General features: G+C 44.5%; 2 protein-coding genes and 1 pseudogene across 3 annotated transcripts; all 3 read left to right on the top strand.

The window, feature by feature from the left end:
* The first annotated feature begins 4,284 nt into the window (after positions 1–4,284).
* LOC125508299 (wall-associated receptor kinase 5-like) lies at positions 4,285–6,692 on the top strand. The gene is made up of 2 exons (XM_048672958.1): positions 4,285–5,164; positions 5,243–6,692. Exons 1-2 carry the CDS (start codon positions 5,002–5,004, stop codon positions 6,340–6,342), a joined length of 1,263 nt encoding a protein of 420 aa, XP_048528915.1. The 5' UTR covers positions 4,285–5,001; the 3' UTR covers positions 6,343–6,692.
* Positions 6,693–11,322: 4,630 nt separating this feature from the next.
* LOC125508298 (wall-associated receptor kinase 5-like) lies at positions 11,323–16,067 on the top strand. 2 transcript variants are annotated; one of them, XM_048672957.1, is made up of 5 exons: positions 11,323–11,558; positions 11,759–13,589; positions 13,689–14,132; positions 14,417–14,566; positions 14,638–16,067. In XM_048672957.1, exons 2-5 carry the CDS (start codon positions 12,665–12,667, stop codon positions 15,861–15,863), a joined length of 2,745 nt encoding a protein of 914 aa, XP_048528914.1. In that variant the 5' UTR covers positions 11,323–11,558; positions 11,759–12,664; the 3' UTR covers positions 15,864–16,067. The 2 variants fall into 2 exon arrangements, with proteins under 2 accessions (XP_048528914.1, XP_048528913.1); XM_048672956.1 differs by having other exon boundaries at positions 11,323–13,589.
* Positions 16,068–17,813: 1,746 nt separating this feature from the next.
* Positions 17,814–33,940, top strand: LOC125506893 (annotated as a pseudogene).
* The last annotated feature ends 26,753 nt before the right edge of the window (positions 33,941–60,693 follow it).

Raw genomic sequence — 60,693 nt, 5'->3', positions numbered from 1 at the left:
TTTGGACTCTAACTTGCATGATTTGAATGGAACTAACCCGGACTGACGCTGTTTTCAGCAGAATTGCCATGGTGTTATTTTTGTGCAGAAATAAAAGTTCTCGGAATGACCTGAAACTTCACGGAGAATATTTTTGGAATTATAAAAAATACTGGCGAAAGAATCAAGACCAGGGGGCCCACACCCTGTCCACGAGGGTGGGGCGCGCCTCCCCCCCTGGGCGCGCCCCCTGCTTCGTGGGCCCCCTGGTGCTCCACCGACCTCAACTCCAACTCCATATATTTCACGTTCGGGGAGAAAAAAATCAGAGAGAAGGATTCATCGCGTTTTACGATACGAAGCCGCCGCCAAGCCCTAAACTCTCTCGGGAGGGCTGATCTGGAGTCCGTTCGGGGCTCCGGAGAGGGGAATCCGTCGCCGTCGTCATCATCAACCATCCTCCATCACCAATTTCATGATGCTCACCGCCGTGCGTGAGTAATTCCATCGTAGGCTTGCTGGACGGTGATGGGTTGGATGAGATTTATCATGTAATCGAGTTAGTTTTGTTAGGGTTTGATCCCTAGTATCCATTATGTTCTAAGATTGATGTTGCTATGACTTTGCTATGCTTAATGCTTGTCACTAGGGCCCGAGTGCCATGATTTCAGATCTGAACCTATTATGTTTTCATGAATATATGTGAGTTCTTGATCCTATCTTGCAAGTCAATAGTCACCTACTATGTTGATGATCCGACCACTCCCGGTGATGACCGTAGTTTGAGGAGTTCATGTATTCACTAAGTGTTAATGCTTTGGTCCGGTACTCTATTAAAAGGAGGCCTTAATATCCCTTAGTTTCCAATAGGACCCCGCTGCCACAGGAGGGTAGGACAAAAGATGTCATGCAAGTTCTTTTCCATAAGCACGTATGACTATATTCGGAATACATGCCTACATTACATTGATGAACTGGAGCTAGTTCTGTGTCACCCTATGTTATAACTGTTGCATGAGGAATCGCATCCGACATAATTATCCATCACTGATCCAATGCCTACGAGCTTTTCACATATTGATCTTGTTGGGGAACGTAGTAATTTCAAAAATTCCTACGCACACGCAAGATCATGGTGATGCATAGAAAACGAGAGGGGAGAGTGTTGTCTACATACCCTCGTAGACCGATAGCGGAAGCGTTATGACAACGCGGTTGATGTAGTCGTACGTCTTCACGGTCCGACCGATCAAGCACCGAAACTACGGCACCTCCGAGTTCTAGCACACGTTCAGCTCGATGACGATCCCCGGACTCCGATCCAGCAAAGTGCCGGGGAAGAGTTCCGTCAGCACGACGGCGTGGTGAAGATCTTTGATGTTCTACCGTCGCAGGGCTTCGCCTAAGGACCGCTACAATATTATCGAGGATATGGTGGAGGGGGGGAACGTAGCAGAAATTCAAAATTTTCTACGCATAACCAAGATCAATCTATGGAGTAATCTAGCAACGAGGGAAGGAGAGTGCATCTACATACCCTTGTAGATCGCTAAGCGAAAGCGTTCAAGTGAACGGGGTTGATGGAGTCGTACTCGCCGTGATCCAAATCACCGATGATCCTAGCGCCGAACGGACGGCACCTCCGCGTTCAACACACGTATGGTTCGGAGAGACGTCTCCTCCTTCTTGATCCAGCAAGGGGAGAGGAGAAGTTGAGGGAAAACTCCGACAGCACGACGGCATGGTGGTGATGGAGCTCGTGGTTCTCCAGCAGGGCTTCGCCAAGCACTACGGAGGAGGACGAGGTGTTGGAGGAGGGAGAGGGCTGCGCCAGGGGAAGGGTGAGGCTGCCCTCTCTCTCCCTCACTATATATAGGGTGAAGGGAGGAGGGGGAGGCGCCCTAGGGTTCCCTAGGGGAGGGGCGGCGGCCACAGGGGAAACCCTAGATGGGTTTGGGCGCCCCCACCCCCTAGGAAACTTGCCCCCCAAGCCGGGAGGGGCGGCTGCCCTAGGGGTGGCGCCCCCACCTCTCCTGGTTACGTGAGATGGGGTGGGAGGGGCGCTCAGCCCCTTAGTGGGCTGATGGGCCCTCTCCCCTTGGCCCATAAGGCCCCCCAACGCTTGCCGGGGCCTCCGAAACCCCTTTCGGACACGCTTGTCATCACCTGGTACCCCCGGAACAATTCCGGACTCCAATACCCTTCGTCCAATATACCGATCTTCACCTCCGGACCATTCCGGAGCTCCTCGTCATGTCCGGGATCTCATCCGGGACTCCGAACAACCTTCGGTAACCACATACTATTCCCATATCAACTCTAGCGTCACCGAACCTTAAGTGTGTAGACCCTACGGGTTCGGGAACCATGCAGACATGACCGAGACCACTCTCCGGCCAATAACCAACAACGGGATCTGGATACCCATGTTGGCTCCCACATGCTCCACAATGATCTCATCGGATGAACCACGATGTCGAGGATTTAATCAATCCCGTATTCAATTCCCTTTGTCCAGCTTGTACTTGCCCGAGATTCGATCGTCGGTATCCGATACCTTGTTCAATCTCGTTACCGGCAAGTCTCTTTACTCGTTCTGTAACACATCATCCCGTGATAACCTCCTTGGTCACATTGCGCATATGATGATGTCCTACCGAGTGGGCCCGGAGATATCTCTCCGTCACACGGAGTGACAAATCCCAGTCTCGATTCGTGCCAACCCAACAGACACTTTCGGAGATACCCGTAGTGTACCTTTATAGCCACCCAGTTACGTTGTGACGTTTGGCACACCCAAAGCATTCCTACGGTATCCGGGAGTTGCACAATCTCATGGTCTAAGGAAATGATACTTGACATTAGAAAAGCTTTAGCATACGAACTACACGATCTTTTTGCTAGGCTTAGGATTGGGTCTTGTCCATCACATGATTCACCTAATGATGTGATCCCATTATCAACGACATCCAATGTCCATGGTCAGGAAACCGTAACCATCTATTGATCAATGAGCTAGTCAACTAGAGGCTTACTAGGGACATGGTGTTGTCTATGTATCCACACATGTATCTGAGTTTCCTATCAATACAATTATATCATGGATAATAAACGATTATCATGAACAAGGAAATATAATAATAACCAATTTGTTATTGCCTCTAGAGCATATTTCCAACAGTCTCCCACTTGCACTAGAGTCAATAATCTAGTTCACATCGCCATGTGATTAACACTCACAGGTCACATCGCCATGTGACCAACATCCAAAGAGTTTACTAGAGTCAATAATCTAGTTCACATCACTATGTGATTAACACTCAATGAGTTCTGGGTTTGATCATGTTGCTTGTGAGAGAGGTTTTAGTCAACGGGTCTGCAACATTCAGATCCGTATGAACTTCGCAAATCTCTACGCTATATTTGGAGCCATTTCAAATAACTGTTCTACTTGGAGCTATTCTAAATTGTTGCTCCATTATACGTATCCGGTATCTCTACTCAGAGCTATCCGGATAGGTGTTAAGCTTGCATCGACGTAACTCTTTACGTCGAACTCTTTATCACCTCCATAACCGAGAAACATATCCTTATTCCTCTAAGGACAATTTTGACCGCTATCTGGTGATCTACTCCTAGATCACCTTTGTACCCTCTTGCCAGTCATGTGGCAAGGCACACATCAGGTGTGGTACTCAGCATGGCATTCCGTATAGAGCCTATGACAAAAGCATAGGGGACGGCCTTCGTCCTTCCTCTTTCTTCTGCCGTGGTCGAGCTTTAAGTCTTAACTTCATACCTTACAACTCAGGCAAGAACTCCTTCTTTGGCTGATCCATCTTGAACACCTTCAAGATCATGTCAAGGTATGTGCCCATTTGAAAGTACCATTAAGCGTTTTTGATCTATCCTTATAGATCTTGATGCTCAATGTTCTAGTAGCTTAATCCAGGTTTTCCATTGAAAAACACCTTTCAAATACCCTATATGCTTCCAGAAATTCTACATCATTTCGATCAACAATATGTCATCACATATACTTATCAAAAATGTCGTAGTGCTCCACTCACTTTATTGTAAATACAAGTTTCTACAAACTTTGTATAAACCATAAACTTTGATACTCCATCAAAGTGTATATTCGACTCCGAGATGCTTGGCTCTAGTCCATGGAAGGATCGGCTGGAGCTAGCATACCTTTAGCATCCTTAGGATCGACAAAACCTTTCTGATTGTATCACATAAGCCTTTCCTTACGAAAACTGGTAATCACGCAATATCACATTCCCTAAAATTGTGTACCTGTTGGGCATATTTTGACTTTCCACAAAGACATTAATCTAGCATGACAATCCCCTAGGAGTATCCCTTAGCTTGAAAATTAATCTAGAAGATCTGTAGACAGTAGACCTGAAAAACATGTCACATAAGTCATTTTAAGTTTGAAGGCAAAAGTCTAGATCAGCCCCTGAGGTTTGCGGCCAAGTCAGCATAACACCCTGAGATTTAAAACTGTCTAAGCAGGACCCCGATAGTAATTCCGTTTTTTTTTACATATGTACATGTTTGTGTCTTTTGTGTGCTTATAAATTTAATGAAAAAGGATATTTTTGTGGCCTGGAAAATAAAATTGGTGCTCTAGAAGCAGTTTTTGAGTAAAAATCTTTGTCCTTTAACACACGATGCAAAAGTTATATTTTTTCAATGCAAATTTAAAGGTACACTAGAGACACGAACATGTATGGGGGCGGCACGGGTGTTCCCGTGGGTTGCGGGGTGACAAGCGGGTTCGGATGCTTTTTTATTCTTTACACTGGTTTCATAGATCTACCCTACATATATTTAGGAGAAGTATTATACGCACCTCAGACACACCTATCTGAACCGGTGGTTTGCTTTGAGATACAGTTTTACAATGTTTTCCATTTTACTGTTAACGGCTCTGTCGACTAAAGTAACGGTTCTTCACGAAAATGGACATGGTTTCGAACATGTTAGAATGCATAATTACTAAAACTGACTATGTTAATTTCAGATGTTGATGAATGCCTTCAACCAAATATTTGCAAGGGGCTCTGCCATAATACAGAAGGAAGCTTCCATTGTACGGAATGTCCTCACAAAACTGAGTATGATTCAGCAAAAATGCAGTGTACGACGAGGAAACAACTGACTCTGCTTTTAGGTAAGACACTATGATGTATGTTATATTTCTGATAGAGAAGATGGCATAGCACATTAATTTAAAGAACTTAATGCCTAGGTATAATTATTGGGTTGTCTTGTGGATTCGGTGTTCTACTTCTGAGCTTCAGTGCATCACTTCTCATTCGTAGATGGAAAAGAAATGTTCAAAAGCAACTACGAAAAAAATATTTCCAGAAGAACCATGGTCTTCTCCTAGAAACGTTGATATCATCTGATGAAACTGCAAATGAGAATACTAAGATTTTCTCGCTAGAAGAGCTGGAGAAGGCAACAAACAACTTTGATCCTACACGTATCATTGGACGTGGGGGCCACGGCATGGTTTACAAAGGCATATTGTCTGATCAGCGTATTGTTGCAGTAAAAAAGTCTAAGGTCATTGAGCAGTCTGAGATCAGTCAATTCATCAATGAGGTTGCAGTGCTCACTCAGATAAACCACAGAAATATTGTGAAGCTCTTTGGATGTTGTCTCGAAAGTGAGGTTCCACTGCTGGTGTATGATTATGTATCCAGTGGCTCACTGTCTGAAGTTCTTCATGCAGATGAAAGTGTTGGTTTTTCTTTGTCTTGGGGTGATTACTTAAGGATTGCCCTGGAAACAGCAGGAGCTCTGTCTTATCTCCACTCTTCAGCTTCAATATCAATCTTCCACCGTGACGTGAAATCCTCAAATATACTATTGGATGTGAACTACACAGCTAAAGTTTCAGACTTTGGTGCTTCTAGATTGGTTCCAATTGATCAAACACATATTGTCACAAATGTGCAAGGTACATTTGGGTACTTAGATCCAGAGTATTTCCATACCAGGCAGCTGAACGGGAAGAGCGACGTGTACAGTTTTGGTGTGGTACTACTGGAGCTGCTCCTTAGAATGAAGCCTGTCTTTACAAGTGAATCAGGCACAATCATGGGCTTGTCAAGCTATTTTCTCGAGGAATTCAATGAGGGAAGAATAAAAGGTATTGTTAATTCCCAGGTCCTCGAGGAAGCAACCGAGGAAGAGATCAACGGTGTCGCCTCTCTTGCAGAGCGGTGCTTAAGACTGAGTGGTGAAGAAAGACCCACCATGAAACAGGTGGAGACGGAACTGCAAACTCTATGGGCAAAACAGATGGACTCATCTCAGGTAGATACCAGGAATGAAGAATAGAGGCAACCAAGTTCGTTAACTCAAAGATCTAGAGCTGCTCGCCAATCGTCTGCGACGGTATTGGGCAAGAGAGTCTACGTACGGCCAGAAGACAGCCAACAACGCTATAGCTTGGAGAGAGAGTTCATGTCATCTGCTAGTCTGCCCCGCTAGATATGTTTGCTGAGCTCATAATAATGGGTGTTGTTATTTCCCCTTTTGTAAACTAATGATGACTAGGCTTGTACTATAGGCAAACGGTGCTGCAGAAATTGCTACAGTAAGCCGGTTTATGTTTAGACAATTACATGCATCATGATTGTACGAGTTTTCTGATTGGAATTATACTTGTTTATGAAAATTATTATATTGCCGTGTGCATTGTATCGATCTGATGTTGAAGGCATTTTGTGGATTATGTTGGTAGTGATTCTGAGCCCTCCATGCCCCAAGGTGAGCCAGGTTCTTTGGCTCAATAAATTGTAAGTCAATATAAGTCCAGATATGTTTATTAGCCATGTTGTGGAAGCTGGAAGTATGTTCGATGTTGTGTTGTTTTATTTATTAGTCCAATCATATGAATGTGAGGACTCCCGTCCCCAAGATGGGTTATTTGATTCAGTAGTAGGCCTAGCTTAAGTTTTCTTTCCTTCCTGTTTTTTAGTCATTAATTTGTCGTTTTGTCACCGCTGCCATCGGTGGTTTGTACACATTTTCATGCTTTATTGACATGTGTTTATTGTGGACATATTCCCTCTCTCTACAACATTCGGTTCACATTGTTTTCGGGATCATGGTTGCATTCTAAGAACACAACATCCTTGCCGCGGTTTCAGGAGGAAGTTCCGGGGGGTCATTTATAGATAAAGCAAACATATCTTTTTTGAATGGTTTGCTTTCCCCTTTTATTCCATTTCTGGGAACTTCTATTTTTTGGGCCAGTCTTTTTTCCCTTTTTTGTTCTAGTTACTAGCAAACATGTCCGTGCGTTGTAACAGGAGAAAAAAACCTCATACACACACACACACACACACACACACACTCGACAACATTAATAAATACCTTGAAATCTTTCATGGTGTCACGCAACAAGCAACATGATAAGTGATTAAGGTAGGATGATTTTTGTAGTGTACAGTGTACTCAAGGAGTTTACAATTCATTATACAACAGAAATATCTACATAGTTGCTAGTATATGTTTACATCTTTGTTGTCGTTCCTCCTCAGTTATGCCTAACAAATACTGCATTAGGATGGAAATAGCAAAACAAAAATAGTACCATATAAAGAAGGCATTAATTAAGGTAGCATACTAGATATAATTTTTAAAATGATTAACATGTAAGGTAATATTATATTTAGAATCTACATATTTTTTGGACGAATTTTCATATATAACATATTAGATTTGGAGTTAGGGTTTGAAAGAAACGAATATTTTTAAAAGTATTTGGTCTCATAAAAAAAGAAAAAAAAGAGAAAAGTCAAACAGAGAGTAACTAGGCCAAACTAAACGGCGATTGCGCGAGCCATCTATATTCTACGCTCACCAAAAATTCTGAAAGAAAAGGAAGAAACAATGGAGAAGCTCAAGCCATTGTGATAGTTGTGTGGTCGTGACACTTAAGGGGGATTGCCTCTTTTTTTTAACTTGTGGCACACTTTATTCAACTCAAATAAGGGATACATCAGAAACAAGTTCAGCTAGAATAAACTGTGGAGGATCATTATCCCACGAGATTACATAATTAGAATCGTAACAACATCTAGCTAACTTGTGTGCCACTTGGTTTGCCCCTCTTGAACAATGAGCATAAGATACAGACTCAATTCTTTGAGCTAATATAAAGCAATCACTCAAAATCGCCGAATAAAGACTCAGAATGTCCACTTCCCCCTTGCATGCTAAGATAATTTCGAGGCAGTCTGATTCAAAAATGATATTGGAACATCCAAGTTGGTCTGCAAGCATCATACCATTTTTCAATGCCATCGCCTCCTATTAATCTAAAGCAACGTCAGATGTAACATTTTTAAAAGAATGAATCGTTTTTTCCACTTACCGGTGGCATGGTGGGTAATTATTAACAACTGTCGGGGCAATATAATGACGGATGGGCATAAGCACTAATCACTTTATAAGTACTTGCAAAATGGCATGTGTGTTGCAACGGGAGAAACAAAATCATAATCTCCAATCGCCATGATCATATTTTGCTGAATCACCAAGATACACTATCACTCTCATTTTTATAAAATCAGGAGCAACTTTTCAAAATCATGATTTTTTTGAAAATTATGAAAATATTTGAAATTGTGAACATTTTTCAAATTCGTGAACTTTTTTACAAGTTTTCAAACATTTTCAAAAATCATGATTATTTTATACTATTTGAAATATATTTTAAAGTTGTGGAAAATATTTAAACATTTTTCTTGAATTGGCAAACATTTCTAGGATTCACAATATTTTTTGGAAAATTGGGGGAATTGTTTTCTGAAATTCGTAGATATTTTTTTAATATAATGAACATTTATTAAAATGAATGGTTATTTAATGAATCAGCAAACATTTTATGAATCTATAGACTATTTTGTACGTCCAGAATAATTTTTGAATTTCTAGGACATTTTTCAATTCGTGAACATTTTTTGAATTAGCGAAACTATGTTCAATTTCATTAATATGTTTTAAGACACGAATGTTTTTTTAAATCAAGAACATTTTTTATTTTCTGAATATCTTTTTTTGAAATTACGAACATTTTTTTGAATATGCAAACATTTTTTTAAATCACAAACATTTTTCGAATCCACAAACATTTAGAATTATTAAACTTTTATTTCAAGCTTTTATTGTTTTTGAAATTTCCAGAACTTTAATGAAGTCTCAAATTATTTAATGTATTAAAAAATGAAGACAGAAAAGGAAAAAAACAGGCTACCTGGACAGGGGCCGGCCCAAACAGGCGCGCTGTGTGCTTTTCCAGCACGCAGAGTGCAGTATAGGGGGAGCAACTAGTTAACGAGCGCTCCTTCAGGAGCCTCGCAACGATTAGCGCCACTTGGCGCGCTCTCAGCCATTCGCCACGTGTCGCGCTCTGGACGCTCCCTTCGGATTTTGTTTTTTTATTTTTCCGCACGCGTTTTCGGCTTTTTAAACGGGTTTTTTCCGGGTTTTTTCGATGTTTTGGTTTTCTCCCGGTCTTTCTTAGCTTTTCGATCAAAATTTTTTTTTTGCGAAAAAACGTGTTTTTTTCCTTTCGCGAAAGTCATGGTTTTTCTTCCGCGAGAGGCACGGTTGTGATTTATCGAGAGTCAGGGCCGTGCCTTTCAGAAATGAAAAAAAAACGCGTTTTCTGTTTTTTTCTTTCGCGAGAGTCACGGCTTTGCTTCCGCGAGAGGCACGGTTGTGCTTCCGCGGGAGTCACGGCCGTGCCTCTCGGAAAGGGAAAAACAAAATGCGTTTTCTGTTTTTTTTTCTTCCGTGAGAGTCACGGTTTTGCTTCCGCGAGAGGCACGGTTGTGCTTACGCGAAAGTCACGGCCGTGCCTCTCGGAAAGGGAAAAAATACGCGTTTTCTGTTTTTTTCTTTTACGAGAGTCACGGTTTTGCTTTCGCGAGAGGCACGGTTGTGCTTTCGCGAGAGTCACGGCCGTGCCTCTCGGAAACGAAAAAAAAACGCGTTTTCTGTTTTTTTTTCCTTCCACGAGAGTCATGGTTTTGCTTCCACAAGAGGCACGGTTGTGATTTCGCGAGAGGCACGGGCGTGCCTCTTTCGGAAAGGGAAAAAAACCATGCTCCCGGTTCGGTTTTTTCGCCCAGTTTTTTCGTCCGGTTTTTTTCGTGAAAAAAAGTTCGTCAAAATTTATCAACATGGGATCTAGTTTTGAAGATCTCGACGCGAGGAATCCAATGGTGAAAATGGTTGGAGATTTGGACGCACGGTTTAAGAGATAAAACGTTTTGAATAAACGAATCTACGAAAAAAGGGAAAACTCCCAGGTTGCGACAAGTGGCGCGCTGCATGCGCGCCACTTGTCGCGATCTGGAAAAGTGGAGTGTTCATTGCAACTAGTACTCCTTAATTAGTAATTTCGTAGTATAGGAGGTTTCAACTGCAAGGGCCCGCCCAGGCGGGAATTCCATGTGTGAACCTTTTTGTGTCACTTATAGGTGGTATGAGTGGGTAATATTTCATAACTTTGGGGCAATATATGTGACGTACCGCAGGTAGCACTTATGACTTTCTAGATACTAGCAAAATAGCTCGTGCGTTCCAACGGGAGAAAAAGTACCACACAATAACCATGACTAAAGACCCCAATAGGTCGATGTCCTTTATTTCAACATGGCATCTTATCAGTCTTGCCATTTATCCTTCTTCCCGCTCTCGCCGACGGACATGCATGATCATAGATAGTTTCTTTCATCTTTATTTTGTTTTTGTTGAGGTGTTCATTTTTAATTTGAATCGGCGCCGGTACGAAAAAAACAGGTCGTACACTATTGATTAATGTTGCATCCTAAAAAACATTTTAAAAATTATTAACATGTGAAACAACATCATACTTAGATTCTACGCATTTTTCTAATCAATTTTAATATATAACATGTTAAAATTGGAGTTGGGGTTTGAAAGATATGATTATATTTTTGAAGTGTTTGAATATGTCCCTAAGCAACATGTAAAAATGATTCACATGTAAAAATAACATCATATTCATATTCTGCACATTTTTCTAATCAATTTTCATGTATAACATGTTAAAATTGAGTTACAGTTTAAAAGATATGAATATTAAAAAATGTTTGAATCTAAAAACATGGTAACCAAACAACCACTTAGAGATGCCCTGCCTAGCGATTCCTGAATATATTCTTTTTAGAATGAAAATGGTACCTAGAAGAGAAGCCCGACTATGGACTGCAGTATGGGCTTTGGTCAATACTCGGCTTGGAAACAGGACTAAGTCACGAGGGCCCAACCCAGTTCGCGGCGACCAGTAGTTTCTTCTCTTTCTTCTTCCTCCCCCACCGCGGCCTCCTCCTCCCGCCGCCGGCGCCGTCTCGCCGCCACCTCCTCCGCCTCCTTGCTCCCCCACCAACCTAACTTTCAGTCTCCGCCCACCATTCCGCGGCGTGGGCGTGAGAGCCAGGAGCGATATGCATCCTGAGAAGAGATCGAGCCATCTCTCATTGGGTTTCTCTTCACTTCTTCCGATGAATCGACAGGTGCTCGTTTCCTGTTACTCTTTCACTAGATTATTCCGTGCCTGTACGAGATCTCGCGCGATTAGAATTTGTTTACTTTGTGATGCCCTCGGTTGCAGCTTCGGCGAACAACAGCTAACAGTTCAGTTACTGTTACTTAGCTCAGTTAGTTTATCTACTATAGATTGGAGTTACTGGTTTTACTTGGTATCCATGTACAGGTGCTCATTCTGAATCTATAAATTCATCTCCAGCGGGTAGAGTTTTTAACCTCGGTCACAGGTAAAACGAGCACCAGCCATGGTCCTATGGATTCAGTCACTGTCACTTAGCTCGACTCGGGACCAGGCGCGGACTGAAGATCATTGCTAGCAGGATGTCACAGTTGATGAGCAGGATGGCATTCAACAACTGGTTGCGTGGGACTGGAGTAATTAAGTTTGGCATGAAATTCCTGTCACGTCAGTAATCCTTTTCTCCATGAAGCATAAAGCTTTATTTAGCCAGATGATGCAGTGCGGTTTATTCTGAGAACAAATGAGCCGGCTGTCAAAGACTTTCAATGACCCATTTGATGGTCTAGAGTAACCCGCACAAGAAGGCAGCATTGACTGACTTGCGAGGTCGCTGTGAGGCAGCACAACCACAAAAAGGTAGCAGTGCATTATAATGTGGCCAAATCAACCACATCAACGTCCTCTCAAGTCTCAAAATCAGTTGCTACTTTTCTTTTTCTCCCCTCATGCATGTCTTCTTACTTGGGCTAGAATTATCTGCACCAAAAGCCAAAAGGTATTGACTGACTTACAAGATCAGCTGCAGCATAGCCACAAGAAAAGTAGCTGCGTAATTTAATGTGGCCATTGCGATCTCACTTTCACATCGCATCAAACTCACCACAGCCACAGCCACAGCCACATCCACAGGAATCAAAGTGCAACTATGCAACCATTAGTATGCAGAATCAAAGCTGGCATGACTTGATAAGAAATTCCCTGAGACATACGCTGTATACACTATAAAAATGCCCATATATTCTCCCCCTAATAGAATCCCCACACCTGCAAAGTTGCAGTGCTGCCTGACCTGAATTTCTTGAGCGAAGTTGGGAGCTGTGCCTGTAGATCATGGACATCTTGCCGGTGATCTATGCACTACTCCATTTGTTGGTACTCCAGTTATTAGGAAAGCTAACTGCGCTAGCATCTGGAGTTGTAACAAGCCACAACTCCGAAGGGAACTGGGCGCCTCCATCACTTGCTATGCTCGATGGTTGCCCGAAGAGCTGTGGCATTCTGAGCTTCGACTACCCCTTCGGCATCGGATCCAGGTGCTCCCGTGGGCCTGACTTCTACCTCACTTGCAACGACACTGCTCAGCCCCCCAAACTCTTCTTGCACGATGGCATCCTCGAGGTGATCGAGGACATCGTAGTTGGTACAGATGGTATTTCCACGTACAACCCTGGAAGATTTATCTACACGATGTTTCAATGTACCATCCCCATGAAATCAGGTGTCCGTGTGTACAACTTGACATTGAAACCGCCTGGGAAGTCCTTCAGCTTTTTGCACACCTTGCTAAACATCACCGGTTGTGATCTGGATGTGTACTGGGTCAAGGGAAATGCTAGCACAACCATGCGCGTCTGCCGGACTACATGCCCAGACCATGGGATCACAGAGACAGGGGCTAGGGAGACCTGTAACGGCATCGGATGTTGTCGCTTTGTTATGGACAGCATTGTCGACACTGTTGAGCTCAAATTTGTCCATGACCAAAACAGAAGTAACGGCCGAGCACACTCTAACGGGACCTCTCTACTGTGGGATAGAATCAGCATAACTAGTTATGGGAGTGATATGGTATGGAATATAGTGGATCAGCCCAACTGTCTTAGCACCATGCACAACAGGACGGCCTATGCCTGTATCAGCAAGCATTCAGAGTGCTTCGATGTAGGTGTCGCATCAAGCAATGGCTACAACTGCAATTGTAACCAAGGTTATACAGGCAACCCCTTCATTCAGGATGGCTGCTCTAGTGACAAAGGTAATTTCTTTTCCTAATCAAGCAAGCAAATATACAACTGCTGTTAGCTATTTTGGGACTGGAATTGGAATACGTGCTAACCTTTTATTGATCAATCAGGGTATAATCCAGTTCAGAGCAAAGCTCGATGTACTCGTTGGTGCGGTAACATTAGTATGCAATTCCCATTTGGATTTGAAGAGGGTTGTTTTGCAAGGGACCAGTTTCGCCTCAACTGCACAAATGTGACGTCATCAACTGTTTTCTGGTGGGGGCGTCAGGTAATTGACATAAATGTTGATGCAGGGACCATAAATTTCACCGAACCGGAATCAGTAGAGATGTTTCTAGAGAACAGTCTTTTTGTTAGATCTGGGTCATCTCTGCAATGGGTTGCTGCTAACTTAAGTTGCATAGAAGCCCAACAAAATAGGTCTGGATATGCTTGTGTGAGTACCAACAGCAAGTGTATGGAAGTAAACGCTGGAGAAGCATACATGGGTTACCACTGCAAATGCTCAGATGGCTTCCAAGGAAATCCATACGTTCAAAGTGGTTGTCGAGGTAGTCACAATCTATCTCTAGACTCTCTAAACTGAAGTTGTACAAATATATCCAAAGACATGTGTTATTTAAACAATTATGATGCATTATTATTGTACACTGAAAATACTTCTCTGTATCTATTATGTTTCATCTTATTTTGGAGGGATATCTATTATGTTTCATCATTCATGTACATTTCGTTTGAATTGATTATGTCTGTATTCCGTGTTAACTGGATAATGTATTCTGTTCAATATTATATATTTTATCGATGCATTTTATCAAGATTTCGTTATTTTCAGATATTAATGAATGCCTTCAACCAAACAGTTGTAAAGAGATCTGCCATAACACAGAAGGAAGCTTCAATTGTACTGAATGTCCTTACAAGACACAGTATGATCCATTTAAAATGCAGTGTACTAGGACAAAAGAGCGGACTCTGCTCTTAGGTAACATTATTATTGTCATCTTTATGATAGACAAGATAAAACTGAAACTTAAAAAAGTTTAATGACTGCAGGTATAATTATTGGGCTATCCTGCGGTTTTGCTATTCTACTTCCAAGCTTCAGTTCAGTACTTCTCATTCGTAGATGGAAAAGAAATGTTCAACAGCAACTGCGGAAGAACTATTTCCAGAAGAACCAAGGTCTTCTCCTAGAAACATTGATATCATCTGATGAAACTGCAACTGAGAATACTAAGATTTTCTCGCTAGAAGAGCTAGAGAAGGCAACAAATAGTTTTGATCCTACACTTATCATCGGACGTGGGGGCCATGGCATGGTTTACAAAGGCATATTGTCTGATCAGCGCGTCGTTGCAGTAAAAAAGTCTAAGGTCATTGAGCAGTCCGAGATCAGTCAATTCATCAATGAGGTCGCAGTGCTCACTCAGATAAACCACAGAAATATTGTGAAGCTATTTGGATGTTGTCTCGAAACAGAGGTTCCGCTGCTGGTGTATGATTATGTATCCAGTGGCTCACTGTCTGAAGTTCTTCATGCAGATGCAAGTGATGGTTTTTCTTTATCTTGGGGTGATTATTTAAGGATTGCCCTCGAAACAGCAGGAGCTCTATCTTATCTCCACTCTTCAGCTTCCATATCAATCTTCCATCGTGATGTGAAGTCCTCAAATATACTCTTGGATGTGAACTACACAGCTAAAGTTTCAGATTTTGGTGCGTCCAGATTGGTTCCTATCGATCAAACACACATTGTTACAAATGTGCAGGGTACATTTGGGTACTTAGATCCAGTGTATTTCCATACTAGGCAGCTGAACGGGAAGAGCGACGTGTACAGTTTTGGTGTGGTACTGGTGGAGTTGCTTCTCAGAATGAAACCTGTTTTCACAAGTGAATCAGGCACGATCAAGAGCTTGTCGAACTATTTTCTCCAGGAGTTCAATGAAGGAAGAATCACAGGTATTGTTAATTCCCAGGTCCTCGAAGAAGCAACCGAAGAAGAAATCAACACTGTCGCCTCTTTGGCAGAGCGGTGCTTGAGGCTACACGGCGAAGAAAGACCAACCATGAAACAGGTGGAGACGGAACTGCAGACTCTCCAGACGGAACGGGTAAAGTCATCTCAGGCAGATCCAAGGAATGAAGAACCGATGCCACCAAGGCCGTTAACTCGAAGGACTATATCTACTCGGCAATCGTCTGTACTGTCAGGAGAAAGCCAACGACGATATAGCTTGGAGGCAGAGTTCATGTCATCTGCTAGCATACCACGCTAGATGAAATTGTGTAGTTCATAATAATGGATAATTTCTTTCCCTGTTTTGTGAAGTGTTGCTAGGACCAGTATTACAGGCTAGTTAGATTGGTGTTGTAATACTAAGTCAATTTATGTCCAGATGATTTCAGGCATCATGATTGTATCAGTTTCTCGGTTGGAATTTTGTTTGCTTATATAGGTAGACTGGTTTTTATTACCTTGAGACGTGGAGTGAATTATTGGCATACGCTTATATAGGTAGAATGATTTTGAGCACTCCTGTTTTCTGGTCGTTGCCACCGTTGGTACATTGCTATGCTTTCTCGGCACCTCTTTTAATACGAATATATGTTTTGAGTTTTTTCTCTCGGCGCAAATATTCGGCAAACAGAAGGAGAATGTACCTCTTTGGGTCCCATTACATTGCTCGCTCTCGCTTCTCCAACTTGTGCCTCAATGTCAGACAGCAGCAGAGGCCTCTGAAGAATTGGGTGCATAAAGTTGTATGCTGAAATCGAGGATGTCAAAACGATCTCAGGCGTGGGGGCAACCTGTATCTCGAATCAAGGGAAAAGGATTGCTATCATGACAGGAAGTTCATGCCAAGCTTAGATGCAGAAGCAGAACCGCACAACTGAAAGCCGGGAGCGTGGGGAGAATCGGCGACGGTGTGTAGTGTGTCTGGGGAAGAGTCGGGGGTGTGGGGGGTGGGGGCGGCACTGTGTCTCAGGTCGGCGGTTCATATGGCGAGACTGGCGCCGGCGGCGGGGGAGCAAGACGGCGGACGGAGGCGCCGGCCGATTGGACCGCCGTGGTGGAGGAAGACAGAGAGAAAAATGTGGTCGCCGCCCGCATTGGGTTGAGCCCTCTTTTTTTTTAGCAACAGTTGGGCCCTCATTTTTGCTTTCCCTCCTGGGGCCGAAGCCCATAATGCGGCCCATGCTCGAACGTTCTTCTCCTGCTCTGTCCAGTGTAACTCCACTTCCCGTCAAAAAAAAAGTGTAGCTTCAATCCTGGTGCTCGCATTTATTTCTGGATTTATTTCAGAATTTTCGGCGATGCGCATTCAGTGGGAGGAGACGTTCCCGTCGACGACGAGGTGCCTACGGTGACTTCGTAAATTTTAAGATGATATGCCGGCTCAGTCTTTCGGAGGTGCTCATCTCTACTCCTAATGGAGCAGTTGGTAGTCTCGCTTCCAGGTTTTTTTCGTCCCACCACTTTCGTTCGGTTTTTTTTCGTAGGTTAATCGTCGTAGATTTTTTTCGATGCTGGTTTCTTATTCACCGGTTTATTTACCCCTCAGCTCTTTCTTTGCAAATCAGCACTTTCCAAACGCGCACGCAATCACGGATCTAAATTTACTAACTTATCCAAATCAACCGATATCTTCCATTATTGCAAATTTCTTTAGGAAACAAATAATAGATTTTAAGGAAACAAATAAAAGATTTTAAAGACGCATCATACTTTACTAACAATCACTAAAAATCAAATCTAAATTAATTAACCTTACCTTAAATCACTCAATCACTTTAATTAGAAAACATTTTCTTTCCTAACTGCACCCCGCTTAGTGTGCACATAACAATCCAAAGTAATTAGAGTCACATGATTGAATCCATTTATTTAGAGCGACATGATTGAATTCATTTATTAACAATACTCCTCACCAAAAGTGCATTTAGCAATTTTAGAGGGCGGACCAAAACTCTGCCATCCACTCGCCCGCGTTTGTTTAGGTACAGGAAAAAATGGCATATGGAAACAACACGACCGGGGCGGCGGCGCATTCTTCGGGGATAGGGGATCGGAGGAGAAGGATTGGCCTGGCAGCATGATCGGGGTGCTTCCCCACGGCCGCGGCCGTCCTCGCGATGCCACGTACCCGAAATCAACGCTGCTCCCTGCCGTCAGCCGAGGCGACGCCGCCTGCCCTCCTACCCACGGTCTGCTGCCGCGTGCGGCTATGGCGGGAGGAGTAGCGACGGGGCCGAGGTCCTTCATGCATGCGTTCCAGGATGGAGGCCATGATTTCGTCGAGGTCGTTGCTACCTCCTACACTCAGGGTGTGTCGCCGAGATCGAGGCGAGCATGAGGAGCTGTGGCCACCGCCATGGTCACCCCATCGCAAGGGATGGAGCACGCCGTCAGCCTACAGCTTGTGGAGATCACTGTTGCTCTTCAGGTCGCGTGGTGACCAGATCTTGCCGATGTGTCCTTCTCCCCGACGACCTCCTCTTCGCCCGGTTGGCCGGCATGGATCTCGCCACTGCTGCCCTCAACTTCTCTGCCTTGAGCTCGACGGTCAGCCACCATGGATCCCCCAACTGGAGGGTCACGTGAACCAGCCGTCCTCCCATGCTGCAGCGGTGAGAAGGTGACATGGCTCTCCGTACACGAAGAGTGGAGTTCAGTCAAGTACTTATATACTTGGCCTCTACTGCTGATCCATGTACATGGAGAAGAACAGACAACCGCTCATTCATGCTTCGTTCCACTCCTTTGCGCTACATTACTGGAGGTGACATTTTCCTATCTCTCTATGTTGTAACAAGCCTGCGGCCTAAATAGTTAATGGATTTTTTATTTAAATTTATCGCTGCTTAGTGCTTTGTTGCAATTATTCACCCAAGATTCTTATATATAATCTGAGCGTATGTAGGCATACTTAGCTTTGCTCTTCCATTTTTTCTGGCGCATAGAAATAAGAGTATTGTCCAGGTTAGGTATTCAATTGAGTATGGTATTTGGATTGCTATCAGAATGTCTTTTCTATGCATGTGATTTCTCACATCTGGTTATAATATTTGTGAAGACGTGCATTGCACGTGCACTTTGAAGCGGGCCCGTGGCCCGCGCTGGACGGCGCCGACGCCGACCCGAGCCACCTCGTCCGCGTATTCTTGGAGCTGTGGCTGGTTGATTTACGTGAAATTAATTCCCTCAGTTCTGGTGGCAAATATAATACACATAATCCATATTTTTATGCACTAGCGTGTATGTGTGAAATAAATGGATTATGGTCCCGTAACCAATAAGATGGATATGTGTGTGTTAGAGAGAGAGGGAGAGGGGGATAGAGAGTGAGGAAGAGGGAGGGAGAGTGTGTGTCTGTGTGTGTGTGAGGATTTGATGGTAAAAAAGGTCGCCAATGTCGTAATATTGAACTCTTAAAGTTAATGTGGCCCCGTTGCAACGCACGGGCGTTCTTCTAGTAGGGGTAGGATATGCGTGTGTGCGTTCATAGGAGGTGAGTGTATGCGTGTGTATATGAGCGCTTGTGTCTGTACTGATGTTCAAAAAACAACACTTTTTTTACCCTTTTTTTGACTTTATACTACAAGGCAACAGCCTCACAGCTCTTTTTGACCCTCTTAGTTGGCGAACATTTCTTATGGCAATTTAGTTGTAGGGGGCGGCAATTTCTTCGGACAAGCATGACAATTTCACAGTAGAGAAGTCATTTAAAAAAGAAAACTGTCATCATTTGATCTCGATTAAATGTTATGAGCGTGTTCGCTAGGAGTCATTTTTAAGCGAACGTTCGCCAGTTAGCATTACCTTTTTTTAGCTGCCATGCCCTTGCGAAGCTGTAATCATCAATGAAATAGCAAACACAAACAAAAGGTGACTACTTGAAGCATTTTTTTGACAAACATAGTACAACCACAAACTCTCACAAAACGCGTACATATACTCACCCCTATAAACGCATGCACGCCCTCCGTATCCATCTCGCTATCGTCTCCCATTGAAATAAGGTTTCTTCTTTATGAGACACCAAAGCATCAAACCTAATTGTTGATCCCTCGAGGATTGTTGGTAACACTGCCCTCCTAACCATCCAATCACATGTTGGTTTATTTTTTATCACAAACCAAACGAAACAAAGATTCAAAAAGAAAACATCAATCAACAACATACAAACCCTTGCAAAAACACTCTTACATATGTCGAAAATATGGGGGTGGTGAAGTCTTCATTCTCCTGCATTCACTTGTGACGCGTCATGAGAAAGCTCGTTGCCTCCTCTCGGCCTCTATCTGAGCGGAGCAAATATATTGAACTCAGGAACTTGTACAAGTAGTGGCCTATAAGTCGTTGATGTAGACCTAAAGGCGCTGTCCACTGGATCTACGTAGCAAATTGCCGCTACAGAGAAGAAAACGATGGAGAGTTAGAACGCCCTAGATCAAATTAGGCGGACTTAGACAACACAAATCTCACAAGCTCCTAAACGAGGTCAAGATCGGAAGACTTACACAACCACATTGTCTGCTCCGTAGGACAACGCCACTAAGACAAACCTCCTAAAGAAAAAGCTAGATCTGAAATCACACCATCTTCCATACGTTCCCCGATGACACAAAGAGGTATCATCAGATCGAGCAAGAGACTTGGAGACCTTGAGACTTGGAGACCTTATTCCACTCCAACGACGATGCCATTGTCTCACCACCGTCATTTGAAGACCAAACCCTAAATAATCCTAGCCCTACTGCCATCAAGCCGAAGCACCGGGATCCCCGCTCCCTCCCATCATCGTTGCAACAAAACAAAGGGAGAAGGGGACCCTTGCCGGAAAGTTGTAGATCGGCCGCCGCCTCCGCCCTGCCTAGGTTGCATGAGCGGAGGAAAAGAACAAGCTGACATGAGCTTAAGTGAGTGTAGGGATCAAGTAGCGGATCCCCCAACCCACGAAATAGGATAAACTAGATGATAGCCCGTGCGTTGTTCTGGGGATTGGTTGCAATATTATTTGATGAAATTTGAATGACAATTCTAATAAAAATTATATATTGTGTTTGATAATTATAAAGTTGTGTGTGTATATAACATAAGTAGCATTTCTCATGCATGTAAAGAGAAACATAATGTGTGTGCTTGATGAGGTGGCATGTGTAGTGAGTTGGGATGTGTGCATGTTGAGAGAGTACGAATAATAATTCTCATACATGTTAAGATGTAGTGGCCTATAAGTCGTTGATGTAGACCTAAAGACGCTGTCCACCGCGATCTACGTAGCAAATTGCCGCTACAGAGAAGAAAACAATGGAGAGTTAGAATGCCCTAGATCCAATTAGGCGGACTTGGACAACACAAATCTCACAAGCTCCTAAACGATGTCGAGATCGGGAGACTTTCATCGGTTGAAATTGGAGTTGGAGTATTGAAACACACAACCACATTGTCTGCTTCGTAGGACAACGCCACTAAGACAAACCTCCTAAAGAAAAAGCTAGATCTGAAATCACACCATCCTCCATACGTTCCCGATGACACAAAGAGGTATCATCAGATCGAGCAAGAGACTTGGAGACCTTATTCCACTCCAATGATGATGCCATCGTCTCGCCACTGTCATTTGAAGACCAAACCCTAAATAATCCTAGCCCTACTGCCATCAAGCTGAAGCACCGGGATCCCCGCTCCCTCCCATCATCGCTGCAACAAAACGAAGGGAGAAGGGGACCCTTGCCGGAAAGGTGTAGATCGGCCGCCGCCTCCGCCCTGCATAGGTTGCATGAGCGGAGGAAAAGAACAGGCTGACATTGGCTTAAGTGAGTGTACGGATAAGTAGCGGATCCCCCAACCCGCGAAATAGGATAAACTAGATGACACCCCGTGCGTTGTTCTGGGGATTGGTTGCAATATTATTTGATGAAATTTAAATTAAAATTCTAATAAATATAATATATTGTGTTCGATAATTATAAAGTTGTGCATATAAAGAACATAAAGAACATATATATAGAACATAAGTAGCATTTCTCATGCATGTAAAGAGAAACATAATGTGTGTGCTTGATGAAGTGGCATGTTTAGTGAGTTGGGATGTGTGCATGTTGAGAGAGTACGAACAATAATTCTCATACATGTTAAGATGTAACAGAAATAATTAGTGGGAAGATGAGGTGGCATGTGTGCTTGTTGAGAGAGTACGAATAATAATTCTCATACATGTTAAGACTTAATTAAGAGAAATAGTTAGTGGGATGATGAGGTGGCATGTGTGCATGTTGAAAGAGTATGAATAATAATTCTCATACATGTTAAGACTTAAGAGAAATAATTAGTGGGATGATGTGGTGGCATGTGTGACCAGCTCCGCGGTACAACCCCACCCAACCTACCTAGCTAATTATTTCACTAATTATCCCACTAAGACCCTAGCCGCCGCTGTCGCGTCCTACACGTCCACCTCATCGCCGCCGCCATGAAGAGCTGGCATTGGATCGGAAAGGGCAAGCATGACCACGAGGCCGGCTCCTCCTATGGTCGACGCCGCTCCAGCAGGTCCTCGCTGCCCGCACCACCTGCTCCGCTAGCTTTTGAGACCGCTCCGCCGCCGGCCGGGCATCGGGACATGCTGTACATCCACATCGACGTCTGCCAGCGCTACTGGGAGATGGCGACGCCATTTTCGTGGTGAGATGTTCACCTGCCGAACAACTGGCATCTCTCCGCCGACCGCGTGCCCATCCCTCCAGTGCCCATGAGCGGCTGCACATGTCCCCATGTGGAACCCTGCTCTAGTGGGCCAGCGGTGGAACTGGTCGTGCACGGCGCCGGAGATGGCCGACTCAGTGGGTGTCGGCCCATGGTCAGCCATGCCGCCTCGGTCACCAGAGCAGGAGCATGAGTCATGGGAGGAGGTGGTGCAGGCACAACCGGCATCTCCGGTCTACTAGGGGCCACCAGCCCATCTTTGGCAGCCACCTCCCTTCGTGGACCTCACCGGCGACGACGACGAGCAGGACGACGGCTCTTGAAGACGACGGCGGCCACCGGTGGGGCCTATTTCTAGTTTTTTAATGTCTTCTCTTATGTTTTAGTTAGTTAAGACCTGTGTTAAACTTGGGTACTATGGATGTATGGACGTTCATGTTTATTTTTATGTTTTTCGTATTATTTGCAAGTTTATTTTTTTTGGGCAAAATATCGAAGTCCACAAATCTGGATTATTTGCAAGTTTATTTTGTTTTTTGGGCAAAATATCGAAGTCCACAAATCTGGACGGTTTGGGACGAGCCGTGCCAGTTGAGTGCACCCATGGCCGTACGACCGCAAGCGGACGGACGTGTCAATTTTCCTGCCCCGAATGGACGTAAATTGGAGACAAAGAGGACCATGTAAATTGTGTGGTTCCCCATTTTCATTTTGTAAATTGTGTGCCCATCTGTTCCCTCTCTATGTTTTCCATGAGCTTTGATTCATCTCTATGTTGGTAATGCCTTTCTTGTGTAGAGCAATCCTTTGGAAACCGAGAAAATCCACAAGCCAAATGTGTAACGTGGTTTATCAGGAGCAGACTTTAGACTAGCCCCTTTAATGGACCGACTTGCTGAGGTCTTCCTGCGGCACCGCGTACTAGGTCACAGTCATGGTCATCTCCTTCACATTGTATGAAGCACACCACTGCCACAGCCAGGTACACATCCACATGGGTACGAGGGTCCTTATCATCATCTGGAACAAACTTGCACTATCACATTCAGTTTCTGTAGTTTATCTCCAGCGACCAGAATGTTTACTCTGTGCTCACGGTTGGAGCTTAAGCAAACACCAACTAAAACCGGGGAACGAGTTTAGTTACTGTTACTCTGCTAAGTTAGCTATCTATAAATTGGAGCTACTTTTTTTCGATAAAGGGCGACTTTATTATCTCAAAATGTAGCATCAAGCGGATACAGAGCATTATAAGTAACACCCGGCCTTTGCATAACTAAAATGCACACAGCCAAATCCAAAAGTCTGACAAAAATTCATGGAATAAAAATCGACAAATCAGCGACAGTAGAGTCCTTTAGACCGACACTATGCCTATGTCGAAGAGGGTGGTGGATCGATCCGTAGGTTATGCTGCCAACCATGTTGGGAAAAAATCTCCGTAGCCACCTGCTCCAATCGCGTACACACCGCCATGAACAACGGTTGATACTCCGGCCGTTGTAGCATAGACCACGTACGTAGCGAGTGCGTACACCGGAAAATAATCTGTAGAGGAGAAGAATTTTTGTCATTAAAAACCAAATCATTTCTACATGGCCAAAGCGACCAAATTAAGGCATACGCTCCCACCCTTATTAGCGTTTTGAACCTATTTGTAATACCGTCCAACCAATGACCAAAAATATCGGCAACACTTGTGGGCGGATACAAATTTGACGCTATTTGAATGACTTACCACGTAGAATGTGCAAACTTGCATTAGAAAAAAAGGTGTTTGATTGTCTCGTCATGAGTACAAAAAGAACACTTCTTACTCCCTCGCCAGTTGCCCGTGCGAGGTTGTCTTTCGTTAACACAACTCCCTTACAAAGATACCACATGAAGATTTTCACTTTTAGTGGAATCTTAGACTTTCAAATTTTCTTATTATTACTCGTTGGTACCTCAGAATGCGTGAGTGCACGGTACATAGAGTCTACTGTGAAAGACCCTGATGTAGTAATGTTCCAGCGAAATACATCCCGACCTTGTGTCAGGTTAATTGAATCCAGCCGGGATAAAAGATTATGCCATGACACAAGTCGGGGGCCAATCAAATCCCGCCTGAACGAAATATTCGGCGGGGAAGAACCGAGCACGTGCGCAATAGTATTATTCTTATCGCGAGCGATGTTATATAAGGCTGGATATTGTTCTCTGAGACTAGCATTGCCTAGCCAGATGTCTTCTCCGACCCGTCCTTTATCGCGAAAGACCCAAAGTGAAAGAGATGTTTCTTTGCCACCATTAGGCCAACCCAAAAATGCGAGTCGCCAGGTTTTCAATATGTCTGGGATACCGCCTTTTGGCCTAGATACCTGTTGCGCAATATGGTTTGCCAAACATCATCCTCGATAAGAAGTTTAAATAACCATTTACTGAGAAGGGCCTCATTCTTGACCTGCAGGTCATGAATTCCAAGGCCTAAATTGGAGCTATTGGTTTGATTGCTTCTGTACCTATAAATTCATTGCCAATGGTTACATTTTCTTTATTTAATTTGTGGTTCCACAGTAGCTAATGTTGGTGATGGATTCAGTTAGTGTTGCCTCCACTAGGTGGGTACTGAAGATTTCTAGCTAGCCTCCGTTGTTGACGAGCAGGATGACCACAACAGGTTTAATGGTACGATCCCGCGTTCTCTCGATGCCCCACCTACTGCTGGTGAGTTCTTTGTGTGGTTGTCCATTTTCATGCTGTCATTTTGCATGCTCATTTGTTTCCTCTCAACTTTGATTTCCTCCGTACGCGGTTTATCAAAAACAGACTTTAGACTGGTCCCTTTAATGGACCGACTTGCTGAGTTCTTCCTGCGGCACGGCGTACGAGGTCATGGTCATGATCATCTCTTTCGCATGCATTGTATCAAGCACACCACTGCCACGTCCACATGGGCATGTACGAGGGTCGTCATCATCTGTTCTCACATGTTATCAATGAAAGCACACATCACATCCACAGGAACCCTTGGTGATAGGTTTAGCTACTGTCTGTTTAGATTTTTTACTACTGTCTATGCTCTTGGTGATGGATTCACTTAGCTCGGTTGCAAGCTATCAGTGGAGCTGGAGACTGAAGATGCCATTCCCAACCAGTTGAGTTTCTTGTGAGGTTCACCATCGAGTATGCCCATGTTTCTCTTGTCCTTTTTTGAGGTACCAGTTGGAGTTCGGAAAAGTCTTGACTTCTATCGATCACGTTTCTTCTAGCAGAGTGATGAACTAAAGCGAAAATACAGACTCACTAAATGGGATATTATTTGTCTACCGAAAGACCAAGGGGGTCTAGGTGTTGAAAATCTTGAGGTGAAGAACAAATGTCTTCTCAGCAAGTGGTTGTATAAGCTATCTGTAGAGACGGAGGCCACATGGGTGCAGATTCTGCGTAATAAGTACCTTCATTTCAAAACGTTGTCTCAGGTGACAGTGAGGCCGACGGACTCGCCTTTTTGAAAAGGACTGATGAGAGTTAAATCAGTTTTTTTCAATAGAACAAAGTTTATAGTTGAAAACGGTACCACTACTAGATTTTGGGAGGATACATGGCTAGGGGAAGCACCACTCGCGCTTCAATATCCTTCGCTTTATAGCATTGTTCAACGAAGAGACGCTTACGTTGCAACAGTACTTCAGTCCACTCCACTCAATATTCACTTCAGGAGGACGCTAGCTGGAAACCGTTGGGAAGTCTGGCTCCATCGCGTGAGAAGACAGATGGATGTTCAGCTTTCTCAACGGCCCGATCAGTTATGCTGGAAGCTAACTAGGAATGAAGAGTTTACGGTAAAATCCATGTATCTGGATGTTATCAACTCTAGCTCTATTCCTAGTTCGAAACATGTTTGGAAAGTCAAAGTACCTTTGAAAATTAAAGTGTTTATGTGGTTTGTACATAAACAAGTCATTTTAACAAAGGACAACTTGGCAAAACGCAACAGGACAGGATCTACAAGATGTAGTTTTTGTGATCGGGATGAATCCATCAAACACCTCTTTCTTGACGCCCTTTGGCAAAAAAATTGTGGCGGACGGTTCACATAGCCTTTAATATTACTCCTCCCAATACTAGCAGCACGTTATTTGGGACGTGACTTGACGGGATAGATTCCAAAACAGTGAGACACATTCGTGTATGAGTATGTGCTTTATTATGGGCAGTCTGGAACTGCAGAAATGATTTGGTCTTTAACAGAACAACAAACATTCATTTTTTGCAGGTTATCTTCCGAGCCACTGCGTTGATCCGTATGTGGTCGCTACTCACTCCGACGAAGGCCAGGAAGCGTATGGTTACTGGATCTATCTGATGGGAGATGGTAGCTCGGGCTATTTTCAACCGGTTTGGATGGCGGTTATGTAATAGGATAGACAATTAGTTTTTCTATCTTTCTTATGCCAGCCGGTTGTGGCTTTACTTTTCTTTTTGTTCTCTTTGTGAGCATTTTTCATTCTTTTGTTTTAGACATGACAACTTGTGTTGAACCTATTTGCTTATTAATAAGTATGGCCGTATGCATCATTTTGATGCAAAGGCCGAGGAGCTCCCCCTATTTGAAAAAAAAATGATGCAAGTTTGCGTGTTCATTTGTTTCCTCTCTTTGTGCAGAGGAAACCTTTGGAAACCCACAAAATCCACAAGGTAAATGTGTAACGTGGTTTTGTTAGGAATAGACATAGACTGGCCCTGGACTGACTTACTGATGTCTTCCTGCGGCATGGAGTATGAGGTCATGGTCATCTTCTTCACATTGTATATTGAGCACACCACTGCCACATCCACATCCGCATCCACACGAATCCTGTTCCAGTCATCCTTGGGTCAACTGTATGTTCGTAACCATTGGTATATATATGAAGTAAGGAAGGCAGTCATGAAAGTGGTACCTGCAACTACAAGAGAGGGCACTCCTGCCTGACCTGAATCTCTCTAGTGCAAGGTGTAGTGTAGAACTGTAGATCGATGATTGGCATCTTGCTGATATTGACCTGAATCTCTCTTGCTGATATTTCCACTAGGAAAGCCAACAACGCTGGCATCCGGAGTGGTAATAGGCCAGCACAACCCTGAGGGGAACTGGGCGCAACCATCCCATGCCGGCACGCTCGATGGCTGCCCAACGAGCTGTGGCTACCCCTTCGGCATCGGATCCAGGTGTTCCCGGGGTCCTGACTTCAACCTCACCTGCAACGACACCGTTCATCCCCCCAGACTGTTCTTGCGCGACGGCATCACCCAGGTGATCCTCTTTGATGATCTTAACTACATCGAGGCCTCCTTATCGCATACCATCCCCATGAAATCTGGTGTCAGTGCCTACAACTTCTCTTTGAAACCACCTAGGAGGTCCTTCTCTCTTGAGTCCATTGTTCTAAACATCACCAGTTGTGACCTGGAGGTATACTCTGTGGTAGACAATTTCACCATGTTGATATGCCGCACTGCGTGTCTGGATCCAAGAACCCCAGAGAAGGTGGCTATGTACAACTGTAAAAATACATTCGGATGTTGTCGCGTTGCCATTAATGGCTATGATAACGTCGGTTTTTAGTTCCAATTTGTCTACAACCATGGCAAAAGCAACATTGATCCACGCTCTAACCAGACCCCTCAACTGTGGGATAGAATAAGCATAACTACTGATGGGCCTGGTGGCTTTCTGCTATCGTGGCAGATAGTTGATCAATCCACCTGTGTTGCTGCCAAGCAAAACAGGACAAGCTATGCCTGCATCAGCGAGCATGCTGAGTGCAGCGACAGTACAACAAATTACTGTGACATCAAAGATGCGGAGTGCATCCACAGAAGACTTGGCTACAGCTGCATCTACAGCACTGGCTATTCAGGCAACCCATACATTCTACATGGCTGCTTGAAAGATGAAGGTAACCTTTCTTCCTAATCAGGTGACCAAATTTACAGGGGCTGTTAGGTACTCCATCCGTCTAGAAATAATTTGTTAGAGAAATGGATGTATCTAGACGTACTAGTTGTAGATGCATCCATTTTTTATCCATTTCTCCGACAAGTATTTCCAGACAGATGGAGTATATTTTACACATTGATACATGCTAACTTTTCACTGATCAAACTAGGGTATAATCCAATTATAAGCAGGGCTGATTGCACCCGTAAGTGTGGTAACACTAGTGTGCCATTCCCATTTGGCTTAGAAGAGGGTTGCTTTGCACACAAACAGTTCCACCTCAAATGCACAAATATGACGTCGTCAGCTGACCTCATGTTGTGGAATGATCAGGTCAGGGACATAAATATTCATGAAGGGGCCATTAACATCACCAATCAGCTACAGCGGGACCGTTACGCTGCAGATGGACTCTTTACATATTTACAGTCACGATTCTCCTCTTTGCTGTGGGTTGCTGCTAATCTAAGTTGCGCAGAGGCCGAAAAGAATAGTTCTAGATATGCTTGTGTCAGTATTGACAGCACATGTGTAGAAGTAAACACTGAATGGTTCTCTGCTGGTTACCGCTGCAAATGCTCGCAGGGCTTCCAAGGAAATCCATACGTCCAAGGTGGCTGTCAAGGTACTCCCTCTATCCTTTCTCTCTTCACTCTCACAGTCCTAGCTCCCCCATTGTTACTATCTATTTCTTAACTCTCTAAAATAAAATTGTACAGATGTATTAGGAGTGTTTTATTAAAGGACAGTGCTAACTTCCAGTTGACTGGAATTTAAGCAACAGATTCGTACGCCTCCCTTTCCTAGCTTGCATGCATGCATGTATTAACTTCATCTTAATTTATTTTTCTTGTGTGTGTCCACTGTCCACTAGCAGTTAATTAGCATCTACTAATTATATACATGCAGAAAAACAAAATTGATAATGTCATCAAAGATTTTTTCCAATGCAAAAATTCAAAATGTTTTGTAGCTTAAACCGTCGCTCCGATTGAAAAACCCTTTTTATATAAAAGATTCGTCGCGACGAGATCTTCGAAATAAGATCCCATATTAATATGTTCCGACGAATTTTTTTTGGGTCAAAAGTTATCACGTCCAGGCTAAGTAAGTTATCACGATTGTGATACATAAATTATCATGTTGTTTACACAAAAAATTACCGGCCATGAAAATGATTCCTTTAACCTTCTCTTCACATGCACATGCGTGCATGCATTGGAGGGAGATAAAAAAAAATCTGATGTCATCGTAGATTCTCCCCTGTTTCAAAACTTCAAAATATTTTATAGCTCAAACCGTCGATCCGATCGAAAACTCGTCACATAAAAAAAATCCATCGCGACGAGACCTATGAAACAGGATCCCTTGTTGATATGTTCCGATGACCTTTTTTCATACAAATAGTTACCGACCCTGGGCTAAGTAAGTTATCAGCTCTGATGTGTGTATATTATCATGTTATTTACACATGAGTTATCATCAACCTTTTTACCGGGGTAAAGTTACCACGGTGTTTGTGCGTGAGTTATCACGCCCGCGGTTCGTATATTACCACGCTATTTACACACAAGTTATCGAGGGTATGTTTTCAAACAACCTCATCCCCCGGCGGTCAAAAGTTACCACGGTGTTTATACATGAGTTTTATCAAGTTTACGATGCGTATATCACCTTACTATTTACACAGAAATTATCGGGAGAGGGTATGGTTTCAAAGAACTTCCTCACCTCCCTCAACCCGGAGCAAAGTTACAATGCTTTGACTAAGTAAGTTATCAGCTCTATTGTGCGTATATTACCATGTTATTTTTCCATATAAGTTACCCGTGTACGTTTGTCAACAACTTTTCTCTTGGGTCAAAAACGTTATCACGATGTTTGTGCGTGAGTTATCAGCCATGTTGTTTGTATTACCATGCATTAACATGGAAGTTGGTATATTCTCAACAACTCACCCACCCCGGGGCATGTTCTCAAAAACAAAATTCCCTGCAGTCAAAGTTACCGTGTTATTTGTACTTAAGTTATCAGGTACACGATGTGTATTTTATCATGCTATTTATGCAGAAGTTACCAGGGGTATATTTTTCAACAACTTTCTTTCTAGGTCAATTTTTGTGTGGTGTTTGTACATAAGATAACAAGTTTGCGATGCTTATATTACCATGTATCCACATGGAGATTGCCGGGTTGTGAACTTTTTTCCTTGAGTTAAAGTTATCATGTCCACGATCATAAATTATCATTTCATTCACACAAAAATTACCGAGTTATATTTCAAACAACTTTTTTTTTGCGGAAATATTTCAAACAACTTGTTTGTGCCTCCATAAAAATCTTCTCGCAACAGACAAAAGAAAAGTGACAAAAATATAATTTTTTTTGTTAGAAAATGAGCGAATAAAAATAGCCCAAAAATTGTAAAGGAACCACGTTACACGGTTTATGACCGGTGACAAGATCCAGAAAAAATCAAAAAGAAAATCCTGCCCGTTCCACAAAAATGCACTGCATTCGTAAAAAATAAAAGGTAGCTAAACCTAAATCTAATCACTAGCAATGAGTTGTCCTGATGGTAACGAGCCTAGAATTAATCGTTTATCCCAGGGTCAAAAGTTACCATGGCATTTGTAAGTGAGATATCAGCTCTGCATGTGTAAATTATCATGTTATTTACACAGTAATTACTGGGGTATGTTTTCAACAGAAAAAAAATCCCCGGTTTAAAGTTAACACTGTTTTTGCATGTAAAGTTATCAGATGTGCGATACGAAAATTATCATGCTATTCACAACAATAGTCATCGAAGAATGTTTTAACAACTTTTTTAGGGTCAAAGTTACCACATGTGAGGACTTAGGTTTGATTCTCACTGACTGCAACATTTTTTTTCATTTAAAAAATCTGTGGAAAACATGCAAGAACATATGAGATTCAGGCCTTAATTTTTCTTGAAAAAATCACTCGAGGACAGCGGCACCTCGATCCATATGGAATGGAAGCAGAATCCGCCTTTACATATGTACACAATCAACTTAACTACTAATCAAGCACTACATTGCGTTGTCACTCGTGAGGTTGATTTTTCGTTTGGATCTATCCCTATGTGACGAACATTCGGAAGTTAGATTTTACTAATAATTCCCCTATAATGAAACGGTTCCATCTCTATGCTTGGTACAACTAATGAGATGGAATGAAGTGGTTCCGTCTCGGTGTTTGGTTAGAGGGTAGGATGGAATTTTGTACTGTCTAAATTCAGTGCTAATACTAGCAGTAAACATCATTTAGCAACCACTAGTACGAAATTCGTCTCAACTAGTATCGATACTAAGCATTATTTGTCAAAAACTAGAGTAATGCATTCACTGTGCGCATATACACACATCGTCAGCGAGATGGAAGGAAGTGCCCAGCATCTACAATTCTGCACACATGTACACACGGCCGTCCAGGTAAGATGGATGTCCTCGACTTCTACTCGAAAGCTGCCGCAAGCCACCGAATTGTCCCTTCAATCAAGTTAGTGTGCTTCCCAACTCAACCACAACGCCAAAGTCCCTGCCGCCCGTGATTCGTCAGCCTTCCTTTGAGAAGCGCCGCCAGCGCTTCCATGTGAGGATCCGGCCAGCGCCCATCTCCTTCCACCCGAGGATCCCGCCAGCACCCGTCTCCTTCCGCCAATGCTCGCCTCCTTCCACCTCGTTGTCAGATCCTTGGCCGCGTGGAGACAAGCGGCAGGAGTGTGCCGGCGGTGAGAGATGAGGGGAGGATGGAGCGAGGTGAGAGATAAGACGAGAGGCAGGAGTGCTTGGTCGAGGGAGAGAAGGCAGAGTCGGGGAGATGGGGCGCGCGGTGAGCGGGAGGACGGCGGCGATGCCATGGAGCGGTTTGCGGCACGGGCGGGGAGCCAGCGAAGCATTATCTTTCACTAGGCGGTGGCAAAAAAATTGTAATATCAGCGAACTCTCATTTTGGAGCGTGATGGTCGTATGATCTAAAACGGATGGCATCCAGAGCATGCGGATCTGTTGCAAATCTACAGTCAGCAGGAATTTAGCTTTATCGTTTATTAAAATATATTGCAAGTTACTGTTAGTGATTTTGTTTGCTATTTCTAGTTTATTTTATTATTCCTGTCGCCAGGTTTCATTTAATTGGCTGATGTACTGTTTTATGTTAACTGAGTGATGATGTGGTTTGTTCCATGTTATATATTTTATCAACACGTCTTATCAAGATTTTGTTAATTTCAGATATTAAAGAATGCCTTCAACCAAACAAATGTAGAGAGATTTGCCATAATACCAAAGGAAGCTTCAGTTGTGGCAGGACAAAACAGCCTCTACTCTTAGGTAAGACTATATTATCGTTACATTTTTACGATTGACAAGCTAGAAGAGAAACCTAAAACAGCTTAATGCCTGCAGGTATAATTATTGGGCTGTTTTGTGGTTTTGGCATTCTACTACTGAGCTTGAGTGTAGTACTTCTCATTCGTAGATGGAAAAGAAATGTTCAAAAGCAGCTACGGAAAAATTATTTCCGGAAGAACCAAGGTCTTCTCCTAGAAACTTTGATATCATCTGATGAAACCGCAAATGGGAATACTAAGATTTTCTCGCTTGAAGAGCTGGAGAAGGCAACAAACAACTTTGATCCTACACGTATCATCGGCCGTGGGGGCCATGGCATGGTTTACAAAGGCATATTGTCTGATCAGCGTGTCGTTGCAATAAAAAAGTCTAAGATCATTGAGCAGTGTGAGATCAGTCAATTCATTAATGAGGTTGCAGTCCTCTCGCAGATAAATCACAGAAATATTGTGAAGCTCTTTGGATGTTGTCTTGAAACTGAGGTTCCACTGCTGGTGTATGATTATGTATCCTATGTCTCACTGTCTGAAGTTCTTCATGCAGATGCAAGTAATGATCTCTGTTTGTCTTGGGGTGAGTACTTAAGGATTGTCCTCGAAACAGCAGGAGCTCTGTCTTATCTCCACTCTTCAGCCTCCATTTCTATCTTCCATCGTGATGTAAAATCCTCAAATATACTCTTGGATGGGAACCACACAGCTAAAGTTTCAGATTTTGGTGCCTCTAGATTGGTTCCGATCGATCAAACACACATTGTTACGAATGTACAAGGTACATTTGGGTACTTAGATCCAGAGTATTTCCATACCAGGCAGCTGAACGGGAAGAGCGACGTGTACAGTTTTGGTGTGGTACTGGTGGAGTTGCTTCTCAGAATGAAACCTGTTTTCACAAGTGAATCAGGCACAATCAAGAGTTTGTCCAACTTTTTTCTCCAGGAGTTTCAACGAGGGAAGAATCACAAGTATTGTTAATTCCCAGGTCCTAGAGGAGGCAACTGAGGAAGAGATCAACAGTGTCGCCTCTTTGGCAGAGCGATGCTTGAGGCTCCACGGCGAAGAAAGACCCACCATGAAACAAGTGGAGACGGAACTGCAGACTTTACGAACAAATTATGTGAACTCACATCAAGCAGACACAAGAAATGAAGAGCAAATACAACCAAGTACAGTAACTCGAAGATGTAGAGCTGCTCGTCAATCTTCTGCGATGGGATTGGGCGAGAGAGCTGACATACGGTCAGGAGGCTGTTATAGCTTGGAGGAAGAGTTCATGGCATCTGCTAGCCTTCCACGCTAGATCTGTATGTTGAGCTCATAATAATGTATGTTTTTGTTTCACTTTTTTGAAAACTGATGCAATAATAGATGATTATGTTTCCACCTTTGTAAGCTCTGCGTGCAGTTGTATTGAAGGAGAAAACAATGTGCAAAGATTGTTATTGTAAGTCCATTTCTTTCCAGATAATTGTACGAGTTCATTGGTTGGAGTTGTACTTGTTTATGAAAATTGATTATTATGATCCGAGAAACTTGGCTAAAGATCTGGAGGCAAAACCCACATGGGAGGACAAGGTTGAGCACCATCAGGGTGGACACGGTCCGGGCCGGTCCGGTCCCTGACCGAGCCAGCGTTTGGACCGGCCACCGGCGGTCCGGACCGACCAACCCGGCGGTCTTGTTTTTAGGGACCGGACCGGCGGCGGCGAAGCCCGGGCCGGACCGAGCGGACCGGCCAGCAACCATCGGCGGCGACGTCCGTAGGTGCAACGGCGAGGTAGGCGACGTGCGCTGTACTGCGGCGAGGTGGACGACGTGCAGTGGAAGTGCGCTGGGAGGCGCGGCTGTTGTTTGATTGACTTTCGATATAGGCATGAACCTGCACACGATATATTCCTTATCAGTTTTTCTGTTGCATGCAAGTAATGTAGGTCGTGCATGAACCCATGATTTTCTCTGTGCCGGCCTTGCCATAATTAGTGGATCACATCTGACGTGAAGAAAGTTGTCAAATGACGCCATGATTTTTGGATCAAACCCATTTTCTCTCATACTTTCTATTTTCTGTTCGACTCAATAAAAGGAACGGCGGCGTGGGATCAATGACGCGAGATTATAGGAAGTCGTTGCTATTAAATTTAGCGCTTTCCAAAACAATATTGCACTTGCCTAATTTGTTGGATGCAAAAGTCACGGCCGATCATTTCTCCCACGATCCAAAAATCACGGCAGACGTTTCTCCCACGATTCGATTGGTGGATTGTGTGCGTGCGTGCTGTGCTGAAGCGGTTCCCGTCGCACTTGGTCTCTACCGCGAAAAGTGCTGCCATGGCCGAAATTAGTGCAACCGTACAACGGTTGGGGTCGATGGCATGGTCGAGAACTCCAGAGCGGCTGCGGTTCACACACGACAGCGACGGCGAGCGGCGGCAAGATGCTAGGACGACACGGGGAGATGAGAATGGAAGGAGAGGGCAATCTTGGAGACACGGTGGTTCACCAGAGGGCTGCCGGTGGCCGCGAAGATGACGACCGGCGGCGGCTGTCGCTGTGTTTTCTCCGTCCGCTCGGTCGGACCGGTTAAAGACCGGACCGGACCGACATTTTTTCGGGCCGAATTATGCAGACCGGACCGTCCAGTTTCAGTAGCGAGCCAGGACCGAGCGGGCCAAGACCGAACAGGCCACGAGCGGGCCGAAAAGCCCGCTCGGTACGTCCAGCCTGAAGCACCTCCACGTCATTGTCGATGCTTTCGTCCTCCTTATAGTACACGTCGGTACCATTGTTGGTTAAGCTCGTCAAGAACTCCCTGGCTCGTCAGGAACTCCTGGGCATAGGGCATGGTTGATTTACTCTCTGTACAATATTCACTTTACTAGTCTGCCCTTGGTTACAGGTTAAGCAAACACCAGCTTAAATTGGGGGATGGAACTCGGTTACTGTAGCCAGCTTGGTTGGGAACAACCAGGTTGCTTATCTTCGCTAGGTGGCACTGAAGATTGGCAGCCGGGTCTCACTGTCGATGGCATTCATTATCTATCTCTGCAGCTCGAACTACAAGCCAATAATGCAAAGCGGTTTATTCTGAATAAATGAGCTGGCTGTCAAATTCTTGTCATCACCCTCTTTGATGGGCTAGAATTTCCTGCACAAGAAGGCAGACATTGACCGACTTCACTCTGCGGCAGCAATACCATATAATATAAACCATGTCGTTACATCTATACCTATATCTGAAGAAAATTTTGAAACCCCCCCCCCCCCCCCCCCCCCCCCCCCCGCGCCGCCACCAAGGCGACTCGGGGGGAACCCTAGCCGCGCCGCCAGCCGCTCGTCGAATCCGCTCCCCCCCCCTCCCGTGTCGCCGCCGCCGGAGGGGACGCCGGCGAAGTCCGCGTGTCTCCAAGGATGGTGGCAGCGGGGCGTTCTTGCTCCTATGGCGTCGAGATGCGGGGCCATGGCCTCCCGACGGCGCGGGGCGGGTTTCACGACGGGGGCCTTCTTCTCTCGCGGCGGCGCCTCCCCTCTCTGGTCGGCAATCCTGTCCCCGGCGGCGTCCTTCCCTCCCTAGCTACGCGCACGAGAGCGGCGGTTTTTGGCCATGGGGGCCTCGACGGAGAGATCCAGTGCGTGGACGCACCGCCCGTGTGTGCTGCGTCTTCCTTTGGCGCATGCGCGCAGGCCGGCTGTGGGCGTGCATGGTGCGCCTCCTTTCTCTTGCGCGTGCGCTGATGGCCGTGGCCGTGCGCCGATGGATGCTCCATGCACTGGTGCTGCAGGCGAGCCCAATCTGGGCTCACGCGGGCCTGCAGCCGCTCTGCTTGGTGGTGGTGCGGATCTCCTCTTCCTTGACGGCGTGATGGCCTGCACGCGGTGGATCTGGCCGTCACTGTTGCAGCCCGGTAGGCGTGGACCTGTGTTTTTCGGTGTCCAGATTGCCGGCGCTCCCGTAGCGGCTTCGACCCCGGCGTCCCACAAGCTGCGTTCTTTCCGGCTTATTGGGCTCGTCGACGTTTTGGCGGCTCCGACCCTGGCGCTCTTGAAGCTGCGCTCTCTTCCGGCTTCCTGGGCTTGTCAGGCGTTGTGATATGTCCCCATCGTATCTACTTTGCCAAACACTTTAGCCCTTGTTTTGAACTCTAACTTGCATGATTTGAATGGAACTAATCCGGACTGACGCTGTTTTCAGCATAATTGCCATGGTGTTATTTTTGTGCAGAAATAAAAGTTCTCGGAATGACTTGAAACTTCACGAAGAATATTTCTGGAATTAATAAAAAATACTGGCGAAAGAATCAAGACCAGGGGGGCCACACCCTGTCCACGAGGGTGGGGGCGCGCCTGCTCCCCCCGGGCGCGCCCCCCTGTCTCGTGGGCCCCCTGAGGCTCCACCGACCTCAACTCCAACTCCATATATTCACGTTCGGGGAGAAAAAAAATCAGAGAGAAGGATTAATCGCGTTTTACGATACGAAGCCGCCGCCAAGCCCTAATCTCTCTCGGGAGGGTTGATCTGGAGTCCGTTCGGGGCTCCAAAGAGGGGAATCCGTCGCCGTCGTCATCATCAACCATCCTCCATCACCAATTTCATGATGCTCACCGTCGTGCGTGAGTAATTCCATCGTAGGCTTGCTGGACGGTGATGGGTTGGATGAGATTTACCATGTAATCGAGTTAGTTTTGTTAGGATTTGATCCCTAGTATCCATTATGTTCTAAGATTGATGTTGCTATGACTTTGCTATGCTTAATGCTTGTCTCTAGGGTCGGAGCGCCATGATTTCACTTCTGAACCTATCATGTTTTCATGAATATATGTGAGTTCTTGATCCTATCTTGCAAGTCAATAGTCACCTACTATGTGTTATGATCCGACCACTCCCGGTGATGACCGTAGTTTGAGGAGTTCATGTATTCACAAAGTGTTAATGCTTTGGTCCGGTACTATATTAAAAGGAGGCCTTAATATCCCTTAGTTTCCAATAGGGCCCCGCTGCCACGAGAGGGTAGGACAAAAGATGTCAGGCAAGTTCTTTTCCATAAGCACGTATGACTATATTCGGAATACATGCCTACATTACATTGATGAACTAGAGCTAGTTCTGTGTCACCCTATGTTATAACTGTTGCATGAGGAATCGCATCCGACATAATTATCCATCACTGATCCAATGCCTACGAGCTTTTCACATATTGATCTTGTTGGGGAACGTAGTAATTTCAAAAATTCCTACGCACGCGCAAGATCATGGTGATGCATAGAAACGAGAGGGGAGAGTGTTGTCTACATACCCTCGTAGACCGATAGCGGAGGCGTTATGACAACGCGGTTGATGTAGTCGTACGTCTTCACGGTCCGACCGGTCAAGCGCCGAAACTACGGCACCTCCGAGTTCTAGCACACGTTCAGCTCGATGACGATCCCCGGACTCCGATCCAGCAAAGTGTCGGGGAAGAGTTCCGTCAGCACGATGGCATGGTGACGATCTTGATGTTCTACCGTCGCAGGGCTTCGCCTAAGCACCGCTACAATATTATCGAGGAGTATGGTGGAGGGGCGGTGTTGGGGAACGTAGCAGAAATTCAAAATTTTCTACGCATCACCAAGATCAATCTATGGAGTAATCTAGCAACGAGGGAAGGAGAGTGCATCTACATACCCTTGTAGATCGCTAAGCGGAAGCGTTCAAGTGAACGGGGTTGATGGAGTCGTACTCGCCGTGATCCAAATCACCGATGATCCTAGCGCCGAACGGACGGCACCTCCGCGTTCAACACACGTATGGTTGGGAGAGACGTCTCCTCCTTCTTGATCCAGCAAGGGGAGAGGAGAAGTTGAGGGAAAACTTCGACAGCACGACGGCATGGTGGTGATGGAGCTCGTGGTTCTCCGGCAGGGCTTCGCCAAGCACTACGGAGGAGGACGAGGTGTTGGAGGAGGGAGAGGGCTGCGCCAGGGGAAGGGTGAGGCTGCCCTCTCTCTCCCTCACTATATATAGGGTGAAGGGAGGAGGGGGAGGCGCCCTAGGGTTCCCTAGGGGAGGGGCGGCGGCCACAGGGGAAACCCTAGATGGGTTTGGGCGCCCCCACCCCCTAGGAAACTTGCCCCCCAAGCCGGGAGGGGCGGCTGCCCTAGGGGTGGCGCCCCCACCTCTCCTGGTTACGTGAGATGGGGTGGGAGGGGCGCTCAGCCCCTTAGTGGGCTGATGGGCCCTCTCCCCTTGGCCCATAAGGCCCCCCAACGCTTGCCGGGGCCTCCGAAACCCCTTTCGGACACGCTTGTCATCACCTGGTACCCCCGGAACAATTCCGGACTCCAATACCCTTCGTCCAATATACCGATCTTCACCTCCGGACCATTCCGGAGCTCCTCGTCATGTCCGGGATCTCATCCGGGACTCCGAACAACCTTCGGTAACCACAGTAACTATTCCATATTCCTCAACTCTAGCGTCACCGAACCTTAAGTGTGTAGACCCTACGGGTTCGGGAACCATGCAGACATGACCGAGACCACTCTCTCCGGCCAATAACCACAACGGGATCTGGATACCCATGTTGGCTCCCACATGCTCCACAATGATCTCATCGGATGAACCACGATGTCGAGGATTTAATCAATCCCGTATTCAATTCCCTTTGTCTACCGGTATAGTACTTGCCCGAGATTCGATCGTCGGTATCCGATACCTTGTTCAATCTCGTTACCGGCAAGTCTCTTTACTCGTTCGTAACACATCATCCCGTGATCAACTCCTTGGTCACATTGCGCATATGATGATGTCCTACCGAGTGGGCCGGAGATACCTCTCCGTCACACGGAGTGACAAATCCCAGTCTCGATTCGTGCCAACCCAACAGACACTTTCGGAGATACCCGTAGTGTACCTTTATAGCCACCCAGTTACGTTGTGACGTTTGGCACACCCAAAGCATTCCTACGGTATCCGGGAGTTGCACAATCTCATGGTCTAAGGAAATGATACTTGACATTAGAAAAGCTTTAGCATACGAACTACACGATCTTTTTGCTAGGCTTAGGATTGGGTCTTGTCCATCACATGATTCACCTAATGATGTGATCCATTATCAACGACATCCAATGTCCATGGTCAGGAAACCGTAACCATCTAATTGATCAATGAGCTAGTCAACTAGAGGCTTACTAGGGACATGGTGTTGTCTATGTATCCACACATGTATCTGAGTTTCCTATCAATACAATTATAGTCATGGATAATAAACGATTATCATGAACAAGGAAATATAATAATAACCAATTTATTATTGCCTCTAGAGCATATTTCCAACAGTCTCCCACTTGCACTAGAGTCAATAATCTAGTTCACATCGCCATGTGATTAACATTCACAGGTCACATCGCCATGTGACCAACATCCAAAGAGTTTACTAGAGTTCAATAATCTAGTTCACATCACTATGTGATTAACACTCAATGAGTTCTGGGTTTGATCATGTTGCTTGTGAGAGAGGTTTTAGTCAACGGGTCTGCAACATTCAGATCCGTATGAACTTCGCAAATCTCTACGCTATATTTGGAGCCATTTCAAATAACTGTTCTACTTGGAGCTATTCTAAATTGTTGCTCCATTATACGTATCCGGTATCTCTACTGAGAGCTATCCGGGATAGGTGTTAAGCTTGCATCGACGTAACTCTTTACGTCGAACTCTTTATCACCTCCATAACCGAGAAACATATCCTTATTCCTCTAAGGGCAATTTTGACCGCTATCTGGTGATCTACTCCTAGATCACCTTTGTACCCTCTTGCCAGTCATGTGGCAAGGCACACATCAGGTGTGGTACTCAGCATGGCATTCCGTATAGAGCCTATGACAAAAGCATAGGGGACGGCCTTCGTCCTTCCTCTTTCTTCTGCCGTGGTCGAGCTTTAAGTCTTAACTTCATACCTTACAACTCAGGCAAGAACTCCTTCTTTGGCTGATCCATCTTGAACACCTTCAAGATCATGTCAAGGTATGTGCCCATTTGAAAGTACCATTAAGCGTTTTTGATCTATCCTTATAGATCTTGATGCTCAATGTTCTACTAGCTTAATCCAGGTTTTCCATTGAAAAACACCTTTCAAATAACCCTATATGCTTTCCAGAAATTCTACATCATTTCGGATCAACAATATGTCATCCACATGTACTTATCAGAAATGTCGTAGTGCTCCCACTCACTTTATTGTAAATACAAGTTTCTAACAAACTTTGTATAAACCCATAAACTTTGATTACTCCATCAAAGTGTATATTTCGACTCCGAGATGCTTGCTCTAGTCCATGGAAGGATCGCTGGAGCTAGCATACCTTTTAGCATCCTTAGGATCGACAAAACCTTTCTGATTGTATCACATACAACCTTTCCTAATGAAAACTGGTAAGGAAACTTGTTTTGACATCCATCTGCCAGATTTCATAAATGCAGCTTATGCTAACATGATTCCGACAGACTCAAGCCTCGCTACGGGTGAGAGAATCTCATCGTAGTCAATGCTTGAACTTGTGAAAAACTCTTCACGACAAGTCGAGCTTCATAGACGGTGACATTACCGTCCACGTCCGTCTTCTTCTTAAAATCCACATGTACCTAACAACCTTACGACCATCAAGTAGTTCTTCCAAAGTCTACACTTTGTTTTCATACATGGATCCTCTCTCGGATTTTATGGCCTCGAGCCAATTTTCGGAAGACGGGCCCACCATCGCTTCTCCATTGCTCATAGGTTCATCGTTGTCCAACAACGTGACCTTTAAGACAGGATTACCACTTAGAAGTTGTACACACCCTTGTCAACCTATGAGGTTCGATAGTAACTCGATCTGAAGCTCCATGATCATCATCATTAGCTTTCTCTTCAACTGAGGCAAGTGCCACAGAAACATTTTTCCTGTGCTGCGCTACTCTCTGGTTGAAGTAAAGGTTCAACAACCTTATCAAGTTCTATCTTCCTCCCACTCAATTCTTTTGAGAGAAACTCTTTCTCGAGAAAAGACCTGATTCTAGAAACAATCCCTATTGCTTTCGGATCTGAGACAGGAGGTATACCCAACTGTTTTGGGTGTCCTATGAAGATGCATTTATCCGCTTTGGGTTCGAGCTTATCAGCCTGTAACTTTTTCACATAAGCGTCGCAGCCCCAAACCTTTTAAGAAACGTCAGCTTAGGTTTCTCTGAACCATAGTTCATACGGTGTCGACTCAAACGGAATTGTGTGGTGCCCTATTTAAAGTGAATGTGGTTGTCTCTAATGCCTAACCCATAAACTATAGTGGTAATTCGATAAGCGACATCATGGTATGCACCATATCCAATAGGGTGCAGTTATGATGTTTGGACACACCATCACACTATGGTGTTCCAGGCTGTATCAGTTGTGAAACCATTTCCACAATGTCTTAATTCTGTGCCAAACTCGTAATTCAGATATTCATCTCTATGATCATATCATAGATATTTTATCCTCTTGTCACGGCGATCTTTCAACTTCACTCTGAAATTACTTGAACCTTTCAATAATTCAGACTTGTGATTCATTAAGCAAATATACTTAGCATCTACTCAAATCATCTGTGAAGTAAGAATATAACGATATCCACTACATGCCTCAGCTCTCATTGGACTGCACACATCAAGATGTATTCCTTCCAACAAGTTGCTTTCTTGTTCCATCTTACTGAAAACGAGGCCTTTCGGTCATCTTGCTCATGTGGTATGATTTGCATGTCTCAAGTGATTCAAAATCAAGCGAGTCCAAAGATCCATCAACATGGAGCTTCTTCATGTGTTTTATACCATTGTGACTAAAATTGCAGCGCCACAAATATGTGGTACTATCATTACTATCTTATATCTTTTGGCATGAACATGTGTATTACTACGATCGGGATTCAATAAACCATTCATTTTAGGTCAAGACCATTGAAGGTATTATTCAAATAAACAGAGTAACCATTATTCTCCTTAAATGGATAACCGTATTGCGATGAACATAATCTAATCATGTCCATGCTCAATGCAAACACCAAATAATAATTATTTAGGTTTAACACCAATCCCGATGGTAGACGGAGCGTGCGATGTTTGATCACATCAACCTTGGAAACTCTTCCAACACCTATCGTCGTCTCACCTTTGGCTAGTCTCCGTTTATTCTGTAGCCTTTTATTTCGAGTTACTAACACTTAGCAACCGAACCAGGATCTAATACCCTTCTGCTACTAGGAGTACTAGTAAAGTACACTTTTAATATATGTCCAATACATACTTCTGTCAACCTTGTCAGCCTTCTCATCTACCAAGTATCTAGGGTGGTTCTGCTTCAGTGACCGTTCCCCTTATTACAGAAGCACTTAGTCTCGGGCTTGGGTTCAACTTTGGGTTTCTTCACTAGAGCAGCAACTGATTTGTTGTTTCATGAAGTATCCCTTTCTTGCCCTTGCCCTTCTTGAAACTAGTGGTTTTACTAACCATCAACAATTGATGCTCCCTTTTGATTTCTACTTTCGCGGTGTCGCGAATAGCTCAAGGATCATATCTATCCCTGATATGTTATAGTTCATCACGAAACTCTAGTAGCTTGGTGACAGTGACTTTGGAGAACCATCACTATCTCATCTGGAAGATCAACTCCCACTCGATTCAAGCGATTGTTGTACTCATACAATCTGAGCACATGCTCAACGATTGAGCTTTTCTCCTTAGTCTGCAGGCTTAAGAAACTTGTCAAAGGTCTCATACCTCTTGACGTGGGCACTAGCCTGAAATCCCAATTTCAGTCCTTGTAACATCTCATATGTTCTGTGATGTTTCAAAAACGTCTTTGGTGCCTCAATTCTAAACCATTTAGCATTACGCACTGAACTATCATGTATTCATCAAAACGTGTATGTCAGATGTTTGCAACATCTACAACTGACGCTTGAGGTTCAGCTCACTAAGCGGTGCATTAAGGACATAATCCTTCTGCGCAGCAATGAGGACAATCCTCAGTATACGGACCCAGTCCGCATAATTGCTACCATCAACTTTCAACTAAATTTTCTCTAGGAACATATCTAAAACAGTAGAACTAAAGCGTAAGCTTCGACATAATTTGCAAGGTTCTTTTGACTATGTTCATGATAATTGAGTTCATCTGATGAACTCCCACTCAGATAGACATCCCTCTAGTCATCTAAGTGATACATGATCCGAATCAACTAGGCCGTGTCCGATCATCACGTGAGACGGACTAGTCATCATCGGTGAACATCTCATGTTGATCGCATCTTCTATACGACTCATGTTCGACCTTTCGGTCCTCCGTGTTCTGAGGCCATGTATGTAGATGCTAGGCTCGTCAAGTCAACCTAAGTGTTTTTGCTGTGTAAATCTGGCTTACACCCGTTGTATGCGAACGTAAGAATCTATCACACCCGATCATCACGTGGTGCTTCGAAACGACGAACCTTCGCAACGGTGCACAGTTAGGGAGAACACTTTCTTGAAATTATTGCGAGGGATCATCTTATTTAAGCTACCGTCGTTCTAAGCAAATAAGATGTAAAACATGATAAACATGACATGCAATCAAATAGTGACATGATATGGCCATCATCACTTCGCTCCTTTTGATCTCCATATTCGGGGATCCATGATCATCATCGTCACCGGCATGACACCATGATCTCCATCATCATGATCTCCATCATCGTGTCTTCGTGAAGTTGTCTCGCCAACTATTACTTCTACTACTATGGCTAACAGTTAGCAATAAAGTAAAGTAATTACATGATGTTTATGTTGACACGCAGGTCATAAATAAATTAAGACAACTCCTATGGCTCCTACCGGTTGTCATACTCATCGACATGCAAGTCGTGATTCCTATTACAAGAACATGATCAATCTCATACACAACATATATCATTCATCACATCCCTTTTTGGCCATATCACATCACAAAACACTTGCTGCAAAAACAAGTTAGACGTCCTCTAATTGTTGTTGCAAGTTTTTACGTGGCTGCTATAGGTTGCTAGCAAGAACGTTTCTTACCTACGCCAAAACCAGAACGTGAATTGCCAATTTCTATTTACCCTTCATAAGGACCCTGTTCATCGAATCCGATCCGACTAAAGTGGGAGAGACAGACACCCGCCAGCCACCTTATGCAACTAGTGCATGTTAGTCGGTGGAACCGGTCACACGTAAGCATACGTGTAAGGTTGGTCCGGGCCGCTTCATCCCACAATGCTGCCGAATCAAGATAAGACTAGTAACGGCAAGATAATTGACAATATCGACGCCCACAACTGCTTTGTGTTCTACTCGTGCATAGAAACTACGCATAGACCTAGCTCATGATGCCACTGTTGGGGAACGTAGCAGAAATTCAAAATTTTCTACGCATAACCAAGATCAATCTATGGAGTAATCTAGCAACGAGGGAAGGAGAGTGCATCTACATACCCTTGTAGATCGCTAAGCGAAAGCGTTCAAGTGAACGGGGTTGATGGAGTCGTACTCGCCGTGATCCAAATCACCGATGATCCTAGCGCCGAACGGACGGCACCTCCGCGTTCAACACACGTATGGTTGGGAGAGACGTCTCCTCCTTCTTGATCCAGCAAGGGGAGAGGAGAAGTTGAGGGAAAACTTCGACAGCACGACGGCATGGTGGTGATGGAGCTCGTGGTTCTCCGGCAGGGCTTCGCCAAGCACTACGGAGGAGGACGAGGTGTTGGAGGAGGGAGAGGGCTGCGCCAGGGGAAGGGTGAGGCTGCCCTCTCTCTCCCTCACTATATATAGGGTGAAGGGAGGAGGGGGAGGCGCCCTAGGGTTCCCTAGGGGAGGGGCGGCGGCCACAGGGGAAACCCTAGATGGGTTTGGGCGCCCCCACCCCTTAGGAAACTTGCCCCCAAGCCGGGAGGGGCGGCTTCCCTAGGGGTGGCGCCCCCACCTCTCCTGGTTACGTGAGATGGGGTGGGAGGGGCGCTCAGCCCCTTAGTGGGCTGATGTGCCCTCTCCCTTGGCCCATAAGGCCCCCCAACGCTTGTCGGGGCCTCCGAAACCCCTTTCGGACACGCTTGTCATCACCTGGTACCCCCGGAACAATTCCGGACTCCAATACCCTTCGTCCAATATACCGATCTTCACCTCCGGACCATTCCGGAGCTCCTCGTCATGTCCGGGATCTCATCCGGGACTCCGAACAACCTTCGGTAACCACATACTATTCCCATAACAACTCCAGCGTCACCGAACCTTAAGTGTGTAGACCCTACGGGTTCGGGAACCATGCAGACATGACCGAGACCACTCTCCGGCCAATAACCAACAGCGGGATCTGGATACCCATGTTGGCTCCCACATGCTCCACAATGATCTCATCGGATGAACCACGATGTCGAGGATTTAATCAATCCCGTATTCAATTCCCTTTGTCCAGCTTGTACTTGCCCGAGATTCGATCGTCGGTATCCGATACCTTGTTCAATCTCGTTACCGGCAAGTCTCTTTACTCGTTCCGTAACACATCATCCCGTGATCAACTCCTTGGTCACATTGCGCATATGATGATGTCCTACCGAGTGGTCCCGGAGATATCTCTCCGTCACACGGAGTGAAAAATCCCAGTCTCGATTCGTGCCAACCCAACAGACACTTTCGGAGATACCCGTAGTGTACCTTTATAGCCACCCAGTTACGTTGTGATGTTTGGCACACCCAAAGCATTCCTACGGTATCCGGGAGTTGCACAATCTCATGGTCTAAGGAAATGATACTTGACATTAGAAAAGCTTTAGCATACGAACTACACGATCTTTGTGCTAGGCTTAGGATTGGGTCTTGTCCATCACATGATTCACCTAATGATGTGATCCCATTATCAACGACATCCAATGTCCATGGTCAGGAAACCGTAACCATCTATTGATCAATGAGCTAGTCAACTAGAGGCTTACTAGGGACATGGTGTTGTCTATGTATCCACACATGTATCTGAGTTTCCTATCAATACAATTATAGCATGGATAATAAACGATTATCATGAACAAGGAAATATAATAATAACCAATTTGTTATTGCCTCTAGAGCATATTTCCAACTGGGCATAACTTTGTAAATTTTGACTTTATTTGCAAAATCTCTCCGAAATTTGTAAAAATGGGCATAACTTTTGCATACTAACTCGGATGAAAAAGTTTTTTATATGAAAAATCATCTACTCGAAATCCTCAAAAAGTTACGGGGCTTTTAACTTTTGCATACTAACTTTTGCATACTAACCTCGTTAAACATTTGCAAAATCCTCAAAAACCTAATAGAAAAAAAGTTACGGGGCATTTAAGATCTAGAGTGGAAAAATTGAAAAATATTCAAACAGTGGGCAAACTGTGGTCAAACAATGGTCAAACTAATTATTCTAGAATATTAGTGTTACTAAACAATTATTTTAGTTATTTCAATTTTTGTCAAATCTGGTCAAACTGTGGTCAAACTGTGGTCAAACAATGGTCAAACTAATTATTCAAGAAATATTAGTGTTACTAAATAATTATTGTTTTTAAAACAATAGTTTCAAACTCAAACAGTGAAATGTGTCACTTCATGCTCAAGCAAAATTCCTGAAGGTTAATAGGATTGACATCTTACTATTGTCAGGAAAACAACAAGTGCAGACTCGGAAACGAAGGAGAATAGAACCTGAAAGTTAAGCGTGCTCGGGCTGGAGTAGTGAGAGGGATGGGTGACCGGTCGGGAAGTTAGATGATTTGGAATGAGTGATCCACACTTGAGCAGTTAAGAGAGGTGATTAGAGACTAAATCATCAAATAATTCAGAAAAATTAAAAATAAAAAAAATTCCAAATTTTTTAAAAAAAATTCAAAAAAAACCTTTAGTACCGGTTGGTGACACCAACCGGTACTAAAGGTCCCCCGTACCAGGGCGCGAGCTCACGCCACGTGGTGGCACTTTAGCGCCGGTTCGTGCCGAACCCGTACTGAAGGGGGGGGGGCTTTAGTGCCGAAACTTTAGTGCCGGTTCCATAACCGGCACTAAAGGCCCTTACAAACCGGTACTAATGGTCAGTTTTCTACTAGTGCCATCACATGATTCACCTAATGATGTGATCCCGTTATCAACGACATCCAATGTCCATGGTCAGGAAACCGTAACCATCTATTGATCAACGAGCTAGTCAACTAGAGGCTTACTAGGGACATGGTGTTGTCTATGTATCCAACATGTATCTGAGTTTCCTATCAATACAATTATAGCATGGATAATAAACGATTATCATGAACAAGGAAATATAATAATAACCAATTTGTTATTGCCTCTAGAGCATATTTCCAACAGGGGGCACCGCACACGGCTAAGAGAACGATCACGAATATCAACTTGTGTCTCTAGAGGTGCCCCCTGCCCCGTATATAAAGGAGCAAGGGGGGAGGCGGCCGGCCTAGGAGGAGGGCGCGCCAAGGGGGGAGTCCTACTCCCACCGGGAGTAGGACTCCTCCTTCCCTTGTTGCAGTAGGAGAGAAGGAAAGAGGAGGAGAGGAATAAGGAAAAGGGGGTTGCACCCCTTGTCCAATTCGGACCAGAGGGGGGGCGCGCCCCTCCTTCCTTTTGGCCTCTCTCCTCTATTCCCGTATGGCCCAATAAGGCCCATATACTCCCCGGCGAATTCCCGTAACTCTCCGGTACTCCGAAAAATACCCGAATCACTCGGAACCTTTCCGATGTCCGAATATAGTCGTCCAATATATCGATCTTTACGTCTCGACCATTTCGAGACTCCTCGTCATGTCCCCGATCTCATACGGGACTCCGAACTCCTTCGGTACATCAAAACTCATAAACTCATAATATAACTGTCATCGAAACCTTAAGCGTGCGGACCCTACGGGTTCGAGAACAATGTAGACATGACCGAGACACGTCTCCGGTCAATAACCAATAGCGGAACCTGGATGCTCATATTGGCTCCCACATATTCTACGAAGATCTTTATCGGTCAGACCGCATAACAACATACGTTGTTCCCTTTGTCATCGGTATGTTACTTGCCCGAGATTCGATCGTCGGTATCTCAATACCTAGTTCAATCTCGTTACCGGCAAGTCTCTTTACTTGTTCCGTAATACATCATCTCGCAACTAACTCGTTAGTTCCAATGCTTGCAAGGCTTAAGTGATGTGCATTACCGAGAGGGCCCAGAGATACCTCTCTGACAATCGGTGTGACAAATCCTAATCTCGAAATATGCCAACCCAACATGTACCTTTGGAGACACCTGTAGAGCACCTTTATAATCACCCAGTTACGTTGTGATGTTTGGTAGAACACAAAGTGTTCCTCCGGTAAACGGGAGTTGCATAATCTCATAGTCATAGGAACATGTATAAGTCATGAAGAAAGCAATAGCAACATACTAAACGATCAGGTGCTAAGCTAACGGAATGGGTCATGTCAATCACATCATTCTCCTAATGATGTGATCCCGTTAATCAAATGACAACTCATGTCTATGGCTAGGAAACTTAACCATCTTTGATCAACGAGCTAGTCAAGTGGAGGCATACTAGCGACACTCTGTTTGTCTATGTATTCACACATGTATTATGTTTCCGGTTAATACAATTCTAGCATGAATAATAAACATTTATCATGAAATAAGGAAATAAATAATAACTTTATTATTGCCTCTAGGGCATATTTCCTTCAGATCTGTGCTTAGTTACTTTACCATTGCCACTGTTACAATTACTACAAAACTGCTACTGTTACTTTTGCCACTATTACCGTTACTTCCATAGTACTTTGCTACTAAATACTTTGCTGCAGATATTAAGTTTTCCAGGTGTGGTTGAATTGAGAACTCAACTGCTAATACTTGAGAATATTCTTTGGCTCCCCTTGTGTCTAATCAATAAATTTGGGTTGAATACTCTACCCTCGAAAACTGTTGCGATCCCCTATACTTGTGGGTTATCAAGACTATTTTCTGGCGCCGTTGCCGGGGAGCACAGCTCTATTATTTGAGTCACTTGGGATTTATATCTGCTAATCACTATGAGGAACTTGAAAGACGAGAAAACCAAGATTTGTCCCTCAACTACGAGGGGAGGTAAGGAACTGCCATCTAGCTCTGCACTTGAGTCTCCTTCTGTTTTGAGTAAACTTGCGACACCTAAACCTGCTTCTGTCATTAATTCTGATATGTCGCGTGTTATTGATGGTGCCACTTCTGCTATGCGTGATGCTTATGATGAAACTACTTCTATGCTTGATAATACTGTTCCATTAGGTGAATTTCTTGATGAACAACTTGCTAGGGCTAGAGAGAATGAAATTATTAAAACTGATAATACTGATGAAAGTGATGATGAAGATTCTCCCCCTAGATATGAATTGCCTGTTGTGCCTGATGGTTATGTTATGGATGAAGAAACTGCTAGAGATTTTCTTGCTTGCAATGATAGATCTGATCTTAAGAAATTATTAGCTAAGCTGAAAGAAAAGTCTCTGAATGCTAGAATGAAATATGACCCTGCTTTTGCTACTTCACCTATCTGCATTATTGATAAGGATTATGATTTCTCTGTCGATCCTGAGATAATTACTTTGGTTGAATCTGATCCTTTTTATGGCTATGAATCTGAAACTGTTGTGGCACATCTTACTAAATTGAATTATCTAGCCACCCTATTCAATCACGAGGAAAAAATTCGTTACTACTATATCCTTAAGTTATTTCCATTCTCATTAAAGGGTGATGCTAAAATATGGTTTAATTCTCTTGATCTTGGTTGTGTGCGTAGTCCCCAGGATATGATTTATTACTTTTTTGCTAAATATTTCCCCGCTCATAAGAAACCAGCTGCTTTAGGGGATATATATAATTTTGTGAAAATTGAAGAAGAGAGTCTCCCACAAGCTTGGGGGAGGCTTCTTCAATTACTTAATGCCTTGCCTGATTATCCTCTCAAGAAAAATGAAATACTTGATATCTTTTATAATGGACTAATCGATACTTCGAGAGACCACCTGGATAGTTGTGCTGGTTGTGTTTTCAGGGAAAGAACTGTTGATCAAGCTGAATTGTTATTGAATAATATGTTGACTAATGAAAACAATTGGACACTTCCTGAACCAACTCCTAAGCCAACTCCGAAGAAAAGGGGTATTCCATTTCTCAGTCCTGAAGATATGCAAGAGGCAAATAAATCTATGAAAGAAAAGGGTATTAAAGCTGAAGATGTTAAGAATTTACCGCCTATTGAAGAAATACATGGTCTTGATAACCCGACACAGGTAGTAAAGGTAAATTTTCTCTATAGATTTGATGAAGGTGATATTCCTCGTTATAAGTCTGCTAGTCAATGCTTGGATGAGTTTGATAATTTTATTGTTAAACAAGTAAACTTCAATGCTTATGTTGGTAGACAATTGAAACGCAATGCTTATATGATTGAACACTTGAGTGATTATATGTCTAGAGTTAAAGGTGAACTTGAACTTATTAGTAAACATGCTCCATGGTTACCACTCAAGCAGAACAAGTGCTTAAACCACAAAATGATTTGCTCAATGAATTAAATAATAAGAAAAATGATAATGATGTTAGAGTTGTGACTAGAGGTGGTAGAATGAATCAGGAACCTTTGTATCCTGAGGGCCACCCTAAGAGAATTGAGCAAGATTCTCAGAGAAATAATGTTGATGCACCTAGTCCTTCTAAAAAGAAGAAGAAGAAGAAAAATGATAGGACTTTGCATGCTTCTAGTTAACCTGTTGTTGACACACCTGAGAATCCCAATGATATTTCTATTTCTGATGATGAAACACAATCTGGTAATGAACATGAACCCAGTGATGATGTTAATGATGATGTTCATGTTGATGCTCAACCTAGCAATAATAATGATGTAGAGGTTGAACCTGCTGTTGATCTTGATAACCCACAATCAAAGAATCAACGTTATTGTCGGTGTCAAAACCGGCGGATCTCGGGTAGGGGGTCCCGAACTGTGCGTCTAAGGCTAATGGTAATAGGAGGCGGGGGACACGATGTTTACCCAGGTTCGGGCCCTCTCGATGGAGGTAATACCCTACTTCCTGCTTGATTGATCTTGATGATATGAGTATTACAAGAGTTGATCTACCACGAGATCATAGAGGCTAAACCCTAGAAGCTAGCCTATGATATGATTGTTGTTATCTCTATCGACTAGCCTGGCCTCGGTTTATATAATGCACCAGAGGCCTAGGATAACAAGAGTCCTAGCCGAATACGCCGGTGGGGAGGAGTCCTTGTCTTGATCACCAAGTCTTGTGGAATCTTCTGTTGGGGAACGTAGTAATTTCAAAAAATTTCCTACGCACACGCAAGATCATGGTGATGCACAGCAACGAGAGGGGACAATGTTGTCTATGTACCCACGCAGACCGACTGCGGAAGCGTTCACACAACGTGGAGGAAGTAGTCGTACGTCTTCTTCCCAATCCGACCGATCCAAGCACCGTTACTCCGGCACCTCCGAGTTCTTAGCACACGTACAGCTCGATGATGATCCCCGGGCTCCGATCCAGCAAAGCTTCAGGGAGGAGTTCCGTCAGCACGACGGCGTGGTGACGATCTTGATGTTCTACCGACGCAGGGCTTCGCCTAAGCACTACAACGATATGATCGAGGTGGAATATGGTGGCAGGGGGCACCGCACACGGCTAAGGAACGATCTCAATGATCAACTTGTGTGTCTAGAGGCGCCCCCTGCCTCCGTATATAAAGGAGCCAAGTGGGAGGGGGCCGCCGGCCAGGAGGAGGGCGCAGGAGCAGTCCTACTCCTAATGGGAGTAGGACTCCCCCCCCAATCCTAGTTGGACTAGGATTCCCCGAGGGGGAAAGAGAGAGAGGGGGGCCGGCCACCTCTCCTAGTCCTAATAGGACTAGGGGAGGGGGGAGGCGCGCGGCCACCTTGGGCTGCCCCTTTCTCCTTTCCACTAAAGCCCATTAAGGCCCATATGGCTCCCGGGGGGTTCCGGTAACCTCCCGGTACTCCGGTAAAATCCCGATTTCACCCGGAACACTTCCGATATCCAAATATAGGCTTCCAATATATCAACCTTTATGTCTCGACCATTTCGAGACTCCCCGTCATGTCCGTGATCACATCCGGGACTCCGAACAACCTTCGGTACATCAAAATGCATAAACTCATAATAACTGTCATCGTAACGTTAAGCGTGCGGTCCCTACGGTTCGAGAACAATGTAGACATGACCGAGACACGTCTCCGGTCAATAACCAATAGCGGGACCTGGATGCCCATATTGGCTCCTACATATTCTACGAAGATCTTTATCGGTCAGACCGCATAACAACATATGTTGTTCCCTTTGTCATCGGTATGTTACTTGCCCGAGATTCGATCGTCGGTATCCAATACCTAGTTCAATCTCGTTACCGGCAAGTCTCTTTACTCGTTCTGTAATACATCATCCCACAACTAACTCATTAGTTGCAATGCTTGCAAGGCTTAAGTGATGTGCATTACCGAGAGGGCCCAGAGATACCTCTCCGACAATCGGAGTGACAAATCCTAATCTCGAAATACTCCAACCCAACATCTACCATTGGAGACACCTGTAGAGCTCCTTTATAATCACCCAGTTACGTTGTGACGTTTGGTAGCACACAAAGTATTCCTCCGGTAAACGGGAGTTGCATAATCTCATAGTCATAGGAACATGTATAAGTCATGAAGAAAGCAATAGCAACATACTAAACGATCGGGTGCTAAGCTAATGGAATGGGTCATGTCAATTAGATCATTCAACTAATTATGTGACCTCGTTTAATCAAATAACAACTCTTTGTTCATGGTTAGGAAACATAACCATCTTTGATTAACGAGCTAGTTAAGTAGAGGCATACTAGTGACACTCTGTTTGTCTATGTATTCACACATGTAATATGTTTCCGGTTAATACAATTCTAGCATGAATAATAAACATTTATCATGATATAAGGAAATAAATAATAACTTTATTATTGCCTCTAGGGCATATTTCCTTCATCTTCCTTGTATGCGGCAGTTGTCCGAACTGGCCCATGAGTATACGGCCATGGGGGTCCTGTTGGAAATATGCCCTAGAGTCAATAATAAAAGGGTTATTATTATATTTCCTTTTTCATGATAATTGTCTATTGTTCATGCTATAATTGTGTTATCTAGAAATCGTAATACATGTGTGAATACATAGACCACAACATGTCCCTAGTGAGCCTCTAGTTGACTAGCTCGTTGATCAATAGATGGTTACGGTTTCCTAACCATGGACATAGGATGTCATTGATAACGGGATCACATCATTAGGATAATGATGTGATGGACAAGACCCAATCCTAAGCATAGCACAAGATCGTGTAGTTCGTCTGCTAAAGCTTTTCTAATGTCAAGTATCCTTTCCTTAGACCATGAGATTGTGCAACTCCCGGATACCGTAAGGGTACTTTGGGTGTGCTAAATGTCACAACGTAACTGGGTGGCTACAAAGGTACACTACGGGTATCCTCAAAAGTATCTGTTGGGCTGGCACGAATCGAGACTGGGATTTGTCACTCCGTATGACGGAGAGGTATCTCTGGGCCCACTCGGTAGGACATCATCATAATGAGCTCAATGTGATCAAGGAGTTGTTCACGGGATGATGTGTTACGGGAACGAGTAAAGAGACTTGCCATAATGATATTGAACAAGATATCGGTATACCGACGATCGAATCTGGGGCAAGTATCGTACCGATAGACAAAGGGAATTGTATAAGGGATTGATTGAATCATCGACATCGTGGTTCATCCGATGAGATTATCGTGGATCATGTAAGAGCCAACATGGGTATCTAGATCCCGCTGTTGGTTATTGACCGGAGAGTTGTCTCGGTCATGTCTACGTGTCTCCCGAACCGGTAGGGTCTACACACTTAAGGTTCGGTGACGCTAGAGTTGTAGAGATATTAGTATGCGGTTAACCGAAAGTTGTTCGGAGTCCCGGATGAGATCCGAACGTCACGAGGAGTTCCGGAATGGTCCGGAGGTAAAGATTTATATATAGGAAGTCCAGTTTCGGCCATCGGGAGAGTTTCGGGGGTCACCGGTATTGTACCGGGACCACCGAAAGGGTCCCAGGGGTCCACCGGGTGGGGCCACCTATCCCGGAGGGCCCCATGGGCTGAAGTGGCGTGGGAACCAGCCCCTGGTGGGCTGGTGCACCCCACCCAAGGGCCCAAGGTGCCTGGGGTTGGAAACCCTAGGGGGCCGTTGCCCCCCCGAGGGTGCATGCGCCCCCTGCTTGGAAACCCTAAGGGGGTCGCCGCCCCGGGGGCCGCCGGCCCCCTCCCTCTAGATGGGATCCCCAAGGGGGCATGCGTCCCCCCTAGCCCCTATATATAGTGGAGGGAAGGGAGGGCAGCCGCACCCTAAGCCCTGGCGCCTCCCTCTCCCTCCCGTGACACCTGTTCCTCCTCCAGTAGCGCTTGGCGAAGCCCTGCTGGAATCCGGCTGCTTCCACCACCACGCCGTCGTGCTGCTGGATCTCCATCAACTTCTCCTCCCCCTTGCTGGATCAAGAAGGAGGAGACGTCCCCGCTCCGTATGTGTGTTGAACGCAGAGGTGCCGTCCGTTCGGCGCTAGGATCATCGGTGATTTGGATCACGACGAGTACGACTCCATCAACCCCGTTCTCTTGAACGCTTCCGTTCGCGATCTTCAAGGGCATGTAGATGCACTCCTCTCTCTCTCTCTCTCTTTGCTAGATGACTCCATAGATTGATCTTGGTGATGCGTAGAAAATTTTAAATTTCTGCTACGATCCCCAACAGTGGCATCATGAGCTAGGTCTATGCGTAGTTTCTATGCACGAGTAGAACACAAGTTGTTGTGGGCGTCAATTTTGTCGATTTACTTGCCGTTACTAGTCTTATCTTGATCCGGCGGCATCATGGGATGAAGCAGCCTGGACCGACCTTACATGTACACTTACGTGAGACAGGTTCCACCGACTGACATGCACTAGTTGCATAAGGTGGCTAGCGGGTGTCTGTCTCTCCTACTTTAGTTGGATAGGATTCGATGAAAAGGGTCCTTATGAAGGGTAAATAGAAATTGGCATATCACGTTGTGGTTTTGGCGTAGGTAAGAAACGTTCTTGCTAAGAAACCTATAGCAGCCACGTAAAAATTTGCAACAACAATTAGAGGACGTCTAACTTGTTTTTGCAGCATATGCCGTGTGATGTGATATGGCCAAAAGGATGTGATGAATGATATATGTGATGTATGAGATTGATCATGCTCTTGTAATAGGAATCACGACTTGCATGTCGATGAGTATGACAACCGGCAGGAGCCATAGGAGTTGTCTTAATTTATTTATGACCTGTGTGTCAACATAAACGTCATGTAATTACTTTACTTTATTGCTAAACCGTTAGCCATAGTAGTAGAAGTAATAGTTGACGAGACAACTTCATGAAGACACGATGATGCAGATCATGGTGTCAAGCCGGTGACGATGATGATCATGGCACCCCGAAGATGGAGATCAAAAGGAGCAAAATGATATTGGCCATATCATGTCACTATTTGATTGCATGTGATGTTTATCATGTTTTTACATCTTATTTGCTTAGAACGACGGTAGCATAAATAAGATGATCCCTCATTAAAATATCAAGAATTGTGTTCCCCCTAACTGTGCACCGTTGCTAAGGTCCGTTGTTCCGAAGCACCACGTGATGATCGGGTGTGATAGGTTCTAACGTTCGCATACAACGGGTGTTACCCAGATTTACACACGCAATACACTTAGGTTAACTTGACGAGCCTAGCATGTACAGACATGGCCTCGGAACATGGAAGACCGAAATGTCGAACATGAGTCGTATATAAGATACAATCAACATGAAGATGTTCACCGATGATGACTAGTCCATCTCACGCGATGATCGGACACGGCCTAGTTGACTCAGATCATGTATCACTTAGATGACTAGAGGGATGTCTATCTGAGTGGGAGTTCATTAAATAATTTGATTAGATGAACTTAATTATCATGAACATAGTCTAAAACTTTGCAATATGTCTTGTAGATCAAATGGCCCACACTAATGTTGCCCTCAACTTCAACGCGTTCCTAGAGAAAACCAAGCTGAAAGCCGATGGCAGCAACTACACGGACTGGGTCCGTAACCTGAGGATTATCCCCATAGCTGCCAAGAAAGCATATGTCCTTGATGCACCACTAGGTGAAGCACCTGTTTTCCCAGCAACTCAAGACGTTATGAACGCCTGGCAGTCGCGTAGTGATGATTACTCCCTGGTTCAGTGCGGCATGCTTTACAGCTTAGAACCGGGGCTCCAAAAGCGTTTTGAGCAGCACGGAGCATATGAGATGTTCCAAGAGCTGAAAATGGTTTTCCAAGCTCATGCCCGGGTCGAGAGATATGAAGTCTCTGAAAAGTTCTACAGTTGTAAGATGGAGGAGAATAGTTCTGTCAGCGAGCACATACTCAAAATGTCTAGGTTGCACAACCGCTTATCTCAGCTGGGAGTTAATTTCCCGGATGATGCGGTGGTTGACAGAATCCTTCAGTCGCTCCCACCTAGCTACAAGAGCTTTGTGATGAACTTCAATATGCAGGGGATGGAAAAGACCATTCCTGAGGTATATTCAATGCTGAAATCAGCGGAGGTGGAGATCAAAAAGGAACATCAAGTGTCGATGGTGAATAAAACCACTAAGTTCAAGAAAGGCAAGGGTAAGAAGAACTTCAAGAAGGACGGCAAGGGAGTTGCCGCGCCCGGTAAGCCAATTGCTGGGAAGAAGCCAAAGCATGGACCCAAGCCTGAGACTGAGTGCTTTTATTCCAAGGGAAATGGTCACTGGAAGCGGAACTGCCCCAAGTACTTAGCGAAAAAGAAGGCCGGATATACCAAAGGTATATGTGATATACATGCTATTGATGTGTACCTAACCAGCGCTCGTAGTAGGTCCTGGGTATTTGATACCGGTGCGGTTGCTCATATTTGTAACTCAAAACAGGAGCTGGGGAATAAGCGGAGACTGGCGAAGGACGAGGTGACGATGAGCGTCGGGAATGGTTCCAAGGTCGATGTGATCGCCGTCGGCACGCTACCTCTACATTTACCTCCGGGATTAGTTTTAAACCTCAATAATTGTTATTTAGTACCAGCATTGAGCATGGACATTGTATCTGGATCTCGTTTAATGCGAGATGGCTACTCATTTAAATCTGAGAATTATGGTTGTTCTATTTATATGAGAGACATGTTTTATGGTCATGCCCCGCTGGTCAATGGTTTATTCTTGTTGAATCTCGAACGTGATGTTACACATATTCATAGTGTGAATGCCAAAAGATGTAAGGTTGATAATGATAGTCCCACATACTTGTGGCACTGCCGCCTTGGTCACATTGGTGTCAAACACATGAAGAAACTCCATGCAGATGGACTTTTGGAGTCTCTTGATTATGAATCATTTGACACGTGCGAACCATGCCTCATGGGCAAAATGACCAAGACTCCGTTCTCCGGAACAATGGAGCGAGCAACCAACTTATTGGAAATCATACATACTGATGTGTGCGGTCCAATGAGCATTGAGGCTCGCGGTGGTTATCGTTATGTTCTCACCCTCACTGATGACTTAAGTAGATATGGGTATGTCTACTTAATGAAACACAAGTCTGAGACCTTTGAAAAGTTCAAGGAATTTCGGAGTGAGGTTGAGAATCAATGTGACAGGAAAATCAAGTTCTTACGATTAGATCATGGGGGAGAATATTTGAGTCACGAATTTGGCACACACTTAAGGAAATGTGGAATTGTTTCACAACTCACGCCGCCTGGAACACCTCAGCGTAATGGTGTGTCCGAACGTCGTAATCACACTCTATTGGATATGGTGCGATCTATGATTTCTCTTACCGATCTACCGCTATCATTTTGGGGTTATACTATAGAGACTGCCGCATTCACTTTAAATATGGCTCCGTCGAAATCCGTTGAGACGACACCGTATGAATTGTGGTTTGGGAAGAAACCTAAGTTGTCGTTTCTAAAATTTTGGGGATGCGATGCTTATGTCAAGAAACTTCAACCTGAAAAGCTCGAACCCAAATCGGAAAAATGCGTCTTGATAGGATACCCTAAGAAAACTATTGGGTATACCTTCTACCTCAGATCCGACGGCAAGATCTTTGTTGCCAAGAATGGATCCTTTCTAGGGAAAGAGTTTCTCTCGAAAGAAGTAAGTGGGAGGAAAGTAGAACTTGATGAAGTATTGCATCTTGAACCGGAGAGTAGCGCATCTCAAGAAAATGTTTTTGTGGTGCCTGCACCGACTAGAGAGGAAGTTAATGATGATGATCATGAAACTTCAGATCAAGTTTCTACTAAACTTCGTAGGTCCACAAGGACACGTTCCGCACCAGAGTGGTACGGCAACCCTGTCCTGGAAATCATGTTGTTAAACAATGGTGAACCTTCGAACTATGAAGAAGCGATGGCGGGCCCGGATTCCGACAAATGGCTTGAAGCCATGAAATCCGAGATGGGATCCATGTATGAAAACGAAGTATGGACTTTGACAGACTTGCCCGATGATCGGCGAGCCATAGAAAATAAATGGATCTTTAAGAAGAAGACAGATGCGGATGGTAATGTAACCATCTATAAGGCTCGGCTTGTTGCTAAGGGTTATCGACAAGTTCAAGGGGTTGACTACGATGAGACCTTCTCACCCGTAGCGAAGCTGAAGTCTGTCTGAATCATGTTAGCAATTGCCGCATTCTATGATTATGAGATATGGCAAATGGATGTCAAAACGGCATTCCTTAATGGTTTCCTTAAGGAAGAATTGTATATGATGCAGCCGGAAGGTTTTGTCGATCCTAAGAATGTTGACAAGGTATGCAAGCTCCAACGCTCGATCTATGGGCTGGTGCAAGCATCTCGGAGTTGGAACATTCATTTTGATGAGATGATCAAAGCGTTTGGGTTTACGCAGATTTATGGAGAAGCCTGTGTTTACAAGAAAGTGAGTGGGAGCTCTGTAGCATTTCTCATATTATATGTGGATGACATACTATTGATGGGAAATGATATAGAACTCTTGGAAAGCATAAAGGCCTACTTGAATAAGTGTTTTTCAATGAAGGACCTTGGAGAAGCTGCTTACATATTAGGCATCAAGATCTATAGAGATAGATCGAGACGCCTCATTGGTCTTTAACAAAGCACGTACCTTGACAAGATATTGAAGAAGTTCAATATGGATCAGTCCAAGAAGGGGTTCTTGCCTGTATTGCAAGGTGTGAGATTGAGCACGGCTCAATGCCCGATGTTCGGTGTCAAAACCGGCGGATCTCGGGTAGGGGGTCCAGAACTGTGCGTCTAGGCGAATGGTAACATGAGACAAGGGACATAATGTTTTACCCAGGTTCGGGCCCTCTTGATGGAGGTAAAACCCTACGTCCTGCTTGATTAATATTGATGATATGGGTAGTACAAGAGTAGATCTACCACGAGATCAAGGAGGCTAAACCCTAGAAGCTAGCCTATGGTATGAATGTTGTATGTTGTCCTACGGACTAAAACCCTCCGGTTTATATAGACACCGGAGAGGGTTAGGGTTACACAAAGTCGGTTACAATGGTAGGAGATATAAATATCCGCATCGCCAAGCTTGCCTTCCACGCCAAGGAAAGTCCCATCCGGACACGGGATGAAGTCTTCAATCTTGTATCTTCATAGTCCAGGAGTCCGGCTACCCGGACACCCCCTAATCCAGGACTCCCTCAGTAGCCCCTGAACTAGGCTTCAATGACGACGAGTCCGGCGCGCAGATTGTCTTCGGCATTGCAAGGCGGGTTCCTCCTCCAAGTACTTCATAAAATATTTTAAACACTAAGGATAGTGTCCGGCTCTGCAAAATAAGTTTCCACAT

The sequence above is a fragment of the Triticum urartu genome, chromosome 5 (genome assembly GCF_003073215.2).
Source record: "Triticum urartu cultivar G1812 chromosome 5, Tu2.1, whole genome shotgun sequence".
NCBI lineage: Eukaryota > Viridiplantae > Streptophyta > Magnoliopsida > Poales > Poaceae > Triticum > Triticum urartu.
Note: the sequence above shows the minus strand (reverse complement) of the source record. Positions and strands in the feature narration are given on the sequence as shown.

What these genes read in the sequence shown, in the direction of transcription:
- LOC125508299 (XM_048672958.1), top strand. Translation starts at nt 5,002, where the DNA reads ATGTTAATTTCAGATGTTGATGAATGCCTTCAACCAAATATTTGCAAG. An exon ending in ACAACTGACTCTGCTTTTAG is followed by an intron (nt 5,165 to 5,242) that starts GTAAGACACTAT and finishes CTTAATGCCTAG; the next exon opens with GTATAATTATTGGGTTGTCT.
- LOC125508298 (XM_048672957.1), top strand. Translation starts at nt 12,665, where the DNA reads ATGGACATCTTGCCGGTGATCTATGCACTACTCCATTTGTTGGTACTC. An exon ending in TGGCTGCTCTAGTGACAAAG is followed by an intron (nt 13,590 to 13,688) that starts GTAATTTCTTTT and finishes TTGATCAATCAG; the next exon opens with GGTATAATCCAGTTCAGAGC. An exon ending in CGTTCAAAGTGGTTGTCGAG is followed by an intron (nt 14,133 to 14,416) that starts GTAGTCACAATC and finishes CGTTATTTTCAG; the next exon opens with ATATTAATGAATGCCTTCAA.